Source organism: Somniosus microcephalus, chromosome 21, assembly GCF_052327205.1.
Source record: "Somniosus microcephalus isolate GS21.2 chromosome 21, FLI_Smic_1.0, whole genome shotgun sequence".
NCBI lineage: Eukaryota > Metazoa > Chordata > Chondrichthyes > Squaliformes > Somniosidae > Somniosus > Somniosus microcephalus.
The window spans coordinates 39,327,667-39,399,755 of record NC_141007.1 but is presented as its reverse complement, the minus strand read 5'-3'; the positions used below and the strand labels follow the sequence as shown (position 1 = coordinate 39,399,755).

The 72,089-nt window shown below is 44.8% G+C and overlaps 1 protein-coding gene across 2 annotated transcripts; it reads left to right on the top strand.

The window, feature by feature from the left end:
* The first annotated feature begins 30,932 nt into the window (after positions 1–30,932).
* Positions 30,933–45,097, top strand: pmp22b (peripheral myelin protein 22b). 2 transcript variants are annotated; one of them, XM_085963442.1, is made up of 5 exons: positions 30,933–31,219; positions 32,834–32,935; positions 33,516–33,609; positions 37,828–37,968; positions 44,408–45,097. In XM_085963442.1, the coding sequence occupies exons 2-5, from the start codon at positions 32,858–32,860 to the stop codon at positions 44,572–44,574; spliced, it is 480 nt and encodes a 159-aa protein (XP_085819568.1). In that variant the 5' UTR covers positions 30,933–31,219; positions 32,834–32,857; the 3' UTR covers positions 44,575–45,097. The 2 variants fall into 2 exon arrangements, with proteins under 2 accessions (XP_085819568.1, XP_085819569.1); XM_085963443.1 differs by lacking the exon at positions 30,933–31,219 and adding an exon at positions 31,258–31,331.
* Positions 45,098–72,089: the final 26,992 nt, after the last annotated feature.

The following is a 72,089-nucleotide window of genomic DNA, read 5'->3' as shown; positions in this document are numbered from 1 at the left end:
GTGCAGCTCCAACAACACTCAAGAAGCTCGACACCATTCAGGATAAAGCAGCCCGCTTGATTGGCACTCCATCCACCACCTTCAACATTCACTCCCTCCACCACCGGCGCACTGTGGCTGCAGTGTGTACCATCTACAAGATGCACTGCAGCAACTCGCCAAAGCTCCTTCAACAGCACCTTCCAAACCCGCGACCTCTACCACTTAGAAGGACAAGGGCAGCAGACGCATGGGAACATCACCACCTACAAGTTCCCCTCCAAGCCACACACCATCCTGACTTGGACCTGTATCGCCGTTCCTTCACTGTCGCTGGGACAAAATCCTGGAACTCCCTTCCTAACAGCATTGTGGGTGTACCTACACCATATGGACTGCAGCGGTTCAAGAAGGCGGCTCACCACCATCTTCTCAAGGGCAATTAGGGATGGGCACTAAATGCAGGCCTAGCCAGCGACGCCCACATCCCATCAATGAATTAAAAAAAAAATTTTTCGACATTTATTAATAGAATGACACCACAATACTCCCTCAGTGACTCATGCATTTTTCCAGCATAAAGCTCTTTTGATAAAGAAAAAACTTTTTTTTTGAATCTCTCAGGATGTCCTGAAAGGATTATTACTAGTCCTAGCCCCTTTAGGGCTACCCCGGATCAGGCGTATTCCTCAGATGTTCACTTTCAACTAAAGTTTGAGATAGCTGAATCCTAAAGACGCTTAATTGGGTCTAAAGGTCCAGACTATCTCTCCCTAAAGGAAATGAACAACCTGAAAATGTTACTGTCCTCCAGATAGCACTTTTAATAAGTTTAGCTAGAATGTAACGTTCCGGATATTATGAGGGTCCAGAAAACTCTCCCAGAATTCTGCAACTCCTCACCAAAGAGTGTACAGAGATTGAGTTCGCAAGTTTGATATAGAAGTATTATGTGAGACAATTCTAAAGATATATAGATTTATTAAAGAACCGACATGTATTTTACAGTTGGTGAGTCAATTGCAACATTAACATTTCCAAAAAGAGAAAGCTTTTCAATCTTATCAGAGATCCTTATTCTCAAATCTTAACTTCGCTACAGTTTTACAGTTCTTAATTTTATTCAGGATATCCACCAAAATCAAATACAATACCTTGATCCCTGAGATACAAAGAGTTGTAGACTTACAGAGTCACATCTGAAGCCTGAGAATCACTTTGCCCCTTCAAGCGACTCTATTATCCCATTTAAAAGTTCAATATTTATGCACTTTTTCAGTGGTATTTCCTTTGAAGTTTTCTGCTGATATAAGCTAATTATCTCTAGTCATTTTTCTGCTGACCCCTGCTATTCTTACAGTCACCTCAGCTGGTAGCATTACAGACTTATGTCTCTACCCCAGGTGTCCCAAGCTTACCATAAAAATGGCGTGACAGCAGGTGTTTCTATTTGATGTCATTGTTACTAAGGCCTCCTGTTTGTACTCTTGCAATTAGAACACCTTAACTAGGGTGATCTATGCAATTCTCAGTCACCTCAGCTGGTTGTAACACATAATTGTGTCTCTCCTCTGTAGGTGTTCTAAGTTTAACACAAAGACGGTGTGGTAGCAGGTGTTTCTTTTACTTGATGTCATTTTTATGAAGGCATATGTTTCTTAATTTTATGTGCCTCTTTTACGAGGTGTAAATTAGAACACCTTGTATTGGGTAACTATTGTCTTGTTCCCAAAGATTCAGACTTCCAGGAGCCTTTAACCTTCTGTTTCAATAAGGTTATTGATTCCGTGTCAACAACTTATCTTATCTCAACAGCCAGAATGCTATCACAGCTTTTCACAGTTCGGTTTCTAGATTTCCAGACCCAGTTTGTCATGTTTTAATAAGGCCAGAATTCTTTCATAGAATGGTGTATTTTTTGAATAGGTTATATGGCTTATTCCTTCACAGTCCCATGGCTCTTCATATCCAATTTCTTGAAGTCAGTTATTATATGGATAAATTAAAAATATATATAAAATAAATAAGAATTTGTTTGCATGTGGAGATGAATCTGCTTAAAGTACAAGCTGTATTCTTAATAGTCATGCTTATCTTTGCAATCGGAGGAACCTTTTGGTGAGGTGACCACTCCTTCACAAGTCAATTTAATCTAAGGGCAGCACGGTGGCATAGTGGTTAGCACTGTTGCCTCACAGCGCCAGAGACCCGGGTTCGAATCTGGCCTCGGGCGACTGTCTGTGTGGAGTTTGCACATTCTCCCCGTGTTTGCGTGGGTTTCCTCCGGGTGCTCCGGTTTCCTCCCACAGTCCAAAGATGTGCGGGTTAGGTTGATTGGCTATGATAAATTGACCCTTAGTGTTAGGGGGATTAAATAGGTGGGGTTACAGGGATAGGGTGGGATATGTGTCGGTGCAGGCTCGATGGGCCGAAATGGCCTCTATCTGCACTGTGGGGTTTCTGTGATTCTGTGATAATGTGATAAGAACAGTACTGTAACAAAGTTTAGATACTAAATGGAAAACTTGATCATTGTTTAGGTTTAACCAAATGCCAAAGACATGCAGAATACCCAATGGGGTACAGTGGAATGCCTAGAAGATATCATATGTCCAAACATGGACAAAAGAGCTGAATTCCAGAGGTGAGGTGAGAGTGACTGCCCTTGACATCAAGGCAGCATCGGACTGAGTGTGGCATCGAGGAGTCCTAGTAAAATTGAAGTCAATGGGAATCAGGGGGAAAACTCTCCACTGGCTGGAGTCATACCTAGCACGAAGGAAGATGGTTGTGGTTGTTGGAGACCAATCATCACAGCCCCAGGACATCGCTGCACGAGTCCCTCAAGGCAGAGTCCTAGGCCCAACCATCTTCAGCTGCTTCATCAATGACATCCCCTGCATCATAGGTTCAGAAGTAGAGAAGCTTGCTGATGATTTTTTTTTTAATTCATTGATGGGATGTGGGCATCACTGGCTGGCTAGGCCTGCATTTAGTGCCCATTCCTAATTGCCCTTGAGAAGATGGTGGTGAGCTGCCTTCTTGAACCGCTGCAGTCCATATGGTGTAGGTACACCCACAATGCTGTTAGGAAGGGAGTTCCAGGATTTTGGCCCAGCGACAGTGAAGGAACGGCGATACAGGTCCAAGTCAGGATGGTGTGTGGCTTGGAGGGGAACTTGTAGGTGGTGATATTCCCATGCGTCTGCTGCCCTTGTCCTTCTAAGTGGTAGAGGTCGCGAGTTTGGAAGGTGCTGTTGAAGGAGCTTTGGCGAGTTGCTGCAGTGCATCTTGTAGATGGTACACACTGCAGCCACAGTGCACCGGTGGTGGAGGGAGTGAATGTTGAAGGTGGTGGATGGAGTGCCAATCAAGCGGGCTGCTTTATCCTGAATGGTGTCGAGCTTCTTGAGTGTTGTTGGAGCTGCACTCATCCAGGCAAGTGGAGAGTATTCCACAACACTCCTGACTTGTGCCTTGTAGATGGTGGAAAGGCTTTGGGGAGTCAGGAGGTGAGACACTCATGGCATAATTCCCAGCCTCTGGCCTGCTCTTGTAGCCACAGTATTTATATGACTGGTCCAGTTCAGTTTCTGATCAATGGTAACCCCCAGGATGTTGATAGTGGGGGATTGAGCGATGGTAATGCCACTGAATGTCAAGGGGGGATGGTTAGAGTCTCGCTTGTTGGAGATGGTCATTGCCTGGCACTTGTGTGGTGTGAATGTTACTTGCCACTTGTCAGCCCAAGTCTGAATGTTGTCCAGGTCTTGCTGTCTCGAATGGTGCTGAACAGTGTGCAATCATCAGCGAACATCCCCATTTCTGACCTTATGATGGAGGGAAGGTCATTAATGAAACAGCTGAAGATGGTTGGGCCTAGGACACTGCCCTGAGGAACACCTGCAGTGATGTCATGTGATTGAGATGAATGACCTCCAACAACCACAGCCAACTTCCTTTGTGCTAGGTATGATTCCAACCAATGGAGAGTTTCCCCCTTGATTCCCATGGACTTCAGTTTTGCTAGGGCTCCTTGATGCCACACTCGATCAAATGATGTCAAGGGCAGTCACTCTCACCTCACCTCTTGAGTTCAGCTCTTTTGTCCATGTTCAGTTCCATTCGCAACTCCTCAGATAATGAAGCAGTCCATGCCCGCACGCAGCAAAATCTGGATGACATTCAGGCTTCAGCTGATAAGTAGCAAGTAACATTCGCTCCACACAAGTGCCAGGCAATGACTACCTCCAACAAGCGAGAGTCCAACCACCACCCCTTGACATTCAACGGCATAACTATCGCCAAATCCCCCACCATCAACATCCTGGGGAATCACCATTGACCAGAGCTTAACTGGTCCAGCCACATAAATACTGTGGCTACAAGAGCAGGTCAGAGGCTGAGTATTCTGTGGCGAGTGTCTCACCTCTTGACTCCCCAAAGCCTTTCCACCATCTACAAGGCACAAGTCAGGAGTGTGATGGAATACTCTCCACTTGCTGGATGAGTGGCATCTCCAACAACACTCAAGAAGCTTGACACCATCCAAGACAAAGCAGCCCACTTGATTGGCACCCCATCTACCACCTTAAACATTCACTCCCTCCACCACCGGCGTAGCATGGCTGCAGTGTGTACCATCTACAAGATGCACTGCAGCAACTTCAACAGCATCTCCCAAACCCGCGACCTCTACCACCTAGAAGGACAAGGGCAGCAAGTGATTGGGAAAACCATCACCTCCAAGTTCCCCTCCAAGTCACACACCATCCTGACTTGGATATGGATCACTGTTCCTCCGTCGCTGGGTCAAAATCCTGGAACTCCCTCCCTAACAGCGCTGTGGGAGTACCTTCACCACACGGAATGCAGCGGTTCAAGGCGGCGGCTCACCACCACCTTCTCAAGGGCAACTAGGGATGGGCAATAAATGCTGGCATTGCCAGCGACGCCCAGATCCCAGGGACGAATAAAAGAAAAATTGCTACAGAGGATAGAAAACCAGCTCCAAAAGGCTGATTGTTGCTCAGACAATTGAGAGCTAATAGTATTAAAAAATATATATTCTGATTCCACGTTGATATGAACTGGGCCAAAGTGTGAATATTGGCCCAAACAATCAAGCAATATGTTGAAACCTTGGCCTAGAAATTCAGTATCGCCACATTTGGGGCGCTACAGCCGGGCGTTCGCTAAATTTAGCGGCCGGCGCAACTTAGCGCCACCTTCGCTGAAATTGAGTTGCATCGCCCCAAGAGGTTGCTGCTGTGCTAAAGCAGGCGGTGCACGTCTATCATAAGGCGTTAAGCCGGCGAGCCGAGGCGCTACCACCGAGGGCAGGCGCAGCGCAGGTGCGGCGAGTTATTGATTGAAGGCAGACACGCTGGCGCCGGTCTGCTCTTAAAAGGGGAGGGTCGATTTGGATTGCACCCATGCCCTGCACACTGCAGCCCTGAATCTAGGCCTAAACAGAGCTGCTTCAAGAACGCTACGCCTACGACTATGGAGAAGGCCAGGGAGCGAGCGCAGCGCTTCAGCGAGGGTGCCCTGAAGCTACTGGTTGGCGCAGTGGAGCGCAGGCGACCTGTCCTCTTCCCTGACAGTGGCAGGAGGCCGCTGCCCAGCGAGTACAGAAAAGCCTGGAGGGAGGTGGCGAACAGAGTGACCTCCAGCAGCATGGTCCCCAGGACACCCACGCAGTGCAGAAAGAAGTTCAACGACCTCACTCGGGTTGTCAGGGTGAGTACCCTTTCCAGTATCCTCTTCATCCCTGCATGGGCACCTCACTTTACGGCCAAAGGGTCCTGAAAGCCCCAATGCCCAGCCCTCATCCAACAGCTATGGGACTCTCATGAAAATCACATGCACATTCACCACTTTACACACTGTCAGGGCTATTCGACCATGGGAGACAGTGCAGGCAAGATGAGGGCTTGACACTGTCAGGGCGATTCGACCATGGGAGACAGTGCAGGCAAGATACGGGCTTGACACTGTCAGGGCTATTCCACCATGGGTGACAATGCAGGCAAGATGAGGGCTTGACACTGTCAGGGCTATTCCACCATGGGAGTCAGTGCAGGCAAGATGAGGGCTTGACACTGTCATGGCTATTCCACCATGGGAGACAGTGCAGACAAGATGAGGGCTTGACACTGTCAGGGCTATTCCACCATGGGAGACAGTGCAGGCAAGATGAGGGCTTGACACTGTCAGGGCTATTCCACCATGGGAGACAGTGCAGGCAAGATCAGGGCTTGACACTGTCAGGGCTATTCCACCATGGGAGACAGTGCAGGCAAGATGAGGGCTTGACACTGTCAGGGCTATTCCACCATGGGAGACGGTGCAGGCAAGATCAGGGCTTGACACTGTCAGGGCTATTCCACCATGGGAGACAGTGCAGGCAAGATCAGGGCTTGACACTGTACTCAGAGGCCGTCCTTTCTCTTGCAGGGCAAGCTGGCCCACAATCGGAGGCTGCAGCGATGGACCGGGGGAGGCCGTCCTGACCTTAAAAACCTGAGCAACCTGGAGCAGCGAGTGGAGTGGATAATGGGAGGCCGGCTGATTGGCCCCGTCGCCACTGGAGATGCTGACTCCATTCTGGACAGCAATGGTAAGGTCATCACCTTTTTGACCTCTCTCTTTCCACTTGTGCCTCACACCAACATCCTTTGCCACTCTCGAACCAATGCAGTGCATTGCAGCACTCATGCCTCCCTCGCTGCCGCCCTGTCCTCACTCTAAAGCAACTCCTGTGCCTCCCTGCTTTCAGATGATGAATCGCCAGGTGAGGAGGCGGGCCCTCAAGCTGGCACTGCGACTGATTCGGAATTCGAGGAGGAGGAAGAGGAAGCCGGCCCATCAGTGCCACCCTCAGCCGAGGCAGCCCATGGCCATGATGGGGACACGTCTTCCCTGGAGGGGAGCAGGGGGGAAGGTTCTGATGACGGTGAAGCTCCGGGGCCCAGCAGGCGTCAGCAACGCGGGAGGGGTGGGGAAGCTCGGCAGCCTTCTCCCTGGAGGGTGAGTGCGGCCTCCAGTCCTGCTACGGTGAGCGCAGAGGAGGTGCGGCTCCTTGGTGAAATGGGCGCCCAGGCTGAGCGCAGGCACATTGAGCTCATGGCTGCAGTGGCAAGGATGCCTGACTCCATAGAGTCACTGGCAAGGAGTGTTCAGGAATTCGGGGCAGCACAGGCCAGGAGTCTGCAGGACTTCGGGGCAGCACAGGCCAGGAGTCTGCAGGACTTCGGGGCAGCACAGGCCAGGAGTCTGCAGGACTTCAGGGCAGCACAGGCGGCTTCCAGCCAAGTGCTTAGTCGTGCCATGCAATCACTGGCTGGTCTGATGCAGACACAGATCAGGGCCACACGGGCACTAACTGCTGCCACCCTCGCTGGATCAGCCAGGAATCGCCGGGGCCCTCGCCGCGCCGCAGCAGCCCAGCAGTCTGTGCTTCAGCAGATTGCTGCGCATGCTTCAGTGCTGGCCCGTGCGAGTGCCAGTGTATCGGCCGACCAGGGAGTGCCTGTGCTCTGTCAGGTTGGCAGCATTCCTGCTGTCAACACTGTTACTCCTCCACTGCAGCTGCTACCACCCGTAGGACAGACTGCTGCTGCCCAAGCAGAGTTGGAGCAGTCAGCAGCCGGGCCCTCCAGGCCCAGAGCTGGTCCAGGCCATCCCCCAAGGGCATCTGCCGACTCACCATCTGACCCTCAGCAGCCTTCCCCCAGCCTTGCAGCAGCCACTGGGGTCCCATTGAGGAGGAGCTGCAGGGCGGGAAGGGGCAAATCGCGCAAGCGAGGTGGATCACCCTCGCAGCCGAAAAAGTAGAAGGTGTGGCAAAATGTTTTTTTTTTATATGAAGGCCGACAATGTTGTGTTTGTTTTTTATATGAAGGCTGAGAATGTTGTGTTTGTTCTTTACATGAAGGCCGACAATGTTTTGTTTGTTTTTTATATGAATGCCGAGGATCATGGTCATTTTTGTTTAACTGTTTTTTTCATTTTCTCCAGGTTGTGAGAGCCAGTTATGTGTCTGACTGTTTTTTGGGGGGTTTCTCTGTATTTGTTTGTCACGCGGGAAGGGCGCGGAGTTTGTAAAATAAAAATTTGTCTTTATTCAGATTGTCCATGTTTGCACTTTGAACTATTTGTTGCCTTGACCGGCTGAGGGTTTGCGGAGCGGCTCCATTCATGTTCTTTCAATTTCACAAGCCATTCCCTGAGAGGGGGCCTAGAACCAACTTGCAATAATCCGCCGACGGACGGCCCTTGCACTTTGTGCCTCCCTCCCATCTTGGTGCTCCTCCTCCTCCTCCTCCTACTCTGGTGGTCCTCCAATGTCTGCTGGCAGTGGCTGAGTCCTGAGGATAGCCAGGTTGTGCAGCATGCAGCACACTACAACGAAATGGGAGACTCGCTCAGGCGAGTACTGAAGTGCTCCCCTGGAATAGTCCAGACAGCGGAACCGTTGCTTGAGCATGCCGATTGTGTGCTCAATGATGTTCCTGGTCGCTTGATGGCTGTCATTGTATCGTTCTTCAGCAGGGGTGCTGGGCACATGGAGCGGGGTCATCAGCCAGGTGCACAAAGGATAGCCCTTGTCCCCGACAAGTCAGCCTCCTGGGTGAGCCGGGGCTTTGAAAATGTCTGCCACAGAAGTCTGGCGAAGGATGAAGGCATCGTGGCTGCTGCCTGGAAAGTGGGCATTGACAGCTAGTATGAGCTGCCAGTGGTCACACACCAACTGAACGTTGAGCGAATGGTATCCCTTCTGGTTGCGGTAATCCTCGGCATTCTGTAGAGGTGCCCGCAAAGCCACATGTGTGCAGTCAATGGCGCCCTGGACCATGGGGAAGCCCGCTATTCTTGCAAATCCCATTGCACACTCTTGCTGCTTGTCCAGGGTCATGGGGAAGGAGATGTACTGAAGTCTCCTTCTGAAGAGGGCATTCGTCACCTGGCGGATGCAGCAATGTACCGCGAACTGGGAGATATTAGCAATGTCCCCAGTAGCGGATTGGAAGGAGCCGGTGGCATAGAAGTTGAGAGCCACTATCACCTTCACTGCCACCGACAGAGACGTCCTGCTCCTCAGCTGTGGCTGCAGATCTCTCTGAAGCAGGTGGCAGATCTCAGTGACCACCTCCCTTCTGAATCACAGCCTCCGAACACACTGCTCCTTAGACATGTTGAGATATGAGAACTGCTGGCGGTAGACCCTGGGTGGGTAAGGCCTCCTGTGCCGACGCCTGTTGGCCCTTCTCCGTCTGGCCATGACTGGCACTCTCTCTCGGCATCTCTGAGCCCCTTGAATGCAATGCAGAAACCCAATGTTTCCACCCATTGCAGCCCCCATTATATGTGGCGACTCAAGGCTATGGCACTGAAAGTTAAATCCAAGTGTAAAGCTCTGGCCTGAAGCCAGAAGTACCTGTACGAGCACTGAGTCAAAGCAGAAAGCTCTCTCCCTTTGTCTCTCTCCAAATCTCTCTCTCTCACACAGAAGAAGTGGAACAAAATGGCTGCCACAAAGAATGCAGGAAGAGTCCCCTTTAAATAGCGCCCCCCGCAACCCACAGTGACTGGGAACTGTTCCACTCAACCAGTCGCTGGGGGCACCAGGCGCTCAGAAGGGGGGTGCCACTGAAGTTCTGGTTCAGGGCGCACCAAGGGCGTTGCACCATCAAATGACGTCAGGATCTGCGCGCGTAGCTGAGCGGGCACTGCGGTTTTGCGCCGCCGCTAAATCTTGACTGAAGTTCGCGAGAGGCGCAGATCACGTCGCGCCTGGGCGCTAGCCGCTTCGCACCCCACTTCTCCTCCTCCTAAGGCGCTAGCGGCTGGCGCTAACAACTGAATTTCTAGGCCCTTGAGTCTGAGGAAGCCCCTGGGAGCCTGGGTGAAGAGAAGAAAATTATGTGGCAAAACAATACACTCAGTCTATAATAGTACAAAAATAATTTTGGTAATATTAAACCTATTAGTCTCATTTTAAGAGCAGGAACTTTATTTTACCATCCATATGTCAGCACTTTTACCCATTATGATTTATACCATCTATGTAATTCCTCTCCATTCCTCTTCCTGAAGGTGGTGCACGAGCAGAGAGACCTGGGGGTATGTGTGCACAAATCATTGAAGGTGGCAGGGCAGGTTGAGAAAGCAGTTAAAAAGGCTTACGGGATCCTGGGCTTCATAAATAGAGGTATAGAGTACAAAAGTGTGGAAATTATGGTGAACCTTTTTAAAACACTGGTTCGGCCCCAACTGGAGTACTGTGTCCAATTCTGGGCACCACACTTTAGGAAGGATGTGAAGGCCTTAGAGAGGGTGCAGAAATGATTTACAAGAATGGTTCCAGGGATGAGGGACTTACATGGATAGACTGGAGAAACTGGGGTTGTTCTCCTTGGAGCAGAGAAGATTGAGAGGAGATTTGATAGAGGTGTTCAAAATCATGAGGGGTCTGGACAGAGCAGATAGAGAGAAACTGTTCCCATTGGCAGAAGGGTCTAGAACCAGAGGACACAGATTTAAGGTGATTGGCAAAAGAACCAAAGGCAATGTAGGAAAAATCTTTTTTACACAGTGAGTGGTTAAGTTCTGGAATGCACTGCCTGAAAGGGTGGTGGAAGCAGATTCAATCACGGCTTTCAAAAGTGAGTTGGATAAGTATCTGAAGGAAATACATTTGCAGGGCTATGGGAAAGGGCGGGTAGTGGGACTAGCTGAAGTACTCTGGCAGAGCCGGCACAGGCTCGACGGGCCGAATGGCCTTCTTCCGTGTTGTAACCATTCTATGATTCTATGGTATTCTATTTATTTTATCCCTTCTTTTTCTATTCAATATATATATATTCACTTGTTTAGGTTTCCATACTCAGTTCAATGCACTATTCCTGACTGAAAAGGTGGGCAAGTCATTTATTCCTGTGCTCTGTTAATGTGTCTCATACCCAACCATCAGAAGGCGGGTGTCAGCTCCTTGTGACTTGCAATCAGCACCCCTCCCCCAACAGGATGCCATAGATTAGGGACACGTAACTAGTTTAATTTGTGCAAACCAACATGTTAATGGACCACCACAGATTCCTTAATTCATGAAGCCATTCTTGAAAACCTGTACATCACTTTCACCTACGCTAAAAAAGGGGAAGAAATATCCAGCAAACTGCAGCAGCTCAGTGTGGCTGGAAGCTTTGTACTCACCTTTCCTGATCTAATGAGATAATTGAAACATTTCCGGCACTGCACCTAGGTCCTCCTGAACACATCCCTGCTGTTGACCTCCTCTGCAATTTGGAGCCAGGCACTTTTTGTCTTCTGGGGAGGTCTCTTCCACCCATTCGAAGGGAAGAGGACCTCGCTGCGTGCTCTGACTCCCTCCACAAGCATATTGTGAGAACCTGGGTGTAGCCCTCTGCCTCCGTGCAGTCATCTCTCCAACTGCTTGCAGCAACCAAAGCCTCCAATGCAGTGACTGCACACACCTAGATGAACATTCAAATGCAATGTGGCCATGGCTCCTTTAAATAGCCCGGCTGAACACACATCATCGATGACGTCATCAGACCTGCACCATTTAATAGGGCCTGGTAACGCGCAGGGCGGGCTTAATAGGCCCCATTAGTGCAAAGTCGATTTCTGCAGCGGGATGGAAGCAACAACGGGGTCGTGACCCGCCACGCTGTCCACCCACACCCGACCCGCCCAGGTACAGAAAATTCCAGCCAAAGTGTCCAGAGGGTCCAACTGAGTGACTTGTAAACCAAGTCTGACACTGCATTGGTTTTACATCACATGCAGTGTCAAACTGAAGCAACATGAGATGACCCTGCCTCGCTCCAGAGTTGAGTCGAACCCGAATCGTGTGTTAGCACTGTCAGTTTTGCATCAGTGCAAAATGGAAATCGCTTCACATTGACGCTAAATTGCCAGTATAAGTACATCCTAAATAATCATGGATGTACCAGAGAACTGAAGACAAGTGGATTGACCTGAAGGATAAAAACTGCAAGTTGAATCCTCCAACTGGCCTTCTAGCCTCACTTTGCTGGTACAGTGCAGGCAGATTACACTGTTACTGTTTGATTATAGTTTCTACTTCTATTTGGACCAATAGATTTTTTTGTGTTCCTTGCACCTTACTATCCAGCTCAATCAAAATTGGAGTCCTCATCATTACCACTTGATCCCCTGTTATATGTTTGTGTTTCCCATGTGCAAATCCTCAAACAGGCCTCACTGTCCTTATCCAAGTTTCAAAGAGCATTGTTCAGCCAGTTTTGCTTTCAAGGACTACATTCAAATGTATCTTTGATCTGAAGACCACTAAACTTAAATCATGTAAAATCTTCCTGTGAGTAATTCTGAAAATCTTATCCAGCAAATCCATGTTATAAAATCACCCATTTTCCTGAGAAAAATTTACTTATTCTACCACAGAGTGCATCGCTTTTCAGTCATTAGATCATTAAAACAATGGGGTAATTTTAACCTAAGCCTCGATTTCAAAATTCTCATCCTTGTTTTCAGATCCCTCCATGGCCTCGCCCCTCCCTATCTCTGTAATCTCCTTCAGTTCTGCAACCCCCCCCGAGATATCTGTGCTCCTCTAATTCTGCCATCTTGGGCATCCCTGATTATAATCACTCAACCACTGGTGGCCGTGCCTTCTGTTGCCTAGGCCCTAAGCTCTGGAATCCCCTGCCTAAACCTCTTCTCTCTTTCCTCCTTTAAGACGCTCCTTAAAACCTACCTCTTTGACCAAGCTTTTGGTCACCTGCCCTAATTTCTCCTTTTATGGCTTGGTATCAATTTTCTGGTCATATAATTCTCCTGTGAAGCACCTTGGGACATTTTACTACGTTAAAGGTGCTATATAAATACACGTTGTTGTTGTTGTAACTTGCCAGGCGAGAAACCCACGGGATCGGGTGGAACACCCATTTTGCACCCCACTCAATATTACTGTCTATTCACTTCAATGGAGAGTAATATTGGGCGGGGTGTAAAACCCGCTGTATTGATTTCTTTGTGGGTTCAATGACGAGACATTTATGAAAGAGAATGTCTTTTAATCTAAAGTCTGTTCAACTCTTTATACAGCATTACAGGAGACACCATGCTAGTGATCCATCTAAAAGCGAAACTAAAACTAACCTGCTTGTCTCTGTCACATGCCCTCTGCTGGTCAGGCATAAGTAATCAATCAGGTAACTATGCTGGTAAGGCATCATAATCAAACAGGCAAATACCATCACTATTTGCTGATATCATTACACCCGCGTTGCACCCGATCTCGTCACTTCACTGACGGGTGGGTCAGGTTAAAATTGTCCCCAGTCAGTCTGCAAATAGCGCCACACAGGAGAACCTGAAATGATGGGGGAAAATAACTTAAAAGTATGGAGGAGGAAAGTCAATTAAAAGTAACAATCACTATAAACTGGATCTTTGTGTTGAACTTGTTAAAGAGCAGACTTTTAATAACTGCTTGGTTACAGCCCTGAGGTCGACAGAACTAAATAATAGTGACAGAGGTAAATACAGCTAAACACCTGCAGGGTTGTGAGGAAGGAGCAGGGGAGTGAGACGGATTGGACAGCTCTTTCAAAGAGCTGGCACAGGCACGTTGGGCCAAATGGCATTCTTCTGTGCTGTAAGAGTCTATGATTTTGCCGTAGTATCATTAAAGGTATGGGTACCCCAGGTAACAGGTTGGTAATATCAGTAACCATCTGGCCCCTACTGTGATCCAAAGTACCTTCTAGTGACGGGGTGGAATGAAGAACTGCATGGAAATTATTGTTTTACTGCTACTGATTAGGTTTAAGTAGCAAATAGCACTAGTGAAAGACAGTGGGGTGGAAATTGGTTATTGTTCCTTTTCAGGTCCATAATCAGTAGTGTATCCCAACTGGTGTATTCTTTCTCCACTCACTCATCATCCAATCCTATGGCATTCTTTACTGATAATTCCACTGTACATTCAGTAACTTCCTACAGTGTGCATCTGCTCAGTGCAGACAACTTCCAGTCCTCCGGCACTGCAGTGGATGAATCACAAAATCGTGATCTCTTCCAAGCCCTTTGGTAGGGCAGTGAATTGTTTCTTTCAATTCTTCAGATATACAGGCGTCGAATGACTGCCCCATGTGTAGGCGTAAACCAAGTGGTAGTGAGGCAAAAATTGGCCCTACAATTTCTTTATGTCTCCTGTAAATCTAAACAGTATTTTTTTTATGTTGATGGCTCCATCCTTAGACCTCAATATATCCTCAGACATCCAATGAAACGGTCACTCTCCTTGATAAAACTAGGTTTTGTTTACCATGTTAAAGATCTTTCCTCCAACACTCATAACTCTTTATAAAGATCAGGTCCATCCAAGACTTGAATATTGCCCCCAATTCTGGAAAGGGTTTTCTAGCACCTCTCTCACACTCCTATACTGAATAGAAGAAAAGCTCATCATCTGAAAAGCAATTCCTCTCTCACTTCCAACCTCTGTCTTTATGCAACCTTACTTATTACTATGGTCAATGGTTTTCTGAACTTTTCTCTTTTGTTCCTTCTAAGCCCCAAATACTCCATTTATATATTATTTCTTCTCCCCCTTATTTACTGTTTTTAAATCGAGTCTGCTCACATACAGTTGCCTGCACTAACTCTTTCTTTCCCAGGATGGCAAAAGTATGGAACTCCTTGGCCCTGCTACTTAAAGGCAAGCAGGTCCTCATTATCATTTTTTACTTCCGTTTCCCACCCGGCAGCCGGCCAGATTGACAGGCTGGTTGGCTGCCGGGTGGGAAGGCCTGCGGCAGAAGGCCGCAACCAGGGACCGTTGGAGACAGACCCCGACAATCGGAAAATATTGGGGTATGGTGAGGGGGGGGGGTGCTCGGAGCACGGCAGTGTGGAGGGAGGGAAAGATCAAGGCATGACGCGGGGGGTTGGCAGATTGTGGGGAGGGAGGTAAAGATCGCAGGAAGGTTTGCTTGAGGGGCCGGGGGAAGCACTTCTGCTCCTCCTGGCTCACAAGCAGTGCCATAAGAAGCACTTAGCTGTTTGATCCGACAGCTCCCATCGCCATTTAGCTGCCGGGTTTCCAGAGCTCTGGGAAACCCTGCTGGCTAGCATTAAATTTAAATTAGATACCAACTGCTGCAATGTGGGAGCCTGATTTATATATCACAATGAACTGTCCTGTTACAGACACATCACACAACCCGCCATCATAAAAATGTCGGCAGGCGCATGCACAGTGGGTTGGAGTCACATTAAGTGATTTTTAATTTTTAATCCCCCGACCCTCCCCATCCATCATGGGGGTGTGGGGGTTAAATTCCCCCCCCCCCCTTGTCTCTCTCAGTGGGAAGAAATCTTTTCTTGTTTTCCACGATCTACTTAATTTGAAAAACCAAACTAAAAATAAAAGTCAGAAACAAAAAATAGATAGAGATCATCTAATAACCATCTCTTGATTTATGTTGTCTTCTCTTATACTTTTCTTTGTCCTTGCTGGTGCTCGCACTGTCGGGCTTGGCCCTTCACCTTAGTTTTCAATATAGAAAAACGAGCGTGAGTTCCAGCTAACTTAATTCATGCCAGCCACCAACAGTAAAAAATTACAACCTTCTTTTGTTAAACTGTTGGGATTTAGGATGCAATCTACGTGGAATTTGGAGCTATATTGTTAAGAATAAAAATAAAAGTGTGCATATAATCATAATGAGGCAATACAGTAAAAAAGGACTTGTGGCTAAGAACCAATACTAATTAGGTGCTATGGAGGTTAGAGAGCCAAACATGAATGAAGGATCAAAAATGAATAGCAGGAGCAATAGTCTTTAGTTCCACATACATATCTGTGGGATATCATGCATTGGGTTTGAAAAATAACATGCAGCTTTATTTTCACACTGTATCATTACTGTGTATCCTTTTTAAGACTACAAATAGAAAGCTGGATTAGACAGCTAGCTGACACTGCACATGATGACACCAAACATTTGGTTGACATAGTTGAAATAGAATATTGTTGGCCGATTTAAATTAATAGCAGCCTTTAATGCTAAGCAGTTGAAATCTCAAACATCATTCTAATCATAAAAATAATTCACTAACTTTAAAAAAAAAAAGACTGTAAATCCTGACCACTGCCTGATTATAATTATTATGGACTGCAAAATTAATCAGTTTCTATTATTTGAAGTGTTTAGTTGCTGATTCTGGATTGAATCTAAATTAAAATCTGTATTTTACACAGAATGCAAGCCTTGATAGTTGAAAGTATGTGAAAGGTGATTACCCTGTGCTGTAGAGACTGACATAATACAAAATCCAAAATATGGATGTGCCTGCTTGGATCATACAAGTTCCAATTAAATGTCCTTTTTAGGGAGAAAAAATCTGGAAAGAGGAGCCATCCACAGCCTTCAGTAGGACCATTGCCATAATTGTGTGGCAGAGTGGGTAGTGGATTCTGTTGGACTCTGCTTTTGACTGTTTCGCAAGATGTCCTTCCTTCTCCTTCAACAATGCACATTCAACTGTGACTGACTCAAGATGAAGGAAGATGGGTTTAGGGTGTGGTATGTCTGGCTTTAGATAATATATTCTCAGTGAAATGAGTAACTGATTGACAGGAAATGTTAAACAAGGATTTCTGTGGAACACTCAATATGAAATGACTAATTCATTTGTCATATTTGTAGCTAAGCCATTGGATTTAACTGTGCACAATTTTGGTCTCCTTATCTACCAGCAGCACTCTCAAAACACTTAAAAAAAACTTTTCACATCTGTTGCAGCAGGCCACCACTTCAATAAAATAAAAAAAAGTCCAAACCCTTCCATTCAGACTTACCTGATTGATGTGTGTGTCCCTTTAGCAGGTGCAGATTTCGCCCCTGTCTGCCTGCTAGCCTGGCGTGCTTAGGACCCAGCGCCGACTTGGGTCGAAGTTCGCGTAGGTGACTTTAAGTCGGTGTTGCACGCCGACTGACATCACCACGCCGCCTATTTTTTTAGGGCGCTGCCGGTTACCGGCAGTGCAAAGGGGGCGACCAATATGGCGGCCGCCGCCAGGACCGCCTCCAGCTAATGCAAGAGCGGTGGCAGCCATTTTTTCACACATCGCTGGTGCTACCAGGTGGCAGTAAGGACATCAATTTCTCACCCATAGTCTCAGGATAAGGAGTCAGCCATTTAAGACCGAGATGAGGAGGAATTTCTTCACTCAGAAGGCTGTGAATCTTTGGAATTCTCTACCCAAAAGGGCTGTGGATGCTGGATCTTTGAGTATATTCAAGGATGAGACAGATAGATTTTTGGACTCATGGAGAATCAAGAGATATGGGGATCGGGTGGGAAAGTGGAGTTGAGGTCGAAGATCAGCCATGATCTTATTGAATAGCGGAGCAGGCTTGAGGGGCCGTATGGCCGACTCCTGCTCCTAATTCTTATGCTCTTATCCTAAACTAAATGTACAGCAACTTTGAGCACTGCAATAGTAAGTGCACTCTTTTACCAAAATACCACAAAATTAGAAATTTCCACTCCTCTCTGAATGGGCCACTGTTAATGACATATTCTATGTCTATCTGTATTCTCCACATAATGTCCCCAACTTTGGACAAGCCAACAAGGCCAGGTGCCAACTTAAAGCGAGGCACCTCCTGCACTTCCTCACCATGAAGAAGAGGGCCGGCCATATTCACATCTCCCAGCAATTAGCTACACATTGTCTTCACAGAAGCTTAAGAGTGAAGTCCTGCCTGTAAAAGACTGGATTCAGGAACTTGTCAATAATCAGGAATGCATTACCTTAAATATATTTAATTTGTTGGTATTTTTATACATAGTGAGGTCACCATTCAAGATTGTTCTCAGAGTCTAATTAGCCAGGAAGGTCATACAGAATTGATTTAGATTTGATCTTGTGTTTTTAGCAGTCTGGAGAAACAAGTTATAGGAATAACAGTTCTGATGAAAGGCCATCGACCTGAAATGTTAACTCTCTTTCTCTCTCCACAGATGCTGCCCGACCGGCTGAGTAAATACAGCCTTAAGATATATTTCTTAAGGCTAAAGGGATCAAGGGATATGGGGAGAAGGCAGGGACAGGGTACTGAATTTGGATGATCAGCCATGATCGCATTGAATGGCGGAGCAGGCTCGAAGGGCCGAATGGCCTACTCCTGCTCCTATCTTCTATGTTTCTATGTTTCTATGTTTTCTGTTTTTATTTCAGATTTCCAGCATCAGCAGTGTTTTACTTTTATTATAGTAATAATACTCAGATTTATACCACACTTTCATGTCAAAACATCTCAAAGAACTGTGAATTTCTTTTGAAGAGCAGCAACTATTGTGTAAGTAAACATGGCAGCTATTTTGTACCAGCGATCTCTCACGGCTAGGGGAAGAATGGCCAGTCAATCTGTTTTTTGGTGGTAGTGGCTGTGGGAGTAACAAAAGCTAGGCCATCAAAGGAACTCCCTATTCTTCAAATAGTGAATAGAATTTTTAACATCCACCTGAAAAGGTAGATGGAAAATTGGCTTAATGTCTCAAATGTAATATGGCACCTGTGACAATGCAGTAGTGCCACAGTAATGCATCGGAATACTGGCATAGTCCTGGTGTGGGATTCGAATTTACAGTCTTTTTCTCTATTGTTATAGTGTTGCCAACTGTGAAAAGGTAGCACAAGCTCATCGGAATTGCAGAACGAGAGAGGCATTAGCCTCCTCCCTGTAGCTTCTCACATTGGAACACCGTGCTGGCGCGGGTTGTGTAGGTGGGGGGCGGAGTTTCGGATGGGAAACCCGTAAGTTTGGGTTTCCCCGCATGCTATGGAGTTGATCCATCTGTTGATGGCTAGTTTTCGTTAAACACTACAGCTTTTTCCTCACTTCTTTACTCCTACTAAGGCCCTGTTTTCACAGACAGTCACAGTTCTGCAATGCTACTGCAAATATTTTGTAGATGTGGAATATCTTCCAAAATGATTTCCCCTACAAGATTTCCCCTCATTTACAGTTTGGAGATGGGATCCAATCTGTAAAAATGGCTTACTGTTGCCTGGAAACCAGCTCCAAAGAGTACTATGTCAGCCAAGTGGGCCAGGAGTGTGCAGATTGCCTTGCACATCAGACATAGCAATGCTACTGCTGAAACGATTTACTTGTCTGCAATGCGAGCAGCTTGAAAATATCCAGATGAGATCATTAATTTGCGATGATCTTATAGCTAAAATTAAATCTATCCAGTGCCAGCTAATGTGAAGATATTCTTTTTTCACAGCAGAAGACTATTTCAGGAAGGTGCTATATGTGTATGCATTACTAAACTTCAGCCCTTGGTTCTGGTTCAATGATTGGGAAAAGTGGTTGGTTGTGTGACTATACAAAGACATCCCAGAGAAACTTGGACATTTTCACATTGAATGGAGATAGGAAGAAATGTTGTTAATACTGCTGAGCTTCCTCAGCTCCTACCTATATGTCCGAAAGGAATTCTGTGACAAACTTGAGACACTCTAGCTGTGAATTTTCACCCAGATGGGCTATATTTCCCTCCGTTACTAATGTTTTGGGGCTTTAATCATCAACTTCCAAATTATATTTTTCTGATATATTCTGTGAGTTATTACTGCAAGTTTAGTATAGAAAGTCTGCAAATGAAGGACCAGATCTACACAGCAAGGTTTAAAAAACAATGGGGAAAAAATTTGTGTGGTTTGTGCCACACGTTAGCACCACAAGATGGCGCTAAAATGGCGTTGATGGCTGTAATGACAGCTGATGCCGGTTCCAGCGCCGCATGCCATAGCAGTCTTACTGGTAGCACTGCCGGTAAACTCGCTCGCCAGGGACCTCACCATTATGGAGATCGTGACGTCAGTGAGTGTGCAATGCTCACTGGACGCCCAATCTCCCAACTTCCTTATAACCAGCTGGAGTTAACAACGACAGGTTGAGGTGGCGGCAGCAGCAGGATTCCGGCTCCAGTAATACTATTTAAAGGGATCGTCACCAATCACTCGCACCTGACAGGTTTGTGAAGTTTGAGTGGCTGTGTGTTAGTTCCTGCTACTGCAACAGTTTTCTTTAGTCATTTCAAGGTTCTTTGGCATCAGGAGTGTTGTGGCAAGTACAAAACTACATAATTATTTCTGGAAAGATTCAAACTGCAACACTTGCTAAGATTAATGGGGGCTATACTGGCAGTTGACTTTGCCCTCTAGGATCTACAGCGGAGGGAGCGGAGGCAGCAAAAAAGATGGGATCATGTGCACAGAGAGAGGAGGAGTGATATCAGGGCTCTCAACAGGAGGCCTTACTCTCTGAGGGTATTCTGAGAGAACTTCTTCTACCTCAAAGAGCAGTGTATTAGAAGGCTCCGCTTCACCTCCTGCAACCAGACCTCCAGCCTCAGACCAGGATGACCATGGCTCTCTCAGTGGCAGTCAAGGTCACCGTGGCCCTCAATTTCTTTGCCAACGGATCCTTCCAGTCTGCAGCAGGAGGTATAGCTAACATCGCACAGTTCGCCATCCATCGCTGCATCCGGGAGGTAACTGAGGTCTCTACAGTAGGAGAAGGAACTACATTGGCTTCCCCATCACCAGAGAGAAGCAGGACGAACATGCATGCGGCTTTGCCAGGATAGCGGGATTCCCGATGGTGCAGGGTGCCATTGACTGAACCCATGTGGCTTTACGGGCACCGTATAACAATCCTGAGATCTTCCATAACCACAAAGGCTACCACTCACTTAATGTGCAGTTGGTGTGCGACCACACACAGCGAATCTTCTCCATCAATGCCCACTATCCTGGCGGCAGCCACGATGCCTTCATCCTGCGCCAGATCGGTGTGCCAGCACTCTTCCAGCCACCACATCAAGCTCGAGGGTGGCTGCTCGGAGATAAGGGCTATGCACTCTCCACCTGGCTCATGACTCCCCTCTGCAACCCCAACACTCATGCCTAGCACTCATATAATGGGAGCCATGCTGCCACCAGGAACATCATCAAGCAGACCATCGGCCTGCTGAAACAACGGTTCTGCTGCCTTGAACACTCGGGAGGAGCCCTCCAGTACTCGTCAGAGCGAGCGTCCCATTTCATGGCGATCTGCTGCATGCTCGTCTTGAGGTGGTCATCATGAGGGCGCAACCCTTGCCAGCAGGGATTGCGGGACCACCTCAGGAGAAGGACAAGGCAGAGGAGGAGGAGGAGGATGAGGAGGAACAAGACAAGGAGGAGGAGAGCGAGGAGAAGGAGGAACAGGAGGGAGGGAGGAGGCAGCAAGACAATCGGCCTTCCGGACAGGCTGTCCGTGACCGGCTCATCAGACTGCGATTCGAATGAATGAAACCCCAGATCCCCGTAGCTCACCACATCCCCATCTTACCATTCCTGTCTCAAGCCATATTACAGCGTCCTCTTAAGCGCAAAGGTGAAATGAGAGAGACCACAATATATTCCAAACACCATTAATACATTTATCTATAAACATATTACACATATTACATGAATTCTAATAACTAATGACACTTGTGGCTGCCATAGTTGAATAGCTGTCATTGTGTGCAAGGTGTGAGATGTGGGTGTAAGTGTTGCTAGGTAGAGATTGTTGGTGGGTGAGTGCTGGGGGTGTGGTGCATTGAGCAGTGTGTGAAGCTTGTGGTACAGATGATGGTATGTAGCATTTGTTGAAGCCTTCACTCACCCTGACCACCCACATGAGCTCATTAAACTTCCTCCTGCACTGAGTGTGGGACCTGGGGAGCACAGTGCTGCCTGTGACGTGGTGTGCCACCTCGCTCCACATGGTCCGGTAGACCTGTGGCGAGGGCTTCCTGCCAGTTGGTATAGGACCCCCACCTTCTCTCCACCGCTAAAACCAATGCCTCCAAAGCTTCATCGGAAAACCTCGGGGCTCTCTCCCTGGGGTGGCGATCTGCCAACAGGATTTGTAAATAAGTGCTCCTTCTCCTTGTCCTTCTTCTTATGGTTGTTGAGGCAGCTGCACACCCAACAATGCTGAGAATGAGGTGCTGCAGCATCGATGAACCTCCCCTTTAAGTAGTTAAAAAAGCCTGTGGCAATCATTACTTGAGTTTAGACTACACCCGATATTGATCCATCTTTTCAGTGTAATGCCAATGAGCTTGGGTTTTTAGATGACAATCATGACTGCAATCATTTTAATGAGGAGCGATGATGAATTTTGCGTGCAGTCTAGACGATTTTCGCCTGGCGCTACTTAACCATTTTTAGTCTAAACACCGGCCATTCCTTGGCTGTAATGAATTTCTAGCCCATCGAGACTGTGTGCAGCTGCCAGTTTAGATGTACCATGAGAACCAATCACAACAACAAGTTAAATTTGTAAGCACATTTAATATAGGAAATGCCCATGGAGCTTTGGGAAGTGGTGGAGTGAATGAATAGGATTAGATAAGGAAACAGGCAATGGGCAATGGAGGGAGAGATTAGAAGGAGTGACCTAAAGCTTGGTCAAAAAGATGGGTTTTGAAAGGTGAAGAGAGGTGAGGTGGAAAGATTTAGGAAAGGGGTTCCAGGGAGTAGAAGTCCTTGGCATCGATAGTGGAGTGCAGGGAGGGGTTGACATACAAAAGGGCAGAGTTGGAAGTCTAAAGGGTGCAGGAGGGGATCTAAGGCATAGGTTTCAGAGTTAGGGAGAGGTGAGGCCATGGAGCAATTTGAAGACAAGGACAAGGACCTTCAACTCAATGTGTTGGGGGACTGAGAACCAATATAGATCAGAGGGATCAGTGTGAATGTGAGGGGTGGGAGGTGGGGAGGCGGAGGGTGAAGAGAGAGACCAGGACATAGTGAGGAACAGATAAGGGTGGCTATATTTTGAACCAGTTTGAGTTTATGAAGGGTGGAGGATGGGAGGCCAGTGAACGGTACATAAAATAAATTGTATGTCTAGAGGTGACAAAAGGATGGATAATTACAGCATCAACATTTCTAGGAACTCGCAGAAGCTGGTCCCCACAAGCAATAGTGGGTGGAAGTCTCTGCTTCATGTGCTCTACTTTGCACTGAGTTGAGGATTTTCTAGTGTTCAATGTGCCTCACACAAATAGTTATACCCACGATATGTGATTAACACTTAGTGTGCTGCAGAGAAGTTTACTCATCCAGTAAAGCTCTTTCCTGTATTGACACAGAAAAACACATCAGGGAGTGACCTCATTATGGCTATGCCTTGAGCTGACCATCGCTGAAAAGCAACTTGTGAAGCCATTATTTTGGTCCATTAAAGGGCTTTGTGTTTAAACATTGCTCTCACCTCAGATATGGACAGTGAAAGAAGGGAGGTTGAAAAAACAAGGTAAAGAAATTATTTTCAAATTAGAATTTTTTTAAGAACAGTAAAAGATCATTAGGTCCAAACAAGCCCCACACTTTTTAAAATCAACCCCACCTACTTTTTGTTAGATCCGTGTGTTAATGGAGACACGGAATGCAGGAGTTGATTTAACAAGTGTTTACTGAACAAAGTCTGGAGGTGAACTAACAACACAAGATGCTACACAGGCTTATATACCCGAGTGGTCACTACTGGTACTACATTATACAAGGGCTTCAAAAACATAGTTCCTCTTAAAGGTACATACACTACAATTCCTCCCCTTTTAGCTAAATAGTACATAACATTTTAAGTAATCATTAAATAACATTTTTACAAGAACAATAATATACACATTTGCTGAAGTTAATCAATTACAAATTCAGTCTCTCTGGAGGCTTCCTGACTCGGTCCGGATAACGCCTCGGTGGTGTAGTAGGTTCTTTTGGCAAGGTCGATTCGGCTTCAATGCTAGTGTCAGGTTCATCTGGTTCCAGTATCACCGGATCAGAGGTAGATACTATGGGTATCTCTGCTTCATCACTAGGCGTATAGAGTTGTGGTGTAGGTTGTCCTTTTTCGGATGACTCTATGATCTGGTCAGCATGGCACCTTATTATGCTTTCTCCAATGTCCACGGTATACATCAGCGGTCCTAGTCGTGTGCAAATAGTTCCAGGCTGCCATTTCTCGGTACGGTAGTCCTGGGCCAAAACTGGTTGACCTATCTGGAAGGTTCTAGTTGGCCTTTCATTCATGCTTTGAAATTGCCGGTTCTCTACGTCCCTTCTGACGTTTGGCTTGACCAAATCCAGCCGGCATCTTAGTCTTCTATTGAAAAACATCATGGCGGGGGTTTGGTTTGTAACCACATGTGTTGCATTCCTGTACGCAAACAAGAAGTTATCTACCTTATGTTGTAGATTTATGTCTTCATTACCCATGGCCTTTATGGCCTTCTTGAAGGTCTGGACAAACCTTTCAGCCAATCCATTGGTGGCGGGATGGTATGGGGCGGACGTGTAGTGCTTAACCCCATTGTTTTTTAAGAACTTCCTGAATTCTTCGGATACAAATTGCGGTCCATTATCAGAACAGATCTGTTCAGGCAGCCCATTCCTGGCGAATATGGTCCTTAATACTGTGATGGTTTTTTCCGTGGTGGTGGAGGACATCTTTATTACCTCCGGCCACTTGGAGTGTGCATCCACCGCGATTAAGAACATTGAGTCCATAAATGGACCAGCAAAGTCGATATGTACCCTTTGCCATGGAGATGAGGGCCACTCCCATGGATGTAGAGGGGCTTGTGGTGGGGCGTTTTGGACCTTCTGGCATCTTAGACAGCTCTTGGTCATTTCTTCGATGTCTCCATCGATGCCTGGCCACCACACAAACGCTCTGGCTAAGTTCTTCATTTTCACTCCACCCAGATGCCCCTCGTGGAGCTCCTTTAGCACTTTATCCTGGAGTTTGGGTGGAATCACCACTCTGGATCCACACATCAAGGTTCCTCGGCACACTGACAGCTGTTCTCTTCTTTGCGAGAATGCTGGCAACAGTGGTTCGCCATGTGCTGGCCATCCCTTCACCGTTAAATCGTAGACTCGTGAGAGAGTCGGGTCATTTCGCATTTCCTTTTCAATGGTAGAATTTGTCACCGGTAGACATTCCACTATGGTCGAGTGGAATATCTCCACTGGGTCCACTGTAGGCGCCTCTTCCACCGTTGGCAACGGTAGGCGCGATAACCCATCAGCATTCCCATGCTGTTTTGTTCCTTTGTACTCTATGTCATATTGGTGTGCCCCTAGGAAAAGGGACCACCTCTGTAGCCTTTGCGCTGTCATAATGGGAACGCCCTTTTTAGGGTTGAATATGGAGACGAGGGGTTGATGGTCAGTCAACAAGGTAAACTTTTGTCCATGTAGGTAATGGTTGAATTTCTTCAACCCCCACACCAGGCTGAGTGCCTCCCTGTCGATCTGGGCATAGTTACGCTCAGCTGAGTTCAATGAGCGTGACGCAAAAGCTATCGGCCGCTCCGAGCCATCAGGGAATCTATGCGATAATACCGCTCCCACGCCGTAAGGGGATGCATCGCACGCCAGTCTGATTGGCAGTGATGGGTTGTAATGAGCCAACACTTCCCAGGACGTGATCAAGCCTTTGCATTTATGGAAGGCACGTTTACAGTCTTCGCTCCATTTCCAAACTACTCCCGTTTGTAGCAGTGCGTTAAGCGGGTGCAGAACCGTCAATAAGTTTGGTAAAAATTTATGATAGTAATTTACTAGTCCCAGGAACGACCTTAATTGTGAGACATTTTCAGGCGCTGGGGCCTTTACGGCCGCTTCAATTTTTTCAGGTGACTTATGCAACCCTTCTTCGTTAATGACATGGCCACAATATGATATTTGTTTCTGGAAAAATTCGCATTTGGGGCGATTTGCTGATAGGCCCCGTTCTCTCAGCCTCGTGAGCACCTGCTCCAAGTTGGCAAGGTGCTCGTTGTCATTTTCTCCTGTTACAAGGGTGTCGTCTAGGTAGCATTGAGTCCCCGGAATCCCTTGCAGGACTTGCTCCATAGCTCTTTGCCAGACAGCCGGAGCTGATGCCACTCCAAAAACCAGTCGATTGTACTGGTACAGGCCTTTGTGTGTGTTTATCATGAGATACTTTTTAGAGGCCTCCTCAACCTCCATCTGCAGATATGCCTGTGCTAAGTCAATTTTGGTGAAACGTTTCCCTCCGGATAGTGAGGCGAAAATATCTTCTATCCTCGGAAGAGGATACTGTACCGTGTGAAGAACCGGGTTTACAGTCACCTTGAAGTCCCCACAGATGCGAACTTTTCTCTGTTCTTCAGATTTATCATTATTCAACGTTTTCTTCATGACCGGGACGATGGGTGTTGCCCACTCGCTCCAATCTACCTTGGATAACACGCCTGCTTTTTCCAAATTCTCCAGCTCTGCCTCGACGGCTGGACGAATTGCGTATGGCCTTGCCTTAAAAAACTTGGGAATTGCCACATCTTCCACTTTTATTGAGGCGGTGGCGCCTTTCAGGGTTCCTAGCCTGTTGAAACACTTCTTTGGCATTAGCCAAGATTTCTTTTAATCGTCCAGGTATGACGTCATCATCGTTTTTTTTCTTACTGGTCACCGTCAGTGCCTGAATGGAGTGCCAGTCTAAATGTATCTTTCTGATCCATTCACGTCCCAACAACGGTGGACCACCATCTTGCAGAACGTATAAATACAACTTCTGTATTTCCTTGCCGTTGTGTACAACAAGCACCCTTATTTTCCCTCTGGGGTATACTTTCTGCCCCGTATATGTCTTCAAGACAATGGATGTGTCTTTCAAAGGTATATGCGGAAATAGCCGCTCGTAATCCCGTCGACTCATGACGGTCAGAGCTGATCCTGTATCCATCTCCATTTTGACTGGGGACCCCGCTATCGTGAGGGTAACCCAAATGGTCTGGTAATCTTCTTTGGCAATTACATTATGTAATTTGAGACAGCTTAGTCTCTTGTTTCCGGAGTCGCTATCGCTCTTCTGGTCTTCGGAGCTACTGTCCGTCATCATTTGTACCTTTCTGTACTTTTCCTTATTGACCTTTTTACTGTCAGCGGATTTCTTTCCAGATCTGCATACACGTGCAATGTGTCCCATCTTTCCGCATTGCCTGCATGCTTTGTCCTTGAACTAGCAGTCCTTCTGGTCATGGTTGGATCTGCCGCAGCGATAACATCTCTCAAAACCCCGTGTCTTTTCATGGGTGCCGAAGTCCCGTGGCTTTTGCTGTATCTCTGCAGCTCCTCTTGCTGCTGCTTCGTATGATACAGCCACACTGAAAGCCTTGTCCAGTGTCAAATCTTTCTCAGAAAGTAGTCTTTTCTGTGTTCCTTCGCTTAGGAGACCGCAGACGAATTTGTCTCGTAGAGAATCTGCCAGTCCTGCCCCGAATTGGCATTGCTTTGACAGCTTTCGTAATTCGGTGAGGTAATCAGCGTTACTTTCATTCTTGTGCTGATTCCTCCTGAAGAATTTGAATCATTCCGCTATCAGCAGCGGTGTTGGGTTTAAGTGCTCCTGTAAGGTATCAACAATCTCCTTAAAATTCTTGTCCATCAGTTTGGCTGGAGTGATCAAGTTTCGTAACAGCCTGTACGTCCTTGCGCCCATCAGATTTAGAAGTACCGATGCCTTTTTATCATCTGCTACTTCATTCGCCTTGCAATATACCTCCACTCTTTCCACATATGTGGTCCAATCTTCTATATCACTATCGAAAGCAGTAATATTGCCAGTCTTCGGCATCTTGAAAATCTAAAATGGCGCTTCCCGCGCTTTTCTTTCTTCCCCACCGAGTTAAGATGGCACCTCCCGCGCTTTCCCGCCGCTGCCGCTGCTGCCAACGCTGTTCTCCGCGGTTCCCGTTGCGACCTGCAGCTTTTCGCGGTATTTCTATTTTTTTAATATATCGCTTCAATAGTTTCTCCGTTACTTGGAGAACCGTTCCCGTCGTGGAGCGGGCCCTCTGGGACTTTCCCCTCCCTCTGCTCGGTCCGAACGCCGACCTGCTTTGCAGCACCGGCCGCGCCCTGAGTGCTCCACCCTCTCTCTCTCTTTGCTTCTGCTTCCTGACTCGCTGCCCTGCCCCATTGCAGAGCCACCCGATCGAGCTCTAGCCCGCCGCAGCCCAGGAAGGATCAGTGCACTACCTGCCACCAGCCCGTTTAGCTGGGGAAACCACAGACTGGAGACCAAGCCTGGCCCTCGTTTTTGAGTTTCTTCAAGTTATTGTTTTTTTTTCTTGCTTCTGGCTTCGACCTTCGTCTGAGGAATCGATCCCCTTGAGGTGCTGCCGAATTGCAGGTAAGTTCGTTTCTAACTCGTCGCCACTGTTAGATCCGTGTGTTAATGGAGACACGGAATGCAGGAGTTGATTTAACAAGTGTTTACTGAACAAAGTCTGGAGGTGAACTAACAACACAAGACGCTACACAGGCTTATATACCCGAGTGGTCACTACTGGTACTACAGTATACAAGGGCTTCAAAAACATAGTTTCTCTTAAAGGTACATACACTACACTTTTCTTCTCAGAATATCCCTTAAACCTTTTTTCTGCAGAAACCCATCTAATTGTCTCCTGCACTTATTTATACTGTCTGCTTCACTGCCCTTCCCTGGTGTGTTTTTTCACAACTCTATTATCTTGTTGGTGAATAAGTTCTTCCTGACTTCCTTTGGTACTCCTAACTTGCTAAATTTTAACTTGTGTCCCAATGTACTTGAATTCTTCACCATCGCTGACCTACATTTGCTCCCGGTTAAGCAATACCTCAATTTTAAAATTCTCATCCTTGTTTTCAAATCCCAACATGGCCTCGCCTCTCCCTATCTCTGTAATCTCCTCCAGTCCCACAACCCTCCGAGATATCTGCGCTCCTCTGATTCTGCCTTCTTGAGCATCCCTGATTATAATCGCTCAACCATTGGCGGCCGTGCCTTCAGCTGCCTGGCCCTTAAGCTCAGGAACTCCCTCCCTAAACCTCTCTGCTTCTCTACCTCTCTCCTCCTTTAAGATGCTCCTTAATCAAGGGATATGGAGATCATGCGGGAAAGTGGAGTTGAGGTCGATGATCAGCCATGATCTTATTGAATGGCGGAGCAGGCTCGAGGGGCCGTATGGACTACTCCTGTTCCTATTTCTTATGTTCTTAAAACCTACCTTTTTGACCATGCATTTGATCATCTGCCCTAATATCTCCTTATGTGGCTAGGTGTCAAATTTTGTTTGATAACGTTCCTGTGAAGCACCTTGGGGTGTTTTACCACATTAAAGGCGCTATATAAATATAAGTTGTTGTAGCAAAAAGATTGCTTGAATTCATTTTGTCAATTTAATGTAGACTAAGCTGTATGCTAGTAAAAGAGTAGTTAAAATAATAATGCAACAGAGAGCAAATAGAGAAGAGACAATAAGATTTTAAAAAATAAGAAGTTACAGGGCAAAACAATTCGAACAAGCGGCGTGACAAATCAGAGGCTGTGGAGGGGTCGAGAGAGGTGGTGGTGAGGCAGAGCTGGGCGATTTGCCTCTAAGTTACCTCCAGATATACCAATTTAAACCACTTCCCCACATGGAACCCCAAATGGCCTTAAAGGCACAGGCCGTGTTAAACGCAACTCCATATTAGCCCCTAAACAAGAGCTGCAGATGTTAGGCTACCTGTGAGCAATGCCATAAAGAAAGAAAGACTTGCAATTATATAGCAGCTTGCACGACCACCGGGCGTCTCAAAGCGCTTTACAGTCAATGAAGTACTTTTGAAGCGAAGTCACTGTTGTAATGTGGGAAACGCGGCAGCCAATTGGTGCACAGCAAGCTCCCACAAACAGCAATGTGATAATGATCAGATAATCTGTTTTTTTTAAATGTTGGTTGAGGGATAAATATTGGCCAGGACACCGGGGATAACTCCCCTGGTCTTCTTCAAAATAGTGCCATGGGATCTTTTACGTCCACCTGAGCGAACAGGCAGGACCTCGGTTTAACGTCTCATGCGAAAGACCAGGGGAGATCAGCCAGTATTAATAATACTTACATTTATATCAGAACCAAAGGTCTCAAGGCACTTCACAAAAATGAATCAGTTTGGAGCTACGGTGGTTGCTAGGTAGGCGTAACAGTGAAGAATACAACAATAAATATTGCACGGAAACTGCATTTGAAAAATGAACGCCAAGATACTTTGGGGGGAATGGAACCAACCGCGTTCTGGTTACTGTGCTGGGAAAAGGGAGTTCCCAATGACTTGTCACACTTCATTCAGCTGGTTAACCCGCAGGATTTCCCTCTGTTTCTATAAACAGTGCACAGAGAGAAAAAAGAAGCGAACCGCGACCAGAAGAATTGAGTCACTGGGATTCCTGGACAGCGCCCTTTCGACCTGACTCACAGCAGATGAATGTGTCCTGTCACCGGGGCGGCAGGAACTGAATCAAGTGCTGAGGGTTGTTCCGGGGATCGATGATCGATCAGATGACAAACTCACTGGAACATTCCCGTATGGTTTATTTTTAGAAGTATAAATTAATTATTTCAGCAGGGCATGTTTTCATTCATAAATTTCCACGCTTTATTTTCTGACCTTTTTTTTTGCAGCTGGCGTACAAAAACCATAAGATTAAATCACCAGGCTCGTTAAACTATATACATCAATATGGATCGGGGGAAAATACTAACTCAAGGAAGGCCAGCGTGGCATCCTCAAATCCCGCAGATCCCAGCAAAAGCATCGGAGCAGTATCGGATCCTAACTCTTGGCGGAAAAGTGTGCAGTGAATGTGGCGCCGGAGTGGTTGCAATGGGCTGCTCCGCTTGTGTCGAGCGCTAGCCTTTGCTTAAAATAAAATAGGAATTGGCAGCGCCAAGAGTGGAATTTCCTGGTCGCGCCTTTGGATGCGCTCGCTTTGTTTGTGCCCGAGATCCCCCCGACAGTCTCAGTCAGTCAGTCAGTCCCCGGACACTGACTGGCACTGTCGGTGCTGCCTGGCGGCTCTCGCTGTGCATTGGTGCAGGATTGACTGATGACCCCCAATGGCCGTGTCCAGCCCAGCCCTCCCCACCCGCTGCCAAGGATTGGAACTGACAGCAGACACACCCCAGGCGCCGTGCGTAGCGAGGGCGTTGGCCCCTCTACTAAAGGGGCCACTTTATAACTTCAACTTTCTTTGACGGGACTTTGCTGTTTAGCGTCGAGCTCTGTCTGTCTCTCTCAGATCGATTGTTAAGGATCTGTCAAAGAGTAAGTTGGATCTCAGCTGTTTTTATATATCAATACGACTGAAGGATCTGTGGTTTTTTTTAAATATCTAAATGTGTTGAACTTTCTGAAGGCGCGGGATAACTTCTCAAAAGTAAGTTTGAACCGAACTATATTTACATGGAAGATTAGCGTCCACCTCGCTTTAGGCCCAAGAAACTTTGCAAAAGTAGATCGGAACCCACTTTTTTTGGGGGGGGGGGGTGGGTCGGTCCTTTTGATATTTTTATAACGCGCGTCTCAAAAGTTTTGAAACTTTGGGAGCCGGCAAGAAAGTTTGTGGGAGCCGCAGAGTTTTAATTTTAGCTCCGGGCTTTTAATAGTCACCTTGCACAGTAGGCGAGCCCTTGGGAAGCGAACAAGATTCTGGCATTTTTTTTTCGATTAACTAATATTCTTGTTAATCCTTTTCTTGGGGGGGGGGGGAGAAATCTGAATATATTACTGTCTAACTTAAAGACGTCACTGTGTCAGCCCACCAGGGGAATCTGAAACAGCTTACCAGATGTTGCAGTTTAGTTTCGCCACATATTTATTTATATTTAACGAACTGGTTGCTCGCTTCGCTTCATTTCACAAATCGATTATTTATTTTAAATCGCCAGTGATTGGCGATGGGCGGAAGGGGGGGGGTTAATGTTTCTGTTGAGTCGCTGTACTTGGTTAATATCAGCCCATGCCTGCTTTAATCTACACCAAATGGGTGTCAAAAATCGAGCTGCTGCCTTACTGAATGGTGCCTTTGTGAACAGCGGGCTGGGGTTTGGGAACGAGGGAAAACACGGCCCCTGAAACTGGCACTGCGGCGAATCCCTTCTCCAACGGCCATCCAGTCATTTTCAGGGCCGTTTCACCATTTTCTGAATCTCCAGGCTCCGAATGGATTGAGAGCCATCCGCTCTGTAAATAGTAGATTCGCCGTTCATTATTTTGGCAGGTTAATTTAAATGTGACCGATGGTCGCTTTATTCGTTGAATAATTTTTTTTTAATAAACGACATAGCTCGCTGTTCAAAATAATCTAACCAATTAGGTATTTCATTGATGATGAAAATGCAGACCAGTGTTTATCTTATAATGTTTACCGCGTGTTGCATATTTTGAACTCGGATATTTGTGGGATTAAGCAGAGAAACGCTAATTCTCTGAAACATTTAATACGCGGGTGCATAAATAAGGAGAAATTAAGCATCCTTTCCCTTTTTATGCGCGTGTTTAAAATGCTGTCTTTTTAAACTTTGCAAAAATTATGTGCAGCATCTTGTAGGATTACTTTACGCTTAAGACAAAAAATAAATAAACCGTGGCGAATGAAAACTCTCCCGCAGTGTAAACTTTAAAGTATAAACATTAAATTCAAATCGCGCTGGTAAATTTGCTCGGCGCCCAGTCTAACGGGACTGGAGTGGTGTCAGTGGGCGCCCTCTGCCGGGGATTCGGTGCTGCCAGTGTTGCAGACACGCCCTGGCTTTAATAAAATCACTGCAGTGGGGGAAAAAGCGCCAGAGATCGTCGCACCTCTTTCCAAGCAGTTCACAGGCAACTTACCTCTCTTTTTCTCGCTTTTACCCCCCCACCGCTCTTTTTTGTTTGTAGTTTCCAACTTGAAATATCTCCAAAATGATCGTGTTGCTGGCGGGTATCATTGTGCTGCATCTGGCAGTCCTGGTGTTGCTGCTCATCTCCACTATTGTTAATGTAAGTACAACAGGCTGCTGAGCAAAACAAACAAAAAATTCTCTGCGCTCAGACTGGCAGAGGTACCTTGGAAAAAGCGCACCGTGTGTCCGATACGCTTTCATCAAGGTTCTCATTTAGCATTATTATGAGAAGAATTAACGTGCAAGGCTAGATTCAACCACCTTTTAATTTCGGAATATATTGACTTTTATACTGGTTGAAAGTTTGGTCGGTTTTCGTTAAAGCTTGTTTATTTGTTTCAGTAACTTCACGCGTACAAGTATTGCACATAAGGGACTGGGGTGGGATTATCTACAGAGAGAATTATAAGATATTTGGATTGCTTATTGCAGTAAAATAAACGCAAGGTTTTAAATGAATGGGGTGCTGTTTTATTTTAAAAAGCGTTTTTGAGTAAGTCCTTTTAGAGTTTACGAAACAAAATTGCGTTTTAAATCAAATGGGATTTCCAGATGTTGATTTCAGAGTAATGTTTAAAATTAAACTTAATTTAAACCTGAAATTTTTCATTAAACTATTGGTGAAATTTTACCTTCAGCAAACGATGTGTTTGATCCGTGTTGTGTTTCTTTTATAGTCCTGGTGGTATTTCAGCGATTCCAATAGTATAGATATCTGGCAGAATTGTACATGGATTGATTCCTGGAATTGCGAGCAATATACCACGAACGGTGAGTGTGTCTTTCCTCCACCCCCCCCTTTCTCCCAGTGCAACTTTAGTTTGCTTGCTGCTTGTTTAGAGTCTTTATTTGAACTTGCAGCAAACTTGGTCACACCATGGATCATTTCTATTTACCGTTTGCTGATAAAACGAGACAGCTCCTTTCCAACTCTGAGCCAGTAATGCTCTTTAACAGCTCGCCCAACATCTTTCTCTAAAGTAGCTCGAGTGTGGGCGCGGTCCTGGGAGGTTGCGACGTTTGGGGCCACCTAGTGTTTGAGCCGCCAAAGTGCCTCGGAATGGGCCGGAGTTGAGCCCACCTCAGTATCTTGGCAACGCCTGGTGCTGCAGTCAGCACTTTGCAGCAAGGGACTGGGGATGGGATCAGCTATCAATTGCGCAACGTAGGCAGAAATTCCACATTCATTCAAGTCCACTCAGATTGAATTAATTTTTTTCTAACACGTTGCCTTTGTTTCCCACCCCCTTGGCAATTTAATGTGATGTTACTGATTACGGTAAATGCCGTAGCCTGCTTGAATTTAAATTAGATTAAATATTTGTCCACCCATTAATGGTGCAGTCATTTTTATAGATTAATAACCTTTTGCTCAGTGACTTTTTAATCCAGATAATTTGCAAAGCATTTAGACATTTGTATGAATATAATTCGTATAACTGGGATGAAACAAAGTCTTGTTGGGATTCGATTTGTATACACTGTTTAAGGTTTGATTATTGGATTTGGGGAAGGGAGAATATAAAAAGTTTACAGTCAGATATAATTTTGCTGCATAAGATGATACAGATAGATGTAAAAGATTCCATGGCACTATTCCAATAAGAGCTGGGGACTTCTCCCTGGTCTTCTTGTCAATATCTATCCCTCAACATCACTAAAACTGATTGTTGGGTCACGCATGTCATTGCTGTTTGTGGGAGCTTACTGTGGGCAAAATGGCTGCCATATTTCCCTCCATTACTGCACCTCAAAAAGTACTTCATTAGCTGTAAATTCAATTCCTTTCCTTTTAATACCACCCACCATTGAACACAAAATGGCCATTTTTTTTGGGGGGGGGGGAGCTAAATTTTTTGAACCTGATTTCATGGATCAGTTATACTTAGTGCAATCACCTTCGGGGCTGGGGATGTCCAATATCAAAGTAACTTATCAGTTTGTTTTTCTGTTTGTGAGAAAATGGTAATGTTATTTTACATTGATATTTAATAATTGTATATGTAGAAGATATTACATTGGGAGCAATTATACCACAACCACATGATCTGAAATTAAACCGTGAAAATTCAATTAATTTGTGTTCCAAAAACAATTGTGACCAATTTTATTTTTTTTAAAGAATCAAGTCAAAAATATCCCAATAATATTTCACACTGTACTTGCAAATAATTTAGTTACAGTGGCCTATTGTGCTTCTATTCATTTCACAATGCACAGTGGACTTTCTAAACTGAAAAATCAGCCTGGAACAGAGTTGGAAAAATAAAATTTATTTAGGATTTCAACTAATTTCAAGAGATTCCTATTTTTGAGAATCAAAAATGCAGAGTGGTTAGAGGCAAGCCGAGGCAGATCCTGCAACCTCATTGTAGATTGGAGTGAGACAGTTCATCATAATATCATCTCAAAAATGAATACATTAGTATTTCTTTTAGGTTCAGAGCAACAGTAATATAACACAGAATACCCAATCGTTAAAGAAAATAGTTGGAGCAGACTGAAATGGAACTGAGCATTTCTTTGTTTTTCCAAAACTAGTACCAAAGCACTTTTCTCCAATAGTCACGGTAAATAAATAATGCTGAACTTGGGATTGGCAGTCCCTGGTTAAAATGTTAGCAATGGCTTAGGGAAGCGGCCTATTCCACAAAAGAGCAGTATTCCTCGACTGGCTCTCTTGGTCTGAGAATCGCAGAGATTACAGTTCCATCATCCAAATTGAAAAGTAAAGAGTAAGAGATGCTCAGCTGGAACAACGCGAGCTGCACTGCCAGGAACACTATTTGAAGGTGGATGGTTACAGTTACACTTTTCTCCTCATAAGCAGCTTGATCGGATTGCATAAGGTGCCGATGGGATAAGCTCACTGTTGCATCCGTCATTCCAGACCAAGGAAGTGGTACTTAGCTGGGCTGGAAGTGTGCTACAATCAGAATCATTTTCTAATGTATAAGTTGTATTTTCAATTTCAAATTTACAAAAAAAAAGAAACTGGGGATTTCCATATGGTCTTAAAAAGGGGGCAAGGACTTTGGTTGAAAGCCCAATACCATAGTGCAGGACAGTGTAGAGATTAAAAAGAGGAGAGAAATTGAGGCAAATCAGGAAGAATTGATTAAATGATGCTTAAACATTAAAAGCCATTAGATACGGCAGGCTTGAAAGCAGATTTACATATCAACGCCAATATCCTGCTGCAGGCAAATCTTCACATAGATAAATTATAACTAAAACTGCAGGGACAATTATCATTAAATGTAACTTGCTGCAGGTAACAGGATTCCATTGCCTGATTACTTTTCAGATGGATATTAGAAATCTTGCATGCCATCCTACAGGATGGATGAGAGGCAAGTGTGACTGTGCCAGCCATTGTAGTGGTCAGACTGGTACCGTCGGAGGTGGAAGTGGGAATCTGCTGCGACCTTTAACGTAGAAATGCTTTTGTAGAGCTTTGAAACCACAATCGTCTGTCTAAGTAAACAGGAGACATTTCAAACACTGGAAATGTGAAACAGAATCGGAAAATGCTGGTTAAAGAAACAGCAGCTCTGTCAGCGCCTGAAGAAAAAAAACAGGCTAATGTTTTGTTTGCAGACATCATCAGGACTTAAATTGGAACATTACCCCGCCTTCTCTTACAGACGCTGATAGACCTCCTGCATATTTCCAATATTTTATGTTTTTTACTTTCTATATACCACTGTTTACCACACATGAAGATCACACTTTTGACATATAAGTCTTTAATTCTGATTGTCTATAAACAAAGATAATAACGATCATACTATTTATCAACGGGTTCAGTTGCTTGACCTAAAACATCAGCTAGACTGCCTTAGGCTGTAAGGGCAACATTCAGCTGTTTTTATTCCCTTACTTTGGCACAGTTGAGGCTTTGGTACAGTGTAATGCCATTTTTTGTTTCACTGCTAGTGCACAACTTGCATTGTAGGGCAGTGAGGTATTTACTACCTGCTAATTATTCCTAAAAATGTGAAGTCTAAATAGACGAGCAGGGTAGTTCTCCTCATGTCATGGCCAACATTTATCCCTCAATCATTTAAAAAAAGGATTATCTGGTTATTTATCTCATTGCTGTTTGTAGAACATTGCTATATGCAAATTGGCTGCCACATTTCCCTACATCACGGTAACTACACTTCAGAAGTATTTCATTGGCTGTGAGACATTTTCAGATGTCCGAAGGTCATGAAAGGTGCTATAAAATACAAGTTTATTTGTAATTGGGAGAAGTGCCGCTTTTTTGTAGCCAGTTCTCTCCTGAAGTCAGCAGTGGTGCGGGGCAGACTAGAGCACCATGTTCTTTAGGTGCTACTGCTTTGGGTGACCTCGCAAGCTGCTGAACAGGAAAATGAGGTAGGAGGCTCGCAACAGTTCCTCTAAACTCATTAGGGTGTTTCCAACTGGCCTGTATCTACGGTAGGTTCAGGCCAAGCTTTGGCTCCCAAGGAAAGCTCCAAAAATACTGAGCTAATGAGAAAGGAGCAGTGACCTGGGTCCTTTCTTGACCTATGCACCTGAAAAACTGTGTTTAAAGGTCAGGAAAATCTACCCTTATGTTTATGCACATTACTCCCCGGCCATGGCCTAGACACAGCATTGCAAGTTAACTGAGGCTTCCAGCCGAAATTGTTGTATGTTTGGCACTCCATCTGACCCAGGAGCTCAATTAATACCAGTTTTCAGTGATTTGGGCGTGGTACTCTGGACATTAGTAGTGTATGTGACATCACTTTTGGCTTTTCGTTTAAAACATGGTTCATGTTTCATTATTGCAATGTACCTGCATCCTTCAACATAGTCATTTTATGTTTTTGGTTAATATTGATGGCTCCTTTCACTACAGCATTTGTACAATGGTCCCCTATGAGAGAATTAAACTATAGGGAGTGAATTTACAAATGGATCTTGAGATGCCCTTTCATTGTAAATAATGCTTATTCTTTTGGCCTGTATTTTCAGAATGGCTGCAAGCTGTTCAGGCGATGATGATCCTGTCCATCATCTTCAGCTTCTTGTCAGTGATTTTGTTCTTCTGCCAGTTGTTCACACTCCAGAAAGGAGGTCGGTTTTACATCACTGGAATCTTTCAGCTACTTGCAGGTAAGTTTAAAGATTTACTATTATGTTTTCACCAGGTCTATGTAAGAATGAAGAATTTACTTCCTCATTCTGCTGCAGTATGAATCATTTATTGTTCTGATTGCATTAAATTGCTCTATGATAATTACTGTGGTCGCTGAAGTGTCTTAAAGGCTGGATTTCAGAGTTGTACATTGTGTGGACTGATGCACACTAATCACACACATGGCATTCCAAATATATTTACCTTATTTTCCCCCACTTTTCGAAACCTCGGTTTTTGGTTCCTGTCAGCTTGCTTCCTCCTTCGGCTGAGCTAACAGGATAGTTTGGGTGGTGGACTTATTGATGAATGCTGCCATAGCATTGCTTTGTGATGTGATCAGACAATAGGAGGTTGCCTTCAACATTGGTGCAGTGGGACTGGCTCTACTAGAATATTTTGTTCTTTGTTAATATGGAGGATCTCCCTAAGCAAGAAGGAGCCAACTCAGCGAAGTTTTACAAGTTTCAGTCACGCTACAACTGTAGACAGTTTGGTTGGAGCATAACGTTCTATGATGAACAAGGGAAAAGACCAGCTAGTCCATCGAGCCTGTCTCATACCGTCATAGTGCAACTGAGCATCATGATTCCCAGAGTTCCCACCCACCAGCAGCCATGTCATTTCCTGGGAGAGGCAGAAAGCCTAGGCCAATGGAAGGGAAAACATCTTGGAAATTCTTCTCCAACTTCCAAAGGCGATCAAAACAAGTTCCAGGAGGCCACGGCGACTGTGAGGCACACCACCCGATAACCCCACCTGCCTTTTTGTACACTGAGATGTCGGCCAGAGCCAGGAATTCGTTCAACTTTTTTGAATGCTTGCAGCTGATCCACACTACCTCCAACTTGCTCCAGAGGTTGACTTCTCTGCGTGAAGAAAATCTTCCTGGTGTCTAACTTGGGTGTCAGCTTCCTTAACTTATACACGTCCCCTGCTATCTAAATCATACAGTCTCTCCATATGGACACAGTCCATTTCTTTCCTTAGTTTAGAAACTTGCAACAGGAACTAAGCTACCCTTGTTAGATTATATTTGATTGATACAAAAGCAATAATAACTTTACTATTGTGTATTTTCACATCATTACCCTTTGAGATTCCAATAATAGTAGTACTGTATAGACTTTGTAGGTTTGGCCCAGTCATGTGCAGTAGCCTGCTCCTGGAGATTAGTAATGACAGACAAGAGTGTTAATTTAGTTTTGACACAAAATGGTGCCATTTCAGATTTTTTTTTAATTGGGTCTGACAACTTATAATTGGCAAACATTAATTCCTTTTCATTGCAAGGATTTCTAGGAAGCATCCACCAATAATCTCAATCAACCATTTTGTGTCTACTGGTGTACCATCTGGAAATAGCATGTAGAATGATTGACAGCTAGGATGTAACATCTAATACGAGTGGAGGACAGTTTCCTAAGCCAATTAGTATTTTTAAAAAACTTTGACCCCAGAATTATCCAAGTGCTATGGGTAGAACACAAGCTGGATGTGGTTTCTACACATTTTTATGTTCCAGTCACTGTACAATGAATGTATTAGAATTCCTTTGTACTTTGGAATGGTCAGTCCCAGTCCAATTTGTGAAATTGCAAATTTTTGATCCGTCTGTGGAGTGTGAGGTGTGAGGTCCACTATTGCTATTGCCAATTGCTAGTAAGCTGAACAATTTAAGAAACATTCCTGAATATCATTCAATGATTTTTACATTTTAAAATGAGAAATACTGCAATGCAATTCAAGTTTGTAGTTGTGGAGTTCTGATGATAGAGGTATTTTTAATGATGTTTGAGAATGTGCTATGAATAGAAATACCATTAGTTGAAGGCTGGCATGTGAGACCTTTTTAAAAAGTGTTCTGTATATTGACCTAGTATTACAGGCCATAGTAGCATTATTATTGACTAGGCTTGTTCTGATCAGAATAATGAAATGGTGATTGAGCCAACTGACTTCCATGAAGGACTAGATCATAGGTATTTCTGATGTTATAAACCTAGATAGGATAGTTCTACATGCTGATTCCTTAAAGACCGGAGTTGTCTCCATAGATTTATTAACATTTGCAACTGGTAATCTATTTATAAGTGGGCCTGGTCTTGCTAGATAGTAAAAGGTCAGCAAGAATTGCTTTAATTAAGCTAGATTCTGCCCTAAGGGAATTTGACTATATTTGAATGGTATGCATTCCTGTGATACATATGTATTAACACAAGTATATATGGCTGTCTGTTAATTACTAAACTAAGTGGCTCATGAGGATGAGGCCTCTGGGTCTGGGAGCAATGTTGTGCAAGTATTGGAACAGCTGCTTTCTCATATTCTCAAACCAGTTGGACCTGGTTATGTCCAAATCACTGAAAAGGACACAGCTACAGTGCATTAACCTGACCTGGGAGTAGAGAGACTATTATCAAAGACTTCTCCACAACAAGGGAAACCAGCAAATATGGGATTTGTTGAGCTAACATTTATAGTTGTCAAACCATCAATAGTTGAAGAATAAAGCTAGGAGTGAATCAACTAACTTCTAAAGTTCGGTTAAGAAATGTTAAAAATAATAGTCTACAAAATGATCAGTCCAAATTTATATCACATTTACTTGCAGAATTGACATAGACCTGTGGATTCCTTCATTTTAATTTACAATATTAATTAAAGGATGATCTGACTAAATAAATCTTGCGTTCAATATTATGTCAACTTAAAAACTCCTTTTGTCAATTTGTTTCTTAAACAGTGTCAGCTGTGGCTCAGTGGGTAGCACTCTCGCCTCTGAGTTAAAAGGCTGTGGGTTCAAATCCCACTCCAGGGACTTGAGTACAAAAATCTAGGCTGACACTCCAATGCAGTACTGAGGGAGTGCTGCACTGTTGGAGGTGCCGTCTTTTGGATGAGACGTTAAACCGAGGCCCCGTCTGCTCTCTCAGGTGGACGTAAAAGATCCCTTTGCACTATTTTGATCAACATCACTAAAAACTTATCTGGTCATTATCACATTGCTGTTTGTGGGAGCTTGCTGTGCGCAAATTGGCTGCCACATTACAACAGTGACTACACTTCAAAAAGTATTCAGTTGTAAAGCGCTTTGGGACGTCCGGTGGTCGTGAAAAGCGCTATATAAATGCAAGTCTTTTTATAGATTGATCCCATGAAACATGGGATCTTGCTTCCAACCTGCTGAATTTCTAGCTTCACCTCAGTAACTTGAGAATTTTTCACAGATCTGAACAAAGTTATGATAGGCAGACATTATCATGCCTCAGTAACTAAAGATACAGGTATATTTTAAATTTAGTATTTTTCCTGCACATTTGCTTAGGTAACACCCTTCATTGTGATAGGAGAGTCTCTGATCTTTTATAACATTGTTTTTTTTTGTGGAAACTTTACCATATTTTATTTATGTAGGTAAGATACCGCAGCTTCTGTTGTCATTAGAAACACAAGTAAACAGGATTATAGTAACTGCAGCAATGCACTGAGACCAAACTCCAAAACAAACCACATTGTAAAAAAGTACAGCAACAGGCTCTTGAAAGTAGACAAAAAGATTTGTAACCTTAAGTTGTTACAAAAAGACAAACAATTCATTATAACATTGTTTCATCTTTTTGCAACCTAGCATCAAACCATTTCAACAGTGTTTACTTTGGCAAATGAAATTAAAATAGTTTAGTTATTTTTAACAGAAGACTGAAGGCTATGCAACCTCCGCCAACTGCTTTTGTTATGGCTTCTGGCTATGAGTAATACAGAGGCTCTGTCTGTAGGTGGGGTTAAAACTAGTTTGATGGGTTTCAATTGGTTGAATCATATCTGAACTTAAAACAAGATGATCAGTGCTTTAGTAGAAGAGGTTGCTTGATTTAGCAGCTCTACAGCAAATTTACCCATCAGGCGTACATAGAATCAGAAACGTGGCCTTGCTTGTGGCAGCACAGGATAACTTCAGCTTCCTATTGTCTACACTGGGTTTGGACAACAGCCATTTCCACTTGTAGAGCATATTTACCATAGTAAAACGCCCCAAGGCACTTCACAGGAGCGTCATCACACTAAATTTGACCTATTAGCCTGAAAAGGAGTTTCTGTGTCACATTATGGACAGGGTGGGAATTCTAACCGAAATAAAAATGTGTTGTATTTATTATCTAATTTGCCCCCCCCCCATCAATTACCGAGCTGAACTTCAGAGTCATTCATTGTGGGGAAAGCACTTTGAGAGAGGCAATAAAGTGCTAACTCAATGCTTTTGACTTTCGGGCTCAGGATGAAACACCCTGGTGCAGTTACTAAATCGTTTTTTTAACAAGTATCCACCTAATGGGAATTCTCGTTTAAAACCAGTAATTGCCTGTTTATATATAATAGTTGTACTTTAAGCTAAAGACTGACCACTAAGTTAGATTTAAGTTAATGTAAGGTCCTTGGTGTAGCCTATTTTCCATTGGTTGATGCTCTCCACTCTCTGGTGTAAAGGGAATAGGTGTCAGTCCTCTTGTAGATGTCAAACGTTGAATTACATAAATATCTCACTAATGGATGGCTAGCACCCTCTACGGGTCCGCTGGGGATCTGCACGGTGAAGTTAACATCTTGTGGGGGGACAGATAACACAGCTGGGGCAGGTTAGGCTGACTGGTGAGAATGTGTACCTGTAAAATTAGCAGCTTAACTTTGTGATACTAATGGGCTGGGCGAATCAGGGCCAAGCATAACTAATAACTATGCACAGAACATTGTTGTGCACTATGATTACCTTTGGCAATCATCATTAATTTAGCTGTGGTACAATGTTATACTTACAGATTCTGATACATCTTTAATAAGTCTCAGTTAGTTCTTGCCTTAGACTTCTACTCTGAAAGCAATTCTCACAAGAATGGCCATTTTAGTGACTTTTGTAGGAAACTACAGTAAATCTGCAAAAGCGTTGTGAATAAAGAATCTGGCACAGCTGTTAATTCCTGCTATGTGCAAGGCTGATTTATAAGGAACATTTCTGTCCTTCCCCTTATCTACAACCTATCCCAGATTTCCATTAGAATTAGTTTACTTTGTTTACGGGCCTGATGGAACATGGTAGGAGATTTTCTTTAAGCGACATGGCACTGAACAGAGCCTTTTGCTATATTTTGACTGTAGTGTCATCTTTGTTTTATTAGTTTATGGGATGTGGGTGTCACTGGCAAGGCCAGCATTTATTGCCCATCCCTAATTGCCCTCGAAGGTGGTGGTGAGCCACCTTCTTGAACCGCTGCAGTTTGTGTGGTGAAGGTACTCCCACAGTGCTGTTAGGGAGGGAGTTCCAGGATTTTGACCCATTGACAATGAAGGATCGGCGATATATTTCTATGTCAGGATGGTGTGTGACTTGGAGGGGAACTTGGAGGTGATGGTGTTCCCATGCGCCTGCTGCCCTTGTCCTTCTAGGTGGAAGAGGTCGCGGGTTTGGGAGGTGCTGCCGAAGAAGCCTTGGCGAGTTGCTGCAGTGCATCTTGTAGATGGTACACACTGCAGCCGCGGTGCGCCGGTGGTGGAGGGAGTGAATGTTTAAGGTAGTGGATGGGGTGCTTTGTCCTAGATGGTGTCGAACTTCTTGAGTGTTGTTGGAGCTGCACTCATCCAGGCAAGTGGAGAGTATTCCATCACACTCCTTACTTGTAGTTCTGCATCTACATCTCCAGCCATGTAGTTCCCAATTTACATTTCTAGCTAGAAGAACTAGACTTGCAGCCAGGCTGAGAAATCTGCTCTTGCAGAGGTCACATGCCTTCACAATGTATCTCCAGCAGGTTAACATTTTTATGTTTAGTGTGTGTGGCAGCAGTTTGTCCATATAATGTAAATTAATGCTTAAAGTGCCCTTGGGCACTTTCTAAATCCAGTTTGACACTGCACGGTAGTTAGACTCTATGGACTGTCAAACTGAAGAAGTGTGATACAACCCCGTTCTAGAGCGTTTCCGACTGCTTCTCATTGGAGTCACCTTAGGCCCTGACTCAGGTTTACACCACAGCTTTAGCATCGGTGCAAAGTGGACTTGGTAGGGGGCAATTTTAATCTAACCCGCCCGTCGAGGAAACGGAGGGGATTGACTGCAATGCTAGTTTTACACATCGCCTGATTTTTGCTCTCCGGTGAAGTCAATATAGAGTAATATTGGGTGGGTTGTAAAACTGGCATCTCAGCTGTGTGTGTGTGTGTGTGTGTGTGTGTAAGCCCATGGGTAGTTGTTCCGTCCAAGGCGCCCCGCCTTCGTGCTGCAGTCCTACCCAGTTAGTGAGGATTGTGGCGCCAATATGTGCGCACAGTGTATTATCAAACTTGTATTCCGTGTTAATCTCGGGATAAAATTGCTGTATAAAATAAATTGGATTTAAAACAACACTTTTTGTTACTTTGCAGGCATTTGTGTGATGAGTGGAGCAGCGATATACACGGTGCAGTATCCGCATATTCACCGCGAGCGCTACGATGGCAGCTATGGATTTACCTACATTTTGGCATGGATTGCTTTCCCTCTGGCCTTGTGCAGTGGAATCATCTACGTCATTCTAAGAAAGCGTGAATGAGCTGGCCATAGATCGCGACAGTCCGTATGATGCCATCTTTAGAGGAATAAAAGAAACATTACTGTTTTAATTTGAAGATGTATATAGTATCTATGGTTTAAAACCTATTTATAACACTTTTTACATATATGTACATAGTATTGTTTGCTTTTTTTGACAGAAGCCCTGTTTTGCAAGCTAATTAAAAGTGCCTACAGAACATTCATTTTTAACAGTTTATTAAAAAAAAAACAATTTTTTGCTGAAGCCAAATTCTGCAACAAAACTTTATTTTGAATAGAATATGTTAACCAAAGCGCATGTACAAATTATAGCTAGTAAGCGGTTTAAAAAAAGGTGCAGCTTGTACAAATAAATTGCCAATAGCTGACAAGTTTGAATAGTTTACTCATGTAGATATAAAACATTTACAATTTTCAATGGTGCTATGTATTTACCATTCCTTGTAATGATAACCTATAGAGATCTCACTGGAGAGTTACTATTTGCAAGAAGGTAAAATAAATGCTTTAATTCTACAGGATTTACTTTTGTCTAAATATTTCTGTATGGAAGGAGATTTTGCTCTAGCATTGACGTGGGGGTTTGAAAGTTAATTCAAGCTAGGGATAGCAGTATTAGGACGGGTGTGAGGTGATTTGAATGCCCACGGTTAGACACTGCCCAACCCAATGAGGCTACACAGTTGTGCTTTTCTTCTCAATTTTGTAATCCAGTTCTGTGCTGCAGCCAGTTACTATTCTTGTTCCTGATTTGTGGTCTCTCCCTTTTCACACTTGTTCTCTCTCCTTCCTTGGTCACACACCAACAGTGACCTCAATTTTCCTTTTGGGCTCCCATTTATTGCAGTGGGAAGGTGTTGTGCTTCAAAGTACAGCTATTAGCAGTCACTGTTTCTTTGCCATGTGATGTCTGGCGAACTCCCCTAACACCATGAACGGCATGAAATGCGAGCAGTATCCACAACAGTTCTGTTTTCCCCGGTGGAAGGAGTGGGCTGTGGACAGCAGCAAATCACAGTGTGTTGGGTGCATGATATCACCACCACACTAAGACTGCAGCCAGTCCCAAGCAGCAGAAACCAAAACTTGTGTCCCAGAACCAGTCCCCCATATTCCTCCTAAATGCAAAGGCATCATCTGACTGTATTTTCAATGTTACTCATTTTCATTAATTTATACTATAGCTGGAGGCGTCAGAAAACTAGTACTGATGGGCTTTGTTCTTTAACTGTTGAAAGCATGCCATAAATTGTAATTAAAGATCTTAGTGCATCTCACTAAATACAAATGTAATGTTTGGAATTAACATTACCTAGTTTGCTGGAAATGTAAAAAAATGCTAATGTATCATTGTATTGACAGTGTTTTGCTACTGACCAGTTATGCAAATGTGAAAGGGGACCACAAATAGAAAACAGTAGTGAACGTAAATAGGAAATAAAAGTGTGAGGAAGAAAGAATTCAATTAAAATGTTTGCTGAATACAAAAAGAGGTAACTATGCATTTTTGGTTCATAAGTAACATTTCTCAATATTTTGAAAGAGTAACATTCTACCATGCTATAGTAACGATTAAACAACACAACTTTAATTGTCTAAATACATCTGTAGTACCCATTGCATGAGCATCTTCCCTAACTGTGGCCTCAGAAATAAGATTTAAATTTTATAAGTGTCCATAAGCCAAGCATTGGCTGCCTTGACTCGTGCACATTGCAACCAACTTTTTCTGTGAAGCTGGTTTGAGTTCATTGACTTTTTGTTTTGCCTCTTTTTATAGAGCCATTATCATTACCCTTCAGGGATTGAAGTAGTTTCACATATTTTCAAAATTGCTATTTTTTTTCCAAAGTGATGTTGACAAAAATAAAAAACAGCACGGGATTTAGATACTGTATGTTGTCAGTGGTGTACATTGATAGTGCACTCAACAGGCTTAAAATACGTGGTCTTTGTTGAGATTGCTGGGCTGTTCAGCCATGCAATGATGTATGAGCTTTGCTGTTTTAAAGCTGCAGGCCCTTATGATGTGGCAAAGGTCATGACTTATATGAATGAAATAACTGGTATCATAAGAGAAACAAAATCATTTTTCTTATGAAATTAAGTCTGTGGAACTGTTTTCTGCAAGGAAACCAGTTTTCGCAACTGGAAGGATGCCTCGCCTTTCATGTTTTATAAAGCTGCCAATGGCTTCTTTTCCCCCAAACAAGCCCTGTCTTTCTCAGACAGACAACAGCTGCATGAGTTCCAGATGTCATGACATCAGTAGCTCACTGAAAACACTGTCATTGACTGGAGAAACTTGGTTAAAATACAGCACATGATTGTGGGATGCTTGAAAAGTTGAGAACAGAAATATGTTTTCAAACTTTTTTTCCCCCGCCTCCAGTGGCTGCATTGAAACATAAAAATTGAGGATTGGAAGTTTAATTGGCTGAGTATTATTCTAATATGGCAGAGTACTCCTCCAAAAAGCTGAGTTTAGCTAAGGAAGTCCTACTCCAAATGGCTGAATGCTAGTCTAGATGGCTGAGTACTACTTCAAATGATTGAGTATTGTTTGTTTCTAAGAGATCATTTGTGGGTCACTGCAGCTTTAAGCAGGATATTTATTGCTGTACTACACCAGAGGTAAAATTATACTGGTTAATGTGGTTCGCAGCCACTATCCTATGCCAAAGTTAACCACTGTTTTGAAGGAGTTGTGGAATAAACAAAGTCTGGTACTACTCAAAAAAGGAAATGATGTACTTATGGCTATATAGTCCTTTGATGTAACAAGAAACACATAGGTTGCTAAATTTATTATCCCTTTGAAATCTGTTCTTGTTTGCATAGTACAGTATAATTAAGTATGACATAGTTCTGGTCGCGTGTGCACAGACCTCTCCTGCAGATTTCTTTGCCTACCTGCCATCCAATGAAATCTGCAGAAAGGTTTGGCGGGCGAATTGTATTTGATGTGCTAACAGAAAATGCCTTATTGCGTGTAAGTACAGTCAGATGTGTTTGATGTACTTGAATAATGATGAAAATAAATAATACTGGCTTATCTGTGCAACAAATAGTCCTTTGTTACTATGTTACCAACTTGTAGGAGGTGTCAAGATTTGTTAAAATATTAATTTCTAAATCTTTTTTGCTCTGTTTCTACCCCTCGGAAGGCTTCTTGTCAGTACACAAACTCCTTCAGGTAGAAAGGTGAGATGGTAAAGCCTGGTGGTGTCTGGTGCCTCGGCCAATGATGCTTTGCGGGCAGCCTGTGCTTTCAGCTGGCCAATGTTAGTTGCTTCGTCCATCCATGGTGTAGTGAAGCATTCTACGTAACTTCACACCTGAGATACGATTACATGTTCCCAACTAAAGTACAAGTTTTGGCAACAGGCAGCTCCTGTGACTCAAATTTGGGAGTTTAGAGTTGAGCGTTCAAATGTTTGCGATTTCTGTGCTGGTCTTTCTGGTATTAGTTACCTTCTCTTGGGCAGAACCGAGGATGACTTGCTTCCACATTAAAAATGAGTTCGCAGGTGACTGATTAGTCCAATGCGGGACCTACAGTCTCTGTCACAGGTGGGGCAGATGGTGGTTGAAGGGGCGGGTGGGTGGGGTGCTTGGGTTGACGTGCGCTGCCTGCGCTTGGCTTCCGCTTGCTCCCGGCGAAGAGACTCGAGGTGTTCGGCGCCTTCCCGGATACTTCTCCTCCACTTTGTGCGGTCTTGGGCCAGGGATTCCCAGGTGTCGGTGAGGATGTTACACTTTTTCAAGGAGGTTTTGAGGGTATCCTTGAAGCGTTTCCCCTGCCCACCTGGGGCTCTTTTGCCGTGTCGGAGCTCCGAGTAGAGTGCTTGTTTTGGGAGTCTTGTTATTAGTTATATTAGTTATACTTACCTCCTTGAAGAGACAAGTGAAAATTTGCCTTTCCTCCAATCCAGCCTAATCTGAATTTTTAAAATAGCAGTTCCCACCTCTGACTCAAAGCACAACACCTGCCTCCGCTAACATGGTTTCATAGTTAAAAGAAATTCCTTTGCTATAGTGCTTGACATTTGACTGACACCACTGAACTGTATTTTCAACCTTGGATTGTGCACTCTGTCACAGCTATGGTAACCATGGCTCTGAATCGCTCGTTGATTAACTGCAGCTTCTATCAGTTTCACCAGTATCCTCCATGCTGTTGGATGCGATACTGGCATTATGCCATCACTCCATATGAGATAGGGTGGATGATGAAAGACCAATTGCATCTCATAAGTCAACAAACTCAGTGGAAGAGCATAAATAGTTACTGAAGAAGTAGAGGTTTCAGGTGCATTACCAGACTAGAGTGAGGCCTGTATGATGTCGGCATGCCCGAGCACGTGTAGGCAACATTTTATGCACACATGTATCCTTCCTTGTGTGCTGAAATCCACCCCATAGATATGGACTAAAATACAGCAAATGCATTTTTCATTTTACTATTCTTTGATTCATGACTGAAATGTGTTTTTGTTTAGGAACAGTTTGTGCAATCATTTTCCCAGAGCAATCTTCTTGTTTTTAAATGTTTGGCATTAGAGTGACCTGAAAGTTTAACCAAGTGCATGTTTCTGGCACTTAAATGTTTGCCTAATTTTATCCATGTGCGTGAAATGGATCTTATTCACACTTAAAGAATTTGACATATAACGGGGCGATTACACGAATGAGTCCTTTCTGCAGGAAGAACATCTCGAGAATTATAAATGGAAGAACACATTGAATGATTTTGATCATCTATTTATAAACATCTCATCAACAGGTATAATGCTCCCCTTTATATGGATAATAATACAAGCCCCAGCTTCTATTTGCTGATCCCGATTTTATTTGGCAACAAGACTAGTTGCTATGCAGTTTCATAGATAAGGACTAAAATATGACAAAATGCATTTTTCATTTTACTATTCTTTGATTCATGAATGAAATGTGTTTTTGTTTAGGAACAGTTTGTGCAATCATTTTCCCAGAGCCAGTTAAAATAAACTGGTTGGGTAAGTGATCCTTCACTTGCCGTTAGTCGATAGCTTTTCTCTCTTCAGCCATTGCTACTGTTTTTGCCTTTCTATTTTTTCACAGCTACAGGAAACTCTTGATTTACCAGCACCCAAACAACCGGAAATCTTGGTTAACCGGCAAAATTCAGGAGTAGGTTCAGTTAAGTTTTTCTTCATATTAGTGGCCGTTTCTTGATTCTTGGCTGTGTAATCGGGGGTTTCTGCACTTGTTGCTAAGCAACAGGGACGCTTGGTCTGCGGCCGGGGTTCTTGCAGCTGTTGCTAAGCAACAGGGAAGCCTGGATTTGTTGCTGTTACGGAGCTCTTGTACCTTTTAACTATAACTCTCTGTAATCCGGACTTTTTGATAAACCAGCACCACGCCGGTCCCGTCGGTGCCAGATAAAAAAGAGTTTCCTGTACTACACACGTTGTTCCTCAGAACTTTCCACTTAAAGTCCAAACCACTTGTGAGCAACATGAGAGAGCGAGTATATTGAAAAACCATTATATTGAAACTAAGGAGCAACTTCACGGTTGCAATCAAGCATGCAGTTGACAATTTACATCCTACTCAAGGTTTCTTCATGGTTCTTAATGCCCCTCAATTCAACTAATCATTCCCAGATATGGATTGTTTCACACTCATCCATTTGCTTCACCCTGCTGGGTATTTAATCAGCACTGGAACTGCTTAAGCACCTGTCCATTATTAAGAACCGTTCCATCACAACGATTAAGGGTAGTTTTCATTGTAGACTAGCAGCCTTGATTTTCTGTGACGTTCCCTGCTCCCAATCTCGGGCGGATCTGGGGTGGCAGGAAATGGACTGGAATGGAAGCCTCTTACTGTCACTTCTGGAATTTTCTGCTGGAAGTCATGGCGATCACTAAACAGGGCAGCATTAGGATCATGCAACCCATGCTAGTCAGGGGCCCCGAGCGGATCCAGTATTAACTTTAACAATCTTGACTTTTATCAATGTAGAGGCCCCAAACTGAATCTTTGCCTCCTGCCACTAAATATATCCGCTCAAATATAGGTGGCCATATTCAAATTGTGAAGAAATGATGGATTGACCTGAGATATCAAAACTGCCAAAGCAATGCTGGGTGCAAGCAACAGGTGTGCAGGAGGGGATTTAAATTTAAAGGTACAGGGCAATCAATTCCGCTCCTCAGCACTGCAACATTTAGAATCTTGCCAAAAAATGGACCTCTTCTGAAGCCCCCTGCAAGCAGCCAGCCCAAGCTTCAGTCTGCCGAGGTGGGCAGCAGACATTTTCTTCCCTCGAGGTCGTCTCCCAGCACAGGTGCAAATGTCGCTGGGAACCCTCACGCTAGAAAATTTGTGGGAGCAAAGCTCACCCTGCCAACTTTACACAGAAAATCCTAGCTGCCTTGTCTTTAAACTGCCACAACACAAGATTTCAGTCAGCGTGAACGATCATCTCAGCGGCGTGTGAACTTTTCAACAGAATGGGATTTTGGGGCTCTAAACTGTCAATTTTAGTGTATCTGGGAGTTACACAGTTAGAATTAAAAAATGGTTTACCTGCTTCTGAAGTCGGTTTGTGTTTAAATTCTCCCATTTAAGATTAACCAAGCAAATAAGTGTGAATGTGTCAGCCGTGGCTCAGTATTAGCACTCTCCCCTCTGAGTTAAAAGGTTGTGGTTTCAAGTCCCACTTCAGAGACTTGAGCACAAAATCTAGGCTGACACTCCAGTGCGGTACTGAAGGAGCACTGAACTGTCGGAGGTGCCGTCTTTTGGATGAGACATTATACTGAGGCCCCTGTCTGCTCTCTCAGGTGGATGTAAAAGATCCCATGGCATTATTTTGAAGATAAGCAGGGGCGTTCTTCCCAGTGTCATGGCCAGTATTTATTCTTCAACCAACATCACTAAAAAAAATTATTTGGTCTTTGCTGGTTGTGGAACCTTGCTGTGCACAAATTGGTTGCCGTGTTTCCTACATTACACAGTGATTACCACCCAGTGCGGAGGGGAGCGGGCAGATTGGAGAAACTCCTCATAGGACTGCTCCGAGGCCTGGCCAAAAAAGCCATTAACTGGTCCAGGCAGCGGGCGGTCAAGGGGGTCGTTCGGCCCGATTGCCTGCCTCTCTTCCGTGGCCATGTTCGCGCCCGGGTGGCCCTGGAGATGGCGCATGCGGTGGGTGTCCGCCGGCACACTTGAGGCTTTCCGCGACCGGTGAGCACCGCGGGGACTGGAGTGCATCATCACCCCGGCCAATCAAATTTTAATTTCATTTGTTAAGGTTTATTTAAAATTTTATTAAGTTACAGACAATTTGTTTAATCACCTAACTAAAAGAGTGATTACACCTCAAAATTACTTCACTGGTTGTAAAGTGCTTTGGGATGTCTTGAGGTTGTGAAAGGCGCTATATAAATGCAAGTATTTATTTCTAAGTAGCTTTTTCTACCTTGGTGTTTATTGCAATAAAATAACAAATATGGTCACTCAGATCAGAAAAAAAGATTGAATTTAATTTAGTAAAATATTTGCTTGATGTTATCGTCACTCCTGGTCACTGTTGCTTTGACAGAAACATTCGCTATGATTTGACTTTCACAACAAAAGGGCAAATGCTTAACCTGCAATATTCAGACCCATGTGAAAATTTGCTGACTTTACAGCAAATACTGTAAAATATTTGCTTATTTAAAAAAAAATTTGTTTATGGGATGTGGGCGTCGCTGGCAAGGCCAGCATTTATTGCCCAGCCCGAATTGCCCTTGAGAAGGTGGTGGTGAGTCACCTTCTTGAACCGTTGCAGTCCGTGTGATGAAGGTACCCACACAGTGCTGTTAGGGAGGGAGTTCCAGGATTTTGACCCAGCGACGATGAAGGAATGGCAATATACTTCCAAGTCAGGATGGTGTGTGAGTTGGAGGCGAACTTGAAAGTGGTGGTGTTCCCGCGCGCCTGCTGCTTTTCCATGTGTCTGCTGCTCTTGCCCTTCTATGTGGTAGAGGCCGCGGATTTGGGAGGTGCTACCGAAGAAGCCTTGGCGAGTTATTGCAGTGCATCTTGTAGATGGTGCACTGCAGCCACGGTACGCCAGTGGTGGAGGGAATGAATGTTTAAGATGGTAGATGGGGTGCCAATCAAGCATGCTGCTTTGTCTTGGATGGTGTCGAGCTTCTTGAGTGTTGTTGGAGCTGTACCCATCCAGGCAAGTGGAGAGTATTCCATCACACTCCTTACTTGTGCCTTGTAGATGGTGGAAAGGCTTTGGGGAGTCAGGAGGTGAGACACTCGCCACAGAATACCCAGCCTCTGACCTGCTCTTGTTGCCACAGTATTTATGTGACTGGTCCAATTAAGTTTCTGGTCAATGGTGACCCACGGGATATTGATGGTGGGGGATTCAGCGATGGTAATGTCAAGGGGTGGTGGTTAGATGCTCGCTTGTTGGAGATAGTCATTGCCTGGCACTTGTGTGGTGCAAATGTTACCTGCCACTTATCAGCCCAAGTCTGAATGTCATCCAGGTCTTGCTGCATATGGGCATGGACTGCTTCATTATCTGAGGAGTTGCAAATGGCACTGAACACTGAGCAGTCATCAGTGAACATCCTCACTTCTGACCTTATGATGGAGGGAAGGTTATTGATGAAGCAGCTGAAGATGGTTGGGCCTAGGACACTGCCCTGAGGAACTCCTGCAGCAATGTCCTGGGGCTGTGATGATTGACCTCCAACCACCACAACCATCTTCCTTTGTGCTAGGTATGACTCCAGCCAGTGGAGAGTTTTCCCCCCGATTCCCACTGACTTCAGTTTTACTAGGGCTCCTTGATGCCACATTTGGTCAAATTCTGCCTTGATGTCAAGGGCAGTCACTCTCACCTGACCTCTGGAATTCAGCTCTTCTGTGCATTTTGGATCAAGGCTGTAATGCGGTCTGGAGCCGAGTGGTCCTGGCGGAACTCAAACTGGGCATCAGTGAGCAGGTTATTGGTGAGTAAGTGCTGTTTGATGGCACTGTCGATGACACCTTCCATCAGTTTGCTGATGATTGAGGGTAGACTGATGGGGCGGTAATTGGCCGGATTGGATTTGTCCTGCTTTTTGTGGACAGGACATACCTGGGCAGTTTTCCACATTGTCGGATAGATGCCAGTGTTGTAGCTGTACTGGAACAGCTTGGCTAGAGGTGCGGCTTGTTCTGGAGCACAGGTCTTCAGCACGACAGCCGGGATGTTGTCGGGGCCCATAGCTTTTGCTCTATCCAGTGTGCTCAGCTGTTTCTTGATATCACGTGGAGTGAATCGAATTGGCTGAAGACTGGCTTCTGTGGTGGTGGGGACCTCAGGAGGAGGCCGATATGGATCATTCACTTTGCACTTCTGGCTGAAGTTGGTTGCAAATGCTTCAGCTTTGTCTTTTGCACTCACGTGCTGGGCTCCACCATCATTGAGGATGGGATATTCATGGAGCCTCCTCCTCCCGTTAGTTGCTTAATGGTCCACCACCATTCACAACTGGATGTGGCAGGACTGCAGAGCTTTGATCTGATCCGTTGATTGTGGGATTTCTTAGCCCTGTCTATAGCATGCTGCTTCTGCTGTTTAGCATGCATGTAATCCTGTGTTGCAGCTTCCCCAGGTTGGCACCTCATTTTTTGGTACGCCTGGTGCTGCTCCTGGCATGCTCTTCTACACTCCTCATTGAACCAGGGTTGGTCCCCTGGCTTGATGGTAATGGTAGAGTAAGGGATATGCCGGGCCATGAGGTTACAGATTGTGGTAGAATACAATTCTGCTGCTGCTGATGGCCCACAGCGCCTCATGGATGCCCAGGTTTGAGCTGCTAGATCTGTTCTGAATCTATCCCATTTAGCACGGTGGTAGTGCCACACAAAACGATGGAGGATGTCCTCAGTGTGAAGGCAGGACTTCGTCTCCACAATGGCTGTGCGGTAGTCACTGCTACTAATGCTGTCATGGACAGATGCATCGGCGACAGGTAGATTGGTGAGGACGAGGTTAAGTAGGTTTTTCCCTTGTGTTGGTTCTCTCCCCACCTGTCGCAGGCTCAGACTGGCAGTTATGTCCTTCGGGACTCGGCCAGCTCGGTCAGTAGTGGTGCTACTGAGCCATTCTTGGTGATGGACATTGAAGTCCCCCACCCAGAGTACATTCTGTGCCCTTACTACCCTCAATGCTTCTTCCAAGTGGTGTTCAACATGGAGGAAGACTGATTCATCATCTGAGCGAGGGTGGTAGGTCGTAATCAGCAGGAGGTTTCCTTGCTCATGCTTGACCTGATGCCACAAGACTTTCACTATATGCCCATATAAAATATTTCAGGAAAGGAGCACTACAACCAATAGATATAATTCACAGAAACAGGAACATGCTTAAGAAGTGCAATCATTCACTTTGAATTAAAAGTTGAACTGATAGTCATCTCAGTGCTCTGATACTGTACAAGGGAAAGGCAATTCTTCAAAAGTAGCTGAAATGCACACCAAAGTAACATTGTTTACCTACATAAGTCACTGTACCTCAGTGGCAATTCATTATGTGAAGTGCTTTGAATAAATAAGACATTATGGTCTAGAAATTTGGTATCCCCTGAAAACGGGCACGGGGATCGCAATGCAATAGCAACCCGCACCCGTTTGGAGGACTGCAGGCAGCATGTAAAATTAGTGCTGCTTGCTACTGTGCATGATTGTAGTGTTCAGTCGAGCACTGAATGCGCTGCTGAGTGGCTGAACGCTCAGCAGGGGGCCCAAGTTCATGTGAGGCTAGCACCCATTAAAGCTATCCTGCACTACTTAAAGGCAATCTGCACTTCTTAAAGAGGAGGTGCCTTCTGGTTGCAACAGGTGCTGGAGCTGTTTGTGCAGACTACTGTCATAAACAAGAAGACTGAGTAATGGCTCAACAGGCCAGAGAAAGGGCTCCAAGATTCTTGGATGCAGCTTTGGAGGCATTGGTCCAGGAGGTCAACTCCCGGAGAGATGTCCTCTTCCCCCAGGGGTCCAGGAGGCCCTCCAGGCAACAGACAAGACTGCAGTGGGAGCAGACAGCCAATGTGGTCAATGCCAGCAGCATAGCCGCGAGGACCTGGACTCAATGCAAGATGTTTAATGACCTCACACGAGTGGTCAAGATCAGTGAATTCATCTTCAAATGCCACATCCCACCATCTGCACTACTAGCCTCACATGCTGCTCAATGCCCAGCACTCCCACCACTCACCTACCAACAATCTGTACCAAACACGACTCACACCTCACATTCATAGCTTCACCTCACACGCACACACTTACCACTGCTGCAAGCCTCACACCCACATCTCACAGCTTGAATCTATCAGGCACATCTTTGACAGCAAGGCCCTTTCTCTTGCAGGAAAAGGTGGTGCATAGCAGACACCAGCAGGCCTTAACTGGTGGGGGAGAGGCTCACCTGCATCACCTCACCCCCTTGGAGAGATGGTGCTGGCCACGCTTACCAGAGGCATGGCTGAGCCCGTGGCCAGCGGCGGGGCTGAAGGAATACAAGATGCCAGTGTCCTCCTAAGTTATCCTCCTTCTCACATCCCACTTCCCCCTCATCCCACAATCTCTCTGATGTACAATCTGCACATGGTGTAAGCATGCACGTCTTGCTTTCCCTCCCTCCCCTCACCACAACCCTACACTTGTGCCATTCTCATTTCAGACACCCAAGAAATCAAAAGTAAAATACTGCGGATGCTGGAAATCTGAAATAAAAACAGAAAATGCTGTAAATACTCAGCAGGTCAGGCAGCATTTGTGGAGAGAGAAACAGGAGTTAAGGTATCAGGTTGATGACACTTCGTCAGAACAAAGGTTCTTAACTGCTGAGTACTTCCAGCATTTTCTGTTTTTATTACCCAAGAAATCCAGCCTGCCCAGCCAGTGGTTAAACAAGAAGAGGGAGAGGAGAGTGAAGAAGAAGAAGAAACACTGTCACTTGATTTCACACTCCCAGCCACCAGCTAAGATACTGACACTGCACATACTTTAGAGGACAGGTTAGATGCGGGATCTGAACATGGTGAGACACCGGGCACGAGTGGCCTGCAGCCAGGGCAAGGGGAATGGGTAGCTCAGGTGCCAGCTCCCCGGAGGGCGAGGTTGCACATGAGTTCTACTGCAAAGGACTCAGGTGAAGACCTTGATGGGGCGGCCTACAGAAGAATGCTGATGGGTATACACAACAAAATATTTGGCATTGGCAGGCCTGCCAGAAAGCCTGAATGCAATGTCAAGGAGCAAGAAGGAATGCAACAACCTTGCACAGGGCTTTGGGCAGAACTTGGAGTCCATACTTTCCAGTGTGGAAGGGCTTTACAGATCCATTAATGCACTCATAGACCCAACCATCATGTCGCGTCAGGTGGCTGAATTCTCAGCTTCCATTGCAGCACAAGCAGAAGCCACCCAACGTCTGAGTGCTGCAATGGAAGCTCAGACTGAAGTCATGCAATCATAGACTGCTGCCATTATGGCTGGGTTTACCAGTGTTGAAAGGGGCTTGCAGGGTATCACAGCAATCCTGCAGTCTGTACTCCATCAGATTATTAGGAATGTTGAGGCGCTGCCCCTGGGGAATGGCAATGGATCTGTGGAGGACGACTCAGCAGTCCTCTCTCAGGATGACTGCATTCGCCCTTCCACCACTGCCACTCCGCCAGTGCCCTTGCTGTTGCATGTCAGCCAGACAGCTTAGACTGCTGCTGCCCGTGCCGAGGTGGTGCAGTCCAAAGCGGGGCCTACTAGGCCTAGAACTCCTCGAGGTCATTCTGCAAGGCCATCTGCAGTGTTCCCCCACTGAAAGTCAGCAGCCTTCTACCAGCCATGCTGCAGCCACTGGCATAGCACAGCATAGGGGCACTAGGATAGGCAAAGGCACATGCAAGACAGTCACTAAGGGAATGCACAAGAGTGATTAGTTGAAATTTTGATGTAATATTGCATGGAGTGAGGGATAAAGTTTGATTGGAATGTTTGCTTTGTGGTGGCTTTTATTTCAGGATTGTGGCCAAGATGACGCAGTGATGGCCAGTAACAGAAGCAAAGTAAGATGTGGGACTAATGTTGAATGGGGAGTTGGGGTTGTGTTCACTCATACCACAGGCAGATGATGCAATCCCGGATATCCCAGCCAGAAAGAGGCTGTTTTGGTCGCCTCCTTCCTTCCGCTTCCACTTCCTTGTCTTCTGCCTCCTTCGCTTCTTCCCCCTGAGCTGGTGGCCATATCCCTGGTGGTAAGGGCTGTGCCCTCATGATGGCTAGGTTGTGGAGGATACAGCAGACCATGATAAATTGGGCTACATGCTCTGGTGAGTACTGTAAGACTCCTCTAGAGAGATCCAGGCAGCGGAACCGTTATTTAAGGACACCAATGGTCTGCTCTATGAGTTTCGTGTGGCAGCATTGTTCTCGTTGTACGCATGCTGGCCACGTGTGGTTGGGTTGCAGAACGGAGTCATGAGCCAGGTGGTCACGGGATAGCCCTTGTCGCCCAGTAGCCACCCTTTGATTTGTTGCGGTGGCTCAAAGACTGAGGAAGCAGTGGACTGGCGCAGAACAACAACATCATGAGTGCTTCCAGGATACTGGGCATTCACCATCATGATGTGCTGAACATGGTCACACTCCAGCTGTACATTTAGTGAGTGGTAACTCTTATGTTCATTAATAAATAGACATTCTTATTATGAACACAGCTAGCTTTTGCTAGTTACTTTATTGAGCACATGTGGACTGGTACAGTATCTGTAGAGGCTTCCATCTTGACTGTTGCCTTGTGGGTAGCCTAGTGCCTCATGGGTAATGTAGTCTTAATATATATATACAGCTGGGTAGTGTAGTCTTATATACAGCTCTACACAGCTCTACGGCTCCACCTAGTGTCCACTATAGAATGACATGTTATTGATCATTACATCCCCCTTTCTTTGAGGTTTAACAAAATCAATATCAATCAACCTTCAAGAAAACAATAAAGATAATATCAGTAATACTTTTGTTAGTGCTCTATAAACATAAACATTTTCAAAACAGTCAACACATTTTCAAAGCTTTACATTGTACTCAAAGATTAAGTCTATCAGGCTCTTTTACTTCACGTGTGGATCTTCTCAACATGGGTAAGTCTGATGTGTCTTCATGGGATTGTTCTGGCGGTGAATGACAAGATGCAGTTGCGGCATTGTCATCAATCTGGTCTTGAATAGTCTCTTGTGTTTTTAGGAGGGAACGGCGGTTCCTCCTGAGAATCTGTCCTTCCTCAGTTCTAACAGTGTATGACCTTGGTCCTACTTCCTCAAGAACTGTAGCTTTACTGTTCCATGCATCTGGATCCTCAATCCTGACAACATCATCCCTTGTCAATGGTTTTAGAGTTTTGGATGACTTGTCATAGTATGATTTCTGTTTCAGCTTTAACAGTTGAAGTCTCTGTCTCAGTTCCTCACTTTGCTGTTCTTTTGCACAGCAGGGTAGTGTGGTGCGCAACTTGCGACCCATTAGTAGTTCAGCAGGTGAAGAACCACAGTCTAAAGGTGAGGCTCGGTAACTCAGCAAGGCGAGATAAGGATCAGACTTGCTTTCTGTTGCTTTCTTCAGTAGCTGCTTGAGAACTTGAATACCTTTCTCTGCCTTACCATTTGACTGAGCATACAAAGGACTGGATGTGATGTGCTGAAAGTCATAATGTGCTGCAAACTGTTGCCACTCCTTACAGTTGAAGCACGGACCATTGTCGCTAACGGCAATCCTGGGAATTCCATGTCTGCCGAAGATGGATTTCACATGCATTATGACATTGCTTGCTGTGGTGCTTGAGAGCAGCGCCATCTCAGGATAGTTAGAATAGTAGTCAATCACTATTAGATAGTCTTTACCATTTAAATGAAAAAGGTCCATACCAACCTTTTGCCATGCTGCTGTTGGTATGTCAGCTACTATCATTGGTTCCTTTGCTTGTTTGTTTTGGTGTTTCTGACATGTCTCACATTTGCCTATCATGTTCTCAATGTCCTTATTTATGCCAGGCCAATAAACAGTGTCTCTTGCTCTCCTTTTGCATTTTTCAATTCCGAGGTGTCCCTCATGAATCCTTTTGAGCATGTCTTGACGTAGAGCCTGTGGAATGACTATTCTGTTCTGTTTTAGTAATAGTCCACTTGCGACACTCAATTCTGACCTTATGTGAAAATATTTTGGACAGGAACCTTTTGGCCAACCATGATGAATGTTCTCTATTACTGTTTGTAATACTGTATCTTTTACTGTTTCTTCTGCTATTTGCTTTGATTTTGTGTCTGACACGGGCAGCGCAGCAGTGACCATACTCATATGAACATCCACGTCTTCTTCAGTAGAGCTCACATGACTCATTGTGGGTGCTCAGGATAGTGCATCTGCTAACACTATGTATTTGCCTGGTGTGTAGATCAGTTCAAAGTCATATCTTTGCAGCTTCATCATGAGTCGTTGAATCCTTGGAGACATCTCATTCAGGTTTTTTTTTTGTGATGGCAACCAGAGGGCTGTGGTCTGTCTCAACTGTGAAGGTGGGAAGTCCATATATGTAGCCATGAAACTTTTCTAGTCCAACTACCAAGCCTAGACATTCCTTTTCAATCTGGGCGTATCGACACTCAGTATCAGTCATAGACCTGGAGGCATAGGCAACAGGCTTCCAATCTTCACCCTCTGCTTGTAGCAAGACCGCACCTAGGCCATCTTTTGATGCATCCGTTGACACTTTGATTCTTTTTGTTGGGTTAAAGAAGGTGAGTACAGGTGTGGTTGTCAGCACTGTTTTGAGGTTTATCCACTCTTGTTCATGTCTTTCTGTCCATGCGAACTCATTTGTTTTATGTAGCAGGTCTCGCAGACAGGCTGTCTTGGCTGACAAGTTAGGAATGAACTTTCCAATGAAGTTTATCATCCCCATGATGCGTAGCACTCCTTTTTTGTCAGTGGGTCGGGGCATTTTGAGTATGGCGTTTACTTTTTCCATATCTGGCCCTATTCCTTTACCAGATAGATTATCTCCTAGGAAAGTGACTTCCTGGACGCCAAACTGACACTTGGCTTTGTTTAGCTTCAGTCCATTCCGGCGTATGCTCTGTAGCACTTTAGTCAGTCTCTCATTGTGTTCTTTCAGTGTGGAGCCCCAGATGATGATATCATCAACATAGACCCGAACTCCTTCCAGACCTTCAATTATGTGTTCCATCGCTGTATGAAAGATTTTAGATGCAGATATTGTCCCGAAAGGCATTCTGAGGAAACAATACCTGCCAAATGGTGTGTTGAAGGTACAGTATTTGGTGCTATCTTCATCCAGTTTTAGTTGCCAAAATCCTTGTGAGGCATCGAGCTTTGTAAAGTATCTGGCACGTGACATTTCACTGGTGATTTCTTCTCGCTTGGGAATCTGGTAGTGTTCACGTTTTATGTTTGCATTTAAGTCCTTTGGATCCATGCATATTCTTAGATCATTGTTCTTTTTCTTTACACATACCATGGAGTTAATCCAGTCTGTTGGCTCTTCAACTTTCCTGATGACTCCTAGTGTGGTCATTCTGTCCAGTTCATTCTTGAGCCAGTCACGCAGGGGTGCTGTAACTATTCGTGGAGCATGTACCACTGGCTGAGCATCCTGCTTTAGCTGGATCTTGTAAGTGAATGGTAGAACTCCAAATCCTTTGAACACATCCTGGAAATTATTCACTACAGAATCCACCGAGTCATCTGGTCTGCTTATGGCACAGTTTATACGGTAGACTCTTTTGACCAGTTCTAAGTCCTCACAAGCTTTGTCACCCAAAAGTGAATCAAGCCTTTCAGCCACAACAGAAAACATGAGATGATGCACTTTGTCTTTGACTGTCACTTTAAGTCTGCATACACCTAAGCTATCTATTTTCTGTCCATTATAGTCCTTCAGTAGTACTGACTTTTTCTGTATTTTGGGCTTTTCTTTCATATTGTTAATGTCACTCATACTGATTAAGTTTGCTTTTGCCCCAGTGTCTAGTTTCAAGGTAACTAATGCTCCATTTACCTGCAGTGGGATCATCCATTTGTCCTCTTTTACTGCATTAACTTTATGTTCAGCATTGTCCATTTCTGAGGGCTGCACATTTTCTGTATCCTTTTGATATTGTCACACAAAAAATGTCTCACTTAAATCAGTGTCCTCAATTACATTAACTCGTTGCCCTTTCTTAGTTTGTACTTTTGAAAAGCATTGTTTGGCAAAGTGATTCTTTCCATTACACTTTGTGCACATTTTTCCAAACGCTGGGCATTGTCTTAACTGGTGTTTGTAACCACAGCGTTTACAATTAAAAATTTCATCCTCCGATTGCTTTTCATTTCTGTTCTGCCCATGTTTCTTCCCCTTATAGGACACAGCACCGACAGCAGCATTATCACTCATTACAGTCGCATCATTATTGATTTCACTGAAAGTCTTCGCGTGCTTTCAAGCTAGCTCGCTGGCTTGGCATATTTTCACCGCATTTTCCAAATTTAGTTCGGTTTCTCTCAACAGACGTTCCCTGACTTTTTTATCATGAATACCAAACACAATCTGGTCACGAATCATGGATGCTTTGAGCTCAGAGAAATTACATGTCTGTGCTTTCAGTTTCAGCTCAGTTATAAAGCTATCAAAAGTCTCATTTTGCTGCTGTGTCCGAGAACAGAAGATGTATCTTTCATAGGTCTCATTCTTTTTGGGAGAGCAATGTGCATCAAAATATTTTAGCACATCTTCTAATTTTTCTCTGTTCTCCACTGGATTAAATACAAATGTATTAAATACCTCTATCGCCTGTGGGCCTGCAACCGTAAGCAGCAACGCTATTTTTCTTGTGTCTGGCTTCGTACCGAATCCGATGGCTGCAATGTAGAGTTCGAATTGTTGTTTAAAAATCCGCCAATTGTAGTCGACATTTCCCTCGAGATTCAAACGCTCTGGTGGCTTCAAATTCTCCATTTCGCTTTTCACAATTTTCAGCAGATCTTCACCACCCTGGTACCATCTTATGTTCATTAATAAATAGACATTCTTATTATGAACACAGCTAGCTTTTGCTAGTTACTTTATTGAGCACATGTGGACTGGTACAGTATCTGTAGAGGCTTCCATCTTGAAAGTTGCCTTGTGGGTAGCCTAGTGCCTCATGGGTAATGTAGTCTTAATATATATATACAGCTGGGTAGTGTAGTCTTATATACAGCTCTACACAGCTCTATGGCTCCACCTAGTGTCCACTATAGAATGACATGTTATTGATCATTACAGTAACCTTTGCAGTTGCAGTACATCTCAGCATTTATATACAGTGCTCGCAAAGCCACGTTCATGCAGTCGATGGCGCCCTGCACCATGGGGAAGTCCGCTATCCTGGCAAAGCCACATGCATGCTCTGCCTGCTTCTCTGGTCAGAGAGAAGACAATGAAGTCCCCTCTCCTGGCATAAAGAGCGTCTGTCACCTCTCTTATGCAGCAGTGGACGCTGAGTTGGGAGATGTTGTAGATGTCGCCTGCTCCAGCCTTGAAGGATCCCGACACAAATAAATTCAGGGCTACGGTCACCTTCACAGCCATTGACAGCGCTGTCCTTGCCCTGGAGTGTGGAGTGAGGCTGCAGGTCTGGCTGAAAGAGGTGGCAGATTTCTGTAAGCACCTCCTTCATAAAGTGTAGATGCTTCAGACACTGCTCCTGACTCAGGTTGGGGTAAGAGAATTACTCTTGGAAGACCCTAGGGGGTAAGGCCGCCTGCTGAGCACCCTTCTCCCCCTCCTTCTCCTCACTCTGTGAGCAGCTTGTCCTCTTCTTGGCTGCCTCTGCTCCATCTCCCTGTCATGCTGCAGGTCAAGGGGAATGACAACTAGAGCTCCCATGACTGGGAGCAAGTGGCCTGACTAGAACCCTTGAAGTCAGAAGCAAGGCCTTCTCCACTTGCAGCACCATTCCCCATTACCTCAGCAACTTTAAATAACTCTAGAAAGCTCCAAACAGTTCCACAAAAGTACACAGAGCCAGTAGAAATCAAAAAGCAAGTTACCTGAAAGTTGGGGATGATCCATTTAAATATCGCTGGTGGGGGGTCCTTCCTGTTGGTGAATGCATGTTCTGCTGTGCGAGGTTAAGAAACATAGAAACATAGAAGATAGGAGCAGGAGTAGGCCATTCGGCCCTTCGAGCCTGCTCCGCCATGCAACGAGATCATGGCTGATCATCCAAACCCTAGCACCCGGTCCCTACACCGACATCCATCCCACCCAAGCCCTATCCCCGTAACCTCGTAACCCCACGTATTTAATCCCCCCTAACACTAAGGGCCAATTTTTTATCATGGCCAATCAACCTAACCCGCACATCTTTGGACTGTGGGAGGAAACCGGTGCACCCGGAGGAAACCCACGCAAACACGGGGAGAATGTGCAAACTCCACACAGACAGTCACCCGAGGCCGGATTTGAACCCGGGTCCCTGGCGCTGTGAGGCAACAGTGCTAACCACTAAGAGAGAGCATTAGCTCCAGCGAGGATGACGAAACAGGCAGCGCTGGCTTCAAATCAATGTTGTACATTGTTTGATGCCACAATCTGCCTACTTATCATACTTCTAGAGCACGCTCCTAATGGCTGCCCTACCACCCTCACCAAGATGGTGTCCGGCGTGGCGCGCACCGGAAGTATGCGTGTGCTGCTTGGATCCATTTTGGTCCCAATTCGGCACTGTAGCACCCAAACAACAGGCGCTACGCAATCGAATTTCTCGGCCCATATAAATACGAGTATTCATTTTTATTACCTTCATCAGCATTGGTTACACCTGAAGGCGAAACAAATTACCGTTCCACTGTAACTTCCTAGAGATTGAAGTACTGAGCAGCTTTAGCAACCTTCAAAATGCAAGTTTCTAAAATTCATGTTGTCCAGATCTAGCGCTGGAACAAGTAGAAATTGATGTAAAAACCCAGCCCATCTAAAATAGTGATCTTGCTCCAGCTTTCAACTGTCAGCAGAATTATTTTATTCCAGAAACAAAACACAATTAGCTCAACCAAAACACCACCACAAAGAAGTGCCTACAGAGCAATACGCCCCACCTTTCATCAACCTCCCACAAAGCTGTGCCTTCCATAGTTTTATTCTTTCAAACATCCAATCAGCTTTTCCCCTTTCAAAAGTAAATCTAGACTCTGTGTGGACTCATTGTAATTTTAGGTTTCTGTGGGTGTAGCCATTGAACAAATTAACCCGGAGAAACTGGTATGGTTACACTGGTAATAAAAACATATTTTAAAAGTTGGTTGGAATTTGCAAAAGCTTTGAGGAGTATGAGAATTGAGAATTGGTTTGCAAAAGAAGATAGAGTGTAGCAATAAATGGGAGAAACAGATAAAAGGAATTGGACTCGGCTTCAACTGGGGATATGTCTCTTCACAGTAATTAAACCCTCTCTCTTGCATTTAAAGGGTCAGGCCAGGTTAAACACAGCTCTACTGTAACAGCAGAATAATACATTGTGTGTGTCATGATATCATGCCCAAGCCCTTACAATTTATCTTCTGATTTAACATGAGCAGTTCCATGGGAGATCCATTTCATAAAAAAATGTCTAAAAAACCCTGGACACGTGAAAAGCCAGCTGACACAGCTTAACTTTCACCATATTTTTAAGTATCAGTATTGTTCACAGTTTCAAAAAATCAATCCAGAGTTTTAGGTCCTGAAAATAAACCACTATTAAAGATGAAATTACACAGGGGAAGGAGTGCAATTTTTATTATTTCATCTCATTTAAAAATCACTGCTAATTTTTTTTCCTAATATGGAATACAAAAATATGTTATAAACTTGCTTATAACTTCCAGAGGGCCAATTACAGGTTGTAAGATCCAAAAAGGTACTTCAAACTCTGAAGTGCACTTATATTTTTCAAGGTTTGTAGTGCCGTGACCAGGTGTGCAATGTGAATGAATGATTGATGTTGAGAACAATGTGAGAGAAGGGAGACAATTTGTTGATCACTTTTTGAAATTTATTCCACTCTCATTTAACACTGAGGCTGAGATCAGCTAATCTATCACAGGTCAGTGGCTGGACCTGGTATAGCCCTAGTCTGTGTAGCTCCATACTACACCATAGTTACTGATCTATCAGTGGCCAATCAATTCAGCATTTGGGGGGAAAATTGGATTGATTTGCGCCTCTCGTTAGTGCCCCCAGGGGGTGATAACGGGGCGCAAATCCCCTAGCACCCGGGTGCGACGCCACTAACGCCTCCCGTGAAATTCAGTGGGAGGTTAGCAGCGGTGGTAGCCGGTAGCGCCCCGCACCACTGCACTGCCTGCAATGACATCAACGCCGTGCACAGTGCCGCGCTTGCGCCCCGGCCACAAACATCCCTTGTGCTCCCTGACCTATCACCGGATGATACGTCCAACAGGGTCAGGGGGCATTTTTGCAGCCACGGCGGTGCTAGTAAAAGGGGCGGGTGTCGGGAGGCCATTATTTTTTGACCGACTGCCAGCACCTGCCCCCCTTCCCCTTTTTATTTCGGGGTGCCCGCCACGATCGCTCAGCCCGGCACTCCTCTCAAGTGCTGGGCTGTTTTCACGGCACCCCGCTCCCCGGTGGTCCAGCAGGGCCGCAGTGCATGCAGTGCTAGGTACCTCCCCTTTAATCAGGGGAGATGGGCCTGCAATGACGCACGCACGTGGCGCTGTTGCACGTATCGCCGTGAGCTTCAGTTGTAGCACCCCAAGAAGGAGGTGGAGCGCTTCCATTAATGCTCCATCTCCTGCTTGAGCTGCTACTGCTGAATTTCCAGCAGAGGGGCGCTAACCTTTTCGGGGCGCTACCCTTAGTGCCCCAGTGATGTTAGCACCCCAAAAGGGGCACCACCCAAATTTTCCCCCTTAGAGTTTTTTTGTGTGAAAATCCTCCCTCCGTTCTCAAATGATTAAGAGGCGGTTTTTAATAAGCTATTTTGCTAGTGACATTAAATTTACATCTCTGCGGTTCAAAGGTTCTATTAACGCCTTATATATTTATATAAGTGAACCACCAAAGTGCCTGTGGGCACTGACACAAAACATACAGCTACACCTCAATATGTTGTATTAACCCAAAAGTTCAATGTGAGGTACAAGTAGCAACATTTCACACACTCCCTTTTCTACCTGTGCGACCCTGTGCCCGACATTGTTATCGACTGGTACTGAACCTTGTACCAAGACATTTATATCAGAAATAACCATTGCTTCCGGCATCCGAGGTGCTGGACAGCATTGTTACATGCGGAATTTTGCACACTGGTTTCTCAGTAGAATCTCTGAACATCAGGTTCAATTTCATGAGATACTTGTCCTCATCACAGTTGCCTTTGGTAACACCCTTTTCTGTGTTGCACCGACATACAAAACAAAAAAGGGCTGCTGTACTAAGTAATCTTTGATCCAAGTTTTCTTAAACCAAGCAAGGAAGTTTGTCCTGCAGCTTGATCACAGGCTGGAGAAAGGAAGAAAGACTTGCATTTCTATAGCGCCTTTCACAACCTCAGGACGTCCCAAAGCGCTTTACAGCCAATGAAATGCTTTTGAAGTGTAGTCACTGTTGTAATGTAGGAAACGCGGCAGCCATGCATTGTGTAACTCATTGCTTCGGGTCCCGCGGGTAGGCGCTTAGAGAAGCATTTGGCCCAGAACAGTGTGGAGAGGAGGCAGTAGGCCAGATAGGAGCAAAGAAGTCTCCCCATAGCTCACAAACAGGATGAGGTAAAATGTCTAAACTGAGTTCCTACCGTTTGTGGGTTGCAGTACATAGAAATGCTTAGAAATGGGGGAAAAGTCGTTTGGCTCATCCAATGATAATCTTGTTAATCTAGGCCTCTGAATGTTTGATCCATTGTGTAGTCAGTCATTTCTAACCCAGCTTCCCTGTACATACTATATATCTATTCATGCTACTTAGGCCTTTTCTATTACATTTCAGCTCTGCATCCGAATCTACATCCTTATCTACACCCTTCAATTTCCTGCCGATTTTAGAAATGATTGTTTCTTTTTTTGAGTACTTATATAAAGTCACCTTTCATTGTACTACAGTCTATTTCTGAATTAAAAAGCTTCTTCTTAATTCTCATTTTGCTGGTGATTTCACAAAACAGCACCTATCGGGGCACCAATGATCGAGATTGGATGGAATCCAAAAGGCTTGATGTGTTGTCACTGGGTATGGAGCCAAGCAGCTGAACAGCAAGTTGCTCCATGTAGACTGTGTGAAGGCACAGCAGCTGGGGGGGTAATGGACAGGTGAGGATCTGTTTGTATGTACATCAATCACATGTCTTCACTTCGCTGGAAATACACCGTGACCCACCAATGACGATCAAACTGTTGGGACGGCCCATTAAAGGCAGGTGGTTGCTATATCCAGGTTTTCCCATGGTGCACATACTTGCAGTGATGGTTACATAACAGATACGTCTTTCAGCTTCCATAGATAAGTCTAGATTTCAAAGTGTAAGACTAGTATAGGCAAAAGGCTGATTCAGATAGGGTTTTTGATGTAATTTCATTAATGGAAAGCTTATTAGATATGGCGTTTATTGGCCTTGCTAGTGAAATAACTACTAATGCCAATTTTTATCTGATCACATTGCAAAGATCTCAGTCTCATGCATTCAGTGCCAATGCTGCTTCATCTATAGCCTCCACACAAAGGCCATTGTCAGTACCGAAACCACATTTTACTGACATTAACTGGCCGAACAAATATCAATGAGCCTGAGCTTGGAAAAAATGTTTTTATATGTAGTCTTTTCTAATTCATACCAATAACTGGAAAAAAAATGGAAACATTGATCACAGAACTGTCAGACACTGCACTAATTTTTTTATCTCCTTCTCATATTCATATGAAGCCAGACCCCTCCAATATGAACAATATCAGTTTTTACTAATAATTTCAAGGCAATGCTAATCTTATATAAGGAGGCTTATTCTTCAAAAATAATTCAAAAATATTGGGAAAAAATTGATTTTTTTTCCGATGTAAAACTCCATCCATTAAACAAAGAACTTGTTCCGTGCCCTCAGGACATCCCAAAGTCCTGCACAGCCGAAGAAACACTTTTTTGCTTGAAGTGTTGTCACTGTTTCGTAGGCAAATGCAGCAGCCAATTTGCAGGCAGAAAGGGCGCACAAAATGCATCAACAGCCAGCAGATAACTTGTTCCTTGGTGATAACAACAGAAAATGCTGGAAAAACTCAGCAGGCCAGGCAACATCTGTGGAGAGAGAAATAGAGTCAACGTTTCAGGTCGAAACCCTTCGTCAGGACTGAAAAAACACAGGAAATGAAACCGATTAAAAGGCCAGTTTGGGGGCTGGGAAATGGGGATGAAAGAACAAAAGAAAAGTGAAGAGACATTAAGAGGTATTCAAAACGAGATGAGATGGTGATAGGACTAGTAAAGAGACAAAAGACAGCTCTAGATTAGGTGTGAAATGCGCTGGCAGAATGGGAGACAGCTGCCATGTGGGAGAGAAAAAAAGGGGGGAAGGGCACAAAACAAAGGTGTGGATAAAAAATATATAAAAATGTAAAAGGGGCCGAGGTTATGATCTGAAATTGTTGAACTCGATATTGAGTCCGGAAGGCTGTAAAGTGCCTAATCGGAAGATGAGGTGCTGTTCCTTGAGCTTACGCTGAGTTTCCGTGGAACAATGCAAGAGGCCGCGGACAGTGAGGTCTGAGTGGGAGTGGAGCGGTGAATTAAAGTGACAGGCCACCGGAAGCTTGGGGTCACCCTTACGGACTGAACGGAGGTGTTCCGCAAAGCGGTCACCCAATCTGCGTTTGGTCTCCCCAATGTAGAGGAGACCACATCGTGAGCAGCGAATACAGTATACTAAATTGCAAGAAGCACAAGTAAATCGCTGTTTCACCTGGAAGGGGTGTTTGGGGCCCTGGACAGTGTTCCTTGGTGATGTTGATTGAGGAACTATGTCAGGACTCCGGGAGAACTCCCTGCTCTTTTTCGAATAGCGGTGTGGGATCTTTTCCTTCCAGCTGAACAAACAGATTTCAGGTCTCAGTTTAACGTCTCATCTGAAAAAACGGCATCTCCGCCAATGCAGCACTCCCTCTGTACTGCACAGAAGTGTTAAACTAGGTTACGTGCTCAAGGGGAATGGAACTGCTGACTCAAAGGCAAGAGTGGAACCACTGAACCAAGCTGGTACTTCAGTAAATTAAGCAAACTGAAAATGTTCCTGAAACAATCATCAATGTAATATTTTGTGGCTTTTATCACTTTAAGTAAACTGCTTTCAGGCGTACCGATTCGGGACAAAAACAGCAGATATAGTACACTCTATAGCTGGACTTTAAAACTGAATGAGTGTGTCGTTAAATCTCAAAAATGAGCCATTACTTTTGTATGACTGGAGTGACTGCTCTGTAGTCAGTTGGATCCAAGCTTCTTTTTCGTTTTGCATTAAGAGTTGGGATTTGCCTCACAGAAGACCAAAGTAGGAATTGCAAAGGTTGTGTAAATAATGTACAGCAGCATCCTGTTCTGGTATGTTGGGCAGTTTGGACAAAATAAAGGTTTTTGCAAGTCTGCCTATAGTAGTAACAGCTATACCAGGAAAAATAATTTCAGAATAAGGGGTCGCCCATTTAAAACGGAGATGAGGAGGAATTTCTTCTCTCAGAGGGTCGTGAATCTTTGGAATTCTCTACCCCAGAGCGCTGTGGAGGCGGAGTCATTGAATATATTCAAGGCGGAGATAGACAGATTTTTGAAAAACAGGTGAATCAAGGGTTATGGGGAACGGGCAGGAAAGTGGAGTTGAGGCCAAGATTAGATCAGCCATGATCTTATTGAATGGCGGAGCAGACTCGAGGGGCTGAATGGCCTACTCCTGCTCCTATTTCTTATGTTCTTATGTTCTTATGATTGAATACACTTTTACTAAGTATTTTCCTGACAATCAGATATATGATTATATTCCATAAAATGTAAGCTATTATTTGCACTAAAATATTTGAGTTATCCAATTATTTGAATCAATAATATGTAAATAATACACCAAAGTGGGAATTTAGTGCTAAAAAAAACTTGAATTATCAGATTATTTGAATTAAGCAAATTTAAATTAAGAGTACACTATATGTGGACACTAGATATAATTTTATGCACTCTTTAAAAATATTATTTGTGATTTGCCACAACTCTATAGATTTCTACAGTCCAGACACCAATAGTAACATATAGGGATTTGAGCGCCATCTAGTGAAAATTGTGGGGTATCTAAATAATGTTTTAAGTTAATTAATTACATCTGACTAACAACAGAATTCTCCAATATCTTGACTGCCAGGCATTACAGCAAGAACATTACATATATACACCTTTAATATTGAAAATGTCTCTGGGTGTTCTACGGAGGAAAAAGGAACTGGAGTCCTTTGGAGGAGGGTTAGGAAAGGTGTGGAATAGCTTGGCGAGAAACGTGTGTTTTGAGAAGGCTTTTAAAGCTGGTGAGGCAGTTAAAGAGGCGGGGGGATTGGGGAGGGGCTCCAGAGAGCTGGGCCAAAGCGGCTGATGGTTCTGCCATTGAAGGTGGAGCAGAGACCGAGAGGGAGATGCATAGGAGGGGCAGAGTCAGAATACCAGACGATCTGGGATGGGACATACGGCTGGTGTAGGCTACAGAGATCGAGTGGGGTGAGGCCATGGAGGGATTTGTAGATGAGGATTTTTAATTTGAGCCATTGGGGATGGTGAGTCAGTGTAGATTAGCAAGGATGGAAGTGATAGTTCAAGTAAGGCTTAGTGTGGGACGGAGTGGCAGAGTTGGGACAGTTTGGAGTTTATGAGGGAGGAGGTCAGGAGGCAGGCTTGGAGGGCATTGGAGAAGTTGAGTAGCAGTGTAGGTAAGGTAGGGACAGAAGCAAACAATGTTATGGAAGGTTTAGTCAGCAGTTTTGGTCGTCGTCGTACGTGTCTTCACACTGTTCCCTTTGGGGAACTGTATGAAGTGGTGGAAGGATTTCTGGCCGTGTTAACACTCCTTCCGTGAACATAACCATCTACATACCAACCATTAGAGTGGTTAGTCCGATGGCGGGAGGTTTTTACGGGCTCCCACAACCCATATGAGGGGGGGGGGCCACCCGCACCCACGGACGCAAGTATCCCGCTGGATGTCAACCCAGAATTTCGAGCCGGAGCTCTGACTCCACTTGCCAGGACTGTCTGGAGTGGGGTTCGAAACCCTACACCTTCTGGCCCAGTGGTGGGGATGCTACCGTTACGCCAAAGGCCCACTCCCAGCAGTTTTGGTGATAGATAGGATATAGGGTTTGAGGTTCAGAGGTCAAATAGAATGCCAAGGTTGCATGCAGTGTGGTTCAGCCTCAGC

What these genes read in the sequence shown, in the direction of transcription:
- pmp22b (XM_085963442.1), top strand. Translation starts at nt 32,858, where the DNA reads ATGATCGTGTTGCTGGCGGGTATCATTGTGCTGCATCTGGCAGTCCTG. An exon ending in TCATCTCCACTATTGTTAAT is followed by an intron (nt 32,936 to 33,515) that starts GTAAGTACAACA and finishes TTTCTTTTATAG; the next exon opens with TCCTGGTGGTATTTCAGCGA. An exon ending in AATCTTTCAGCTACTTGCAG is followed by an intron (nt 37,969 to 44,407) that starts GTAAGTTTAAAG and finishes GTTACTTTGCAG; the next exon opens with GCATTTGTGTGATGAGTGGA.